A 72,089-nucleotide genomic window follows, 5' to 3' on the forward strand; every position below is an offset into this window, starting at 1 on the left:
CTCACATATTTGTTTAATATGTGCTGTTAGTCTCATCAGATGCTCCACATCAGCAAAATGAGCTCAATCCTTTGTTTTATTTCGTTTTCCTTTTTAGGAAAATAGTTCACTATACTTTTGACTGGATTGACACGCTGCAATCATTTTTTAGACAGGGACTCGCCGCCACTCAGTCTCTGATTGTAATCAATTATAATTCTGTAAAGCCCACCTGATTTTCGTACTTGGTAATTTTGTCAACGCCGTCCGTTCACTGTCTTCCAGGCCTGCTTAAAACAAAAATGAAAAAGAGAGCTGATTATTAGCTCATCAAAGTACCAAACAAAATCACCTGACAGGTTTTTTCCTGAGTGCACTTACTACTACAAAAAAATTTTTCTCTGGGCCCCTCTCAGACCTATCCAGGTCTAATCAAACTCCCTCTCTCGAAATAAAACAACAGCCTCAAAAATCTGAAACAATCTTAAATTTCACCCGTTCAACACACCGAAAACCTCGTCAAAAGATCAAAGACCGTTTGCACAATGTCTCCCTTCCTCACTTTACCATGTGTTCATTCAGCATAAGATCTAAACCAATTTCAACAACGTATCCTCCTTAAATTATAAATTTCCTGTCCAAATCTGCCCCTCTGAACAGACCTGACCACCGTAATCAAATATCCTGATACTTTACCATTATATATTTCGCCAAATAATCTTCAACAGCCACCGCTCTCTCTTGAACTGAAAGCCTCCGACACACACGCACACAGGAAGTGTCTCTGCTCCAGCTAATTTGCATAAACCCACAGCTCAACAGCCAACTTAACAAGAGGAATACATGTTTAAACCTTATCACATTATTGAATTATTTTCATTTTCTTTCTATACTAATCACCGGTTTTGATCACTCAGTACGAGAGCACTCCTAAGTCACTCTTATAAACACTTTTCTTTTGTTTTTTCCATCTATTTTAAAGCTTTCCATCGATTTTATTAACCATTCACACCATTCTCTCACTCATACAAGCAGCCAGCAGATCTTCATTGCATATGCTTATGTTCTTAGCCAGGTTTTAATCAATGTCTCTATGCATTAAGCTTCAGGAGCTTGTCTTTATAGGGTTAATGCATTTTCTGTTTGTGTGTGTATGGGTATGTGTTATTTTGCATCTATGGCTTCACAGTCTCCCAGACTCCTTTCCAACCCTCCAGTTAACCAGTCAGTTTTCTCCTTCCCCGAATTACTAACCCTCTGTTTTGATTTCCCACCTTAAATAAAGCACTCCTAGTCTTCAGCCAGGAGCTAGGGCCTGTTTTCCAGGTTCATGGACACATGATTCTGTGAACAATTCAACCAGAAACTTGCCTTAACTTATCCATTGATGTTAACCTACAATTTCCTTCCGACTGGTGCATCTGGAGCAGGTCTGCTTTACTCCTGAAAATAACAAACTAAAACATTTTCATTATTACCACAAGTGCTTAAATAACCCATTTCTCTATCTCTGATCAGAAACACCAATCATGCCCTGCATGTAAGCGTGTTCTTCCTTGTATTTTATGTTAATTAAGTGTAAACTGCTTCTTCATTAAATTAATTCATTGAGTTCTTCGTTGCCTTTCTATGTATTCATGTTAATGTACACTACGTGTAAGCTGTTTCTTCATTGCATCCTATATATTCATATTTAATTTATGCATTTCACCACTGAGCTTTAGATTCAAACTATCTCACTTCCGATTCATTTCAAAAATAATCTCACATGTAACAATTTGTATGTGTGTTTTCTATTCATTAAGGTAATAACAATTATTTTCTTTCATTATTCTCACCTTTTCTAATGTTTACCTCTTTGTTATGCTGTGGTGGACATCCCTAAACAGTCATGAGTTCAGGTTTCAATTTTCAGTCCAATTATATCCTATATTCTCGCAGTCAAACTCGTCCAGCTTCATCTCTCACCGGTCTCTTTTTCATTCACAGTGTCCTGTTCGTGCTTCAAAGCTCCAGCAAACACAGTCTCAACTCAGCTGTTGTCTTCTTCTCTGTTTCTTTACAGTCTTTCTTTTAGATTAAGTCCCAGCATGGCAAAATATCACTCAATGTCCAGTGCTCTTCCACAATTCTTTATCCCACTGTTCAACTGCCCAGCCTGTATTTTCACAGTACATGTTGCATTAGTCTTACATGCTGCTGCTGGTCGTCAGTCGTCATCAGTGTTAATGGATCAGTGGCACTGTCGTTTGCCTGCTGTATTCAAGTCCACGATGTTCTGTCGGTCTTCATCAGGCGATTGACTGTCCTTGACTGTCCTTTGAGTTTCTTCTCAGTTTCAGGGACAAAGTGAGAGATCAAGCTGCACAATTTCGAGCCAAAGCCTGGCTTATTTTCCCAATTCTGTTAATTTATTGTTCTGGTGCTGCACTCAAGGTTCCAAAGTTGAGAGAAGCCCACCTGTATTAACACACTAAAGCATACAATTAGTATTATATTCATTTCTTTTCTTAAAGGCTTCATTTGCTTCATGTGCCTCATCTGTCTCTCTGTGTTCTCTCTGTACACACTCAGTTCCTTTTATGGGCATGCAGAGTTCCTGTTCACTATTCCCTGTTCTCTGCAGAGTCTGTCTCTCTTTATATTTATAGTCTAAAACCCTCTTTAATTCTACTAAATCTTGATCTAAAACAATACACCTTCATTTCACTCACACACATTTAAATAGAGCTCTTTCACACATCAGAACAACTAACACTTCTCCACACACATCACCCTTCACCCTTCTTTAGATCAGTTTGTAGCGTATACACTTATATGTTTTCCATCAGAAAAAATAAACTCAATTTCTCATAACCTCACTCATGCGTTTCTTGAATTAAAAGCACTTGCAAACTTTAAACATCCTATTTTACATCACAAAAGAAATATATTTCACACTCCTTTACTTCATACACCCCTTTTAAATGCTCTAACCTCTTTCAGACGCCATAAATCGTCTCACACACACTGCCTTTTCTCTCTCAAACTTCCATTTTCCACTCACTCAGACAAATCATGCAGAGTCACTCAAATCAAATACTGACAGCATTCACACAGTTAAAATCACACAAAATACGCTTTCATACGAGTATTTTGGACATGCCTTCCATGATCAGAAAGAGCAAGTCAAAAGAAAAAGAAAAGAAAACTGAAACCTCTCATCGCCTCACACCCCCGCTTCTCCCCACACACACATAACTGAAAAATAAAACACACCAACATTTATGGCTCACGAAATATACATCTATCAAAATTCAGTCATTTTCTAATCATTTTCTATACATCCACACTAATATATTCAAACTGTATTCATACTCTCATAATAAGCAAAACCAACCTCTTATATACAGGCATTTAGCAAAAAGCTCAATCCTCTCGAAACTGAAACCACCCTCTCTGCGCGTCACCGCTGCTCATTTGCATTTACACACACCATCAGTGCACATCCGGCTGTGCATTACTGACACAGAGACTGATCTTACTCATAGATCTCATATTTTATATTACAGACGTCTTTAATTACAACTGCACAGATTTTTTAGGCCTTTTCAACTCCTATGTAATTTCGATAATATAACATAACGGCTCCAACCGATCAGTCCCAGACTTTTTGTGCTCAATTCACCAGGGCGGTCCCAGACTGTCCTGTCCAGATTTCTAAACCTAACTTAATTTGCCAGCATACCCAATAAGCGCAAAAATAGGAGACTCTAACTCCTAGCAATTTTGGAGGTTCCCAGTTCTCCCGGTTTGTCGTGCCGTACTATCCCATTAGTCGCCGCTAGGTCAAGGATAAACGTCTTTATCCAGGAGGGAGCGTTACCTCCGAGAAAATGCGCTTCTTAACAGACGCCGCTGTCGTCCTAGAAAAATTTAGAATAATTTGAAACAACAATCTACACCCAACACAGGATTAAGATTGAGGACAACCCTCAACAGTTTTGGAGATTCCCGAGTCCTCCTCGAATGTTGCCCGAAACTATCCCTAGTCGCCGCTAGGTGAAGGATAGATTTCTCTATCCAGCAGGGAGCGTCACCTCCGAGAAACTTCTTAAGGGTTGCATAACCAATGGGACTTGAACCCACACAATGACCAAATTCCCTATCATTCTAAGAGTTCACTTAGCAGTCCAACTGCTTTAATTCTCTTTTCATTCCTTTATTCTCATTACTCAGTACTGTCACTTATACTTCCTTATCATTACTTCAACCGGTAAACTTCATGAAAACTTCACCAAAATTAAAAAACAGACATTCACCAGTAATTTTCAGTGAGTAGACTTTAATTTGACATGTCCAATCTAGCACATTTTGGAAAATTCAACAGGTATGTGCCTTACCTTTGTTTAAGCCGGCTTGTCTCTCACTTCAGACCACTGACTCCTATCTGCCCATCCAATCACCACAGACCCCGGATCTCTCCATCTACACCAAAATTCCCTCTCTCACCGGAACGAGCCCCCAAATGTTAGGGTTCAATGTTGAGAGAAGAATCCATAAAAAACCACAGATCCAGGTGTGTGCAATTTAGACGGCATTTTAATGAACACATGTGTGAGTTCAACAACCCAATCAGTGTTGAACTGTCTTTATCATATTCAGACAACTGTTTTATGGGTTAAGATAGTACAGCCCCTTTCCTGTTACTAGGCAGATTTAAACAAAGCATACGTCACTCCAACACCACAATGACTTTTAACATAGAACATCATCTTCGTGTCGACGGCTGATGCTTCCTGTCTCCATCCTCGCTGTCGCTCCATGAGCGCCTCCTTATCTCCCCGAACATCAGGTGGACTTCCTGTAACAGACTACCACGTGCGCCTCGACTTTGCAGTTATAAACTCTTACCTAAATGAGTCCATCTGTGTGTGTGCACGTGCGGGGGCGCGTGCATGCTGTGTACTGCGTACGTGTCATGACCTCTCACTATTTGTCTGTCTGTACGTGCAGAGTTTGCATCTGCTTTCTGAACCTTAGTTGACCTCAACTTAAGCAACCAACCAGGCTAAGGCCATCCTGTGTGTAATGATCTTGACTTATATGTAAAATATATAACAACTGTTTCAGTCTACCACAACTACTTAAGGCTTAATCCGCAATAAATGCATAATAAACACCCTGCTCTTAACTTGCACTCACTCTGCTTTCGGTTTCACTTCTGCAAAAGCATGTAACTTCCTGTCCCTGCAGTCAGCTTCTCACCCACTGAAGACTTCAGTATAAGAATATAAAAACATTCAAAAACCTTTAAATTATAGATTCAACTCCACAGTTTGAAGTGGTTATAACAACCTGTAATAAAGACTAATATAATACCCATATATTTGAACATCTGAATGCCTCTGAATGCAACATCACTATTAACATGAAATGGTAATGATGATTATAAAAATAGCAGCAAATAATAGCAGGAAAATATTTCGATTCTCCACAGTGCGCTGAAGGACATGTCCTGGTCAAAAATGACTCCAAGGTTCCTCACAGTGTTACTGGAGGCCAAGGTAATGCCATCCAGAGTAAGAATCTGCTTAGATACCATATTTCTAAGATTTTCAGGGCCGAGTACAATAACCTCAGTTTTATCTGAATTAAGAAGCAGAAAGTTAGCGGCTATCCAGGTCTTTATGTCTTTAAGACATTCCTGCAGTTTAACTAATTGGTGTGTGTTACCTGGCTTCATGGATAGATAGAGCTGTGTGTCATCTGCATAGCAGTGAAAATTTATGCTATGTCTTCTAATGATGCTGCCTAGGGGAAGCATGTATAATGTAAACAGAATTGGTCCTAGCACCGAACCCTGTGGAACACCATAATTGACCTTAGTGTGTGAAGAGGACTCTCCACTTACATGAACAAATTGGAGTCTATTTGATAGATATGATACAAACCACTGCAGCACAGTACCTGTAATACCTACAGCATGTTCTAATGGCTCTAATAGGATATTATGGTCAACAGTATCGAATGCAGCACTAAGGTCTAGCAGGACAAGCACAGAGATGAGTCCACTGTCAGAGGCCATAAGAAGATCATTTGTAACCTTCACTAAAGCTGTTTCTGTGCTGTGCTGAGCTCTGAAACCTGACTGAAACTCTTCAAATAAGCCATTCCTCTGCAGATGATCTGTTAGCTGTTTGACAACTACTCTTTCAAGGATTTGTGATATGAAAGGAAGGTTGGAGATTGGCCTATAATTAGCTAAGACAGCTGGGTCTAGAGATGGCTTTTTAAGTAAAGGTTTAACTACAGCCACCTTGAAGGCCTGTGGTACATAGCCCATTATTAGAGATAGGTTGATCATATTTAAGATCGAAGAATTAATTAATGGCAGGACTTCTTTGAGCAGTTTTGTAGGAATGGGGTCTAAAAGACACGTTGATGGTTTGGAGGAAGTAATTATTAAAGTTAACTCAGAATGATCAATTGGAGAAAAAGAGTCTAACTTAACATCGATGGTACTAAAAGTAGCTGTAGATAATATTACATCTGTGGGATGATTATTGGTAATTTTTTCTCTAATGATAAGAATTTTATTTGTGAAGAAGTTCATGAAGTCATTACTAGTTAACGTTAAAGGGATTGTTGGCTCAGTAGAGCTCTAACTTTTTGTCAGCCTGGCTACAGTGCTGAAGAGAAACCTGGGGTTGTTCTTATTTTCTTCAATCAGTGACGAATAGTAAGATGTTCTGGCTTTGCGGAGGGCTTTCTTATAAAGCAGCAAACTATTTCTCCAGGCTAAATGATGATCCTCTAAATTTGTGACACGCCATTTCCTCTCCAGCTTACGAGTTATCTGCTTTAGGCTACGTGTTTGAGAATTATACCACGGAGTCAGGTACTTCGGATTTGAGGCCTTAGTTTTCACAGGAGCTACAGTATCCAGAGTCGTACGTAGTGAGGAGGTAAAATTATTAACAAGATAATCGACCTCTGTTGGAGTAGCGTTCAGATAGCTGCTCTGCTCTATGTTGGTACAGGCCATTGAAGATGATAACAGTGGGTGGATTATATTCTTAAACTTAGTTACAGCACTTCCATGTTTTACAAAACATGCAAAACATATTACAAGCACTGAGACCCCCACTCTGCATCCACTGGGCCATTGGCCTCTTGTTGGCTTACACTGAAAAAAAGGGATTGGCCAACTCTTGGATTTACGTAAACATCTTGCGTGTATTTAACATAAGTGCCTCATGCTTTAAAGTTAAGTGTAACTATATAGTGTAGAAACTACATGATATGCAGAGAGGCTAGATTAAATTGTTCATATCATGTTCGAGTGAAGTAAGTCAATAACTTTCAGTCTTGTACGCTTTTGGATCGTGGTTTCAGGAAGGCATCCATCTCAGTCAAATCGAACAAATTGGGTGGTTGTTACATTAAAAAAGTCTAACTTGTAATTTAAACACAATAATATCATGTTTCTATAAACGTAATTAAATCATGAAGGATCTGTACGAAATTCAACAACTTAATTTGTTCTTGTTGAGATGACATGATACAATCTAGTAAGAGTGGTTAGTTGCTGAACTCATGAAATTCACAAGATCGCATGAGATGTCAAACTGCAGGAAAATCACTGGAGTTATAAGAGGCAGACAATTATACACACACCACGTGTATGCTATTGCTTTTTATTGTGGTTTAACCTGTCAAGGACAAAAACGTACAAAAAAATTCTGCATCAAGCCTTGAAATCATAGCTTTCCTGCTTTTGGTAAATCTGGATTGGTGGCATGGTGGTTAGTGCTGTTGCTTCACAGTAAGAAGATCCTGGGTTCAAATCCACAGTCTGGCTAGTTTGCACTGGTTTCTCTCTGGGTATTCTGGTTTCTTCCCACAGTTAAAAGTCATGCAGTTGTTAGAGTTAGGTTAATTGGTGATTCCAAATTATCTGTCAATGTAAGTGCAAATGGTTGTTTGTGATAGACTTATGAGTTGTCCAGGGTGTACCCTGCCTTGTAACCTATTACTTCAGGGTTATTTCCCAGCCCCCCTGCAACCAGGATAAAGATAGGAGGATGGTAGTTGTTGTACATCCATTCAATTTTTATGGTAACCAGGATCTAGACTTTGTTGAACATTACATAATATGAAGACAACATGTAGTATTTAAGTGACCAAGTAGTACTGGGGTAAAAGTTATTGAATAGTGTTGAAATAAAATGACAAAATTGTGAAGGATTAAAATATTCCAAGAGCTCAACTTACTTCATCTAAACATGTTTCAATCGCGTTTTATGAACACAAAATGCACAGGTTTATTGAATATGAAAAAGTTGTGTTGATTGAACTCAATTGTTTAAGTTTCTGCCAAAGCAAAACATTTGTGTGCAACCGATGTCCACTATTGAATCAAGTAAATCCAACATGGCCTTTTTTTCAGTGTACTTTTACACCTAAACATGTGGAGAGTCTCGTGCAAACCTACTGCTAATTTATGACAATTATGAGCTTTTATTACATTCAGGGACAAGCATCAGCATCAGCATCCCCCAACTGTAGCTTCCTGTCTCCTTTTATGACAGGCAGACCCCCAGTGTCCATAAATTCGCCTCCCTCTACACAATTACACACACTCTCAGGCCTACAGCTAAACCAAACTGAAACACACAGACAGATCCTTCCCTATTCCTCTGATCTGCTGCTGGACCCTCTCATCTAAGCAAATTTAACACATTATATTCTAATAATTGTTTTCTTGTACTCACACTAGGCAGGCTTCTTCCATGACCTGGAGGAGGTGCACACAGACATAAGGTTCTCTGTCGTACACCTTCCACCGCCAAGCCAAAAATAACTCCTCTATCGGGTTTAGAAAGGCGGAATATGCAGGTAGAAAGATGTTAGACAACCTTGGGTTATTGGTAAACCAGTCATGAACCATAGCAGCGCGATGGAAGCTGACGTTATCCCAAACAACAACGTAGTGAAGCTGCTCTGGCTGTGCTGGTTCCCTATAGTCCCGCTGGATCATTTGTTGTCTCAGAGCATCAATAAAATCAAGGAGAAGCATAGTGTTATAGAGTCCTAGAATGGCATGGAGGTGGAGTATCCCTCGTTGGCTGATGGCTGCACACAGAGTGGCATTCCCTCCACGCTGACCAGGGACATTTAGACAGGCCTCTTCCCTTCCTGTTTTAAGTCACTCCTGAAAACCCACCTCTTTACCCTGACCTTTGACACCACGTGAGATGTTGGTTTTTATGTTTTATTTTTGTTGTTTTAGTTGATTTTATGCTGTTTTATCTTGTTTTCTTTTTACAGTTTTTCCCAATTGTTTACACACATTTCCTGAAAGCATCCCTCATATTGTCAGAACTCTACACACAAATAAAAAAACACACACATACAACGGGCAAAACCCTTCAATCCTCCTGCAAAACGAAACTCTACATTTAAAACAAAATGACTCTGTCATTTGAAAACAAAATGGCATTTTGTTTTCAAATGATACACACAAACTATCACATAAATCAACATTTATAGGAACCATTTGAACACTAATGTGCTTAATGTAAAACACTATGGCCACTTCTTCTCCAGTTATCCTAATGAGTTACTGTAAACCTTTTTTGTTCAATGTTACACTTACGAAGACAGGACATAGGCCTACATAAGTGCATTGTGAAAGATTTCAGAATGTTTGTATACAAAACACACAAATACATGGTACCAAAAATATTTTACTGTATTTATCCCACAAGAACAATGTACACAATGTTCATCCCAACCAACACAAAGTTGCACATGCCATGCTCTACATATACAAACAGCAGAAGAATTTACTGAATACAGTTACAGTCAAAACAAAAAACAAACAAACTGCATCCTCTGTTCTGTTTCCATCTGGCCACAGCACCTCATCCACATCACAAGCAATGTTGGCCCAGGCTGATCAGCAGGGCAAATCCAGCCATGAACAGCATCAACTGCTACATCTCCACATCCATATTTTGGGGAAGTGGTATACGTGTGTGTGGATTATGGTCATACACTTTCCATCTCCAGACAGAAAACAGATTCGTTATAATGGGATTGAGGAATGTCTACCCTTTTGTCTATCCATCAAAGTTTCAGATTGGTGTGTGATACATTTTGACTCTTAGTGTTTCCACTTCGTTGATTGTGTGCTAATTGAGCTAAAGCTGTGCTGATGTGAGTTAACACTATTAACTGCTAGTGCTTTCTAAGTGACCAACATGGTGTCAGCACTGACAAATGTAAACATTTGTGTGTAGAATTTTGCAGTAACAGTTCATCACATCTGACTCGTGGTAAAACAGGGGAGTAGTAATATACCGGTAGCTTTTTTTGCCCCCCCCACCACTTCCCCTTTTCCCTCACCCCCTCCTCCTATCCCCCTGTGCGTCCATGTGAGTGCGTGTGAGCGTGAACGGACTTTTGCTCGTGCATGTGAGTTTGGGGGTCATATGAGTTCACATGTTTAATAGCGTTTTATTTAATGAAACCATTATGTGTTTTAATTAAACTGTTTTTAAAGGGTTGTATAGGTCTCAGATTTTCATACTGAAAATCAAGATCAAGCGAGCTTTTGCCCTTCTGCTCCACGGGAGGTTTCTGTCCTCCCTGAGCTCGCCTTAGGACACCTGCGTTACAGTTTGACAGGTGTACCGCCCCCCGTCACAGCCGCTCTCGCTCCCGTTCCTAAACTTTTCTGCCGTCGATGTTTTGCTCCTTTTGATGTATACCCTCCTGTTTTTACCTCCTATGAGTTTCTCCAGATGTCAGCAATTGATTTTAATTTTATTTAATGAAACCATTATGTGTTTTAATTAAACTGTTTTTAAAGGGTTGTATAGGTCTCAGAGCTCTGTTATTTAGACATAGATGATTTAATTTAACTAGTTTAGGGGTATTTTGCTTTTTCTTTAGCGCTTCGAACAGTCACAGGAGCAAATAGTTTTAAACAGAGCACAACAAATAACAGGTATTCTTTTAGAAATAAACTGCGATACTTCTAAAAAACACATATTCACACATAGCCACACGAGCACTGTATCAACCCCACAATGTTCCTTTAATGCAACTAGTCCTATAATTATCTACTAGTCACAAACACACATAGATGATTTAACTGTTTTAGGAGCATGCCACATTTCTTTAGCGCTCTGAAAGACACAGATGCTAATAGTTTTAAACAGAATATCACAAACAGCAGGTATTCCTTTAGAAATAAACAGGGATACTTCTAAAACTACATATTCGTAACTCTCCATCAGTTAGACAGAGGGGGTTACAGTTAGACCCCCAACAGTCAGCAGAAGAAGTCAATCTATACACCTAAAAACCACAAACCAGGCAAGAAATTTGGGTGTAGTGATGGATGCAGACCTAAACTTAGAAAAACACATTAAGACAATAACAAAATCAGCTTACTATCACCTCAAGAATATTTCAAGGATAAAAGATCTGATGTCTCAACAGGACCTGGAAAAACTAGTCCATGCATTCATCTTTAGTAGGCTTGATTACTGTAACAGCATCTTTACAGGTCTACCTAAAAATCAGTCAGACAACTACAGCTCATTCAGAACTCTGCTGCTCGAGTCCTCACTAAGACCAAAAAGTGGACCACATCAGTCCAGCTCTGAGGTCTTTACACTGGCTGCCTGTCTGTCAGAGGATAGACTTTAAAGTTCTGATGCTGGTCTATAAAGCTCTGAATGGTTTAGGACCAAAATACATCAGTGACCTCCTGACCCAGTATGAACCTTCCAGATCTCTCAGGTCATCTGGATCCGGTCTGTTATCAGTTCCCAGAGTCAGAACCAGACACGGAGAAGCTGCATTCAGCTTTTATGCTCCTTATATCTGGAACAAACTCCCAGAAAGCCTCAGATCAGCTGAAACACTCAGTTTATTTAAATCCAGGTTGAAGACTCACCTGTTCTCAGCTGCTTTTGAATAAAGCACCAAATCCACACTTAAGTTTAAATTTCAAAACCTACATTTTAACTACTGATTTTATCTACTGTTCTGATTTTATCTACTGTTTTGATTTTTGATTTTATATACTGTTTTGTTTGTTTGTTTGTTTGTTTGTTTGTTTGTTTGCTTGTCTTAATCAATTTTAAATCATGCTTTTTATCTATTTTGTTTTTAATGTCTCTGTAAAGCACTTTGAATCACCTTGTTGTTGAATTGTGCTATATAAATAAACTTGCCTTGCCTTGCCTTGCCTTGCCTAAAAAAAGAGCCATCCTTATCAAGAGCATCCAGCACTCACACATCCCAACTATAGTTCCATAGTTTTCCATTACAAAACAGTTCCTTTATCTTATCTTATCATGTCAGAGGTCAACTGAAACCGTGTCTAACTGAACCTCCAAAGGTTTTTCACCTTTTCTTACACCCCCACACCTTTATCTCTACAAGCAGACAATTACACTTTCTACTGACCAACCGATCCTCCAAACAGTTTTCCACCTTTCTTCTTTACATCCTACCCTTTTTATCTTATCTTATCATGTCAGAGGTCAACTGAAACCGTGTCCAACCCCCCGGGTGGTAATGACACCTCCTGGTGGGCTGGTCCAATACATATAAAACGGACTCTTTCACCATTTGGAACATCAACAGCGCAACCTAAGGAACACAGACACCTCTAACTAAGGAGTGCAGGATGACATCTGTATCAACCATGACGAGCAGCCAGGACATTGCCCAAGCCACAGCCGCACTAGGTACGTCTACAGGCGTATGCCGGGGCCCTCATCGCAAAAAGCAACGCTGTGAAAACGCCGAAGATGGGACTGAATTTAAGTTAGAATATCGAGGCAGTAATGGGTATGTGTATACCGTTAAATATACCAACGGAGCAGTTATACTTTGTGTAGATTGTGGTGAGGGAGTGTTTTGGGGGGAGTCACAAGTCATGTCTACTAAAAACTGGAAACTCTTTCGCACTGTTGTTTGTGCGGACTTGGACAATGTGGGCTTCCCAGAGATGTTGTATGTTTCCCAGTGGAACAGTCCAACAGGGCCAGAGCTTTACAGGGTTGAGGCTGATCATTTCAACAGCACCCCAGATGACTTTATTTTTCTCAGTGTATGTGATGACAGGGAAAGTTTTATAGCTGCCAGAGGGGTTGAAAACTGGAGGTTAAATCCTTACCCTCTGAGCATAGAAGAACGCACTACATGGTTTAAGGACATGTTTTTTATACAGTGGTGCGACTGGAGAGCTATGCTGCGTTTATTTAGCCAGATTGACGACGCCATCAAGAGGGATAGTCTCAACACTGCGTAGGAGGGTATTAGAAAACGCCTTGTTTTTGATGATTTTGAGACTTGCCCGAAGACTGGCCTGCCTTCTACCCTGTGCAAACCTAAAATCATAAGGCCCTCTGACAACTAAATAAACCAAATGGTAGGTCTAGTGTGTATGTGTGTGCGTGTGTGCGTATGTGTGTATCTATGCAACAAAATATAACATCTTTTTATTGTTCTCATTTTTTCAGAGGGAGACACGCAAGCGTGGGACCTCACAGACTCCCCACCGCCATCGTTGCTAATCCAGACCCCACCAACTCCTCCCCCCTCTCCACAATTGTTGCGGGATCCTACAGGATCGGGGCTGTGTGAGGAAACCATTATCGACATCAAGCTTGCAACCCACCACCTGGTGATGTTGGCGCTAAACGACTTTCTACAGGATACATGCTACGGATGTCAAACAGCTCATCCCAGCCAGGTGCAACACAGCTGCTTGCTCGAATTGCCTGAGTATTTCTTTGACACCTACTATGACGATGTGATGATAAGGCTCAAGACAGACCGATTCATCCCTGCCATTCGCCTGTTTGTACGCTCGTACACAGTCGATGGGACTGGAACACAATTCCGCGGGATTGCAGAAGATACCATGACTGAACTGAGATCATCACAAGATATAGTATGCGCAATTAATGACAACATTGTACAGCTGCTAGAAGCAAGTCATTATGCCCGTCGTGTTAAACCAGCAATGCTTCGCATGATTGGTAACTACTGGGCTGGGAGACACTTGGTTTAATGTATGCTGTTCAGTATTCATTGTCTGTGTGAATGAAATAAAAAGACATGTTAACACCAACATCTTTATCATTTGTGTCTTGCATACATCATGGAAAATACCTTGTATAAAATTTATCATGATCCGTCCCATCCTGCTGGCTTGGCCAGTTTAAATAAGCTCTGAATTGCTACCGCTGAGGCAATAGGTGTAAAACCCTCATTATCTCAGGTCAAACATTATTTAGAACGAGATGACACTTACACACTCCATAAACCAGTTAGGATCCACTTTCCCAGAAATAGAGTATTGGTTAATGGAATCGACAAACAGTTTCAAGCCGATCTGGTTGATATGTCTGAATACATGACAGATAATGATAATGTTAGATACCTACTAACATGCATGGGTTAGATGTCTCACAACCAAGACGGGCCCAGCCGTAGCAATGATAGTAGCTGTAGCCGTGATAATCTTCCAAAAATGTAAAAAATTCAATTACTTGTATGTTGGTTAATTGTTTTGTTAACATGCAAAAACTCATTTGAAAATGCAATTTATACAGTTATTCTTAACTGTGTCTCTCATTCCTATCATGACTCTTCCACCTTTCAGCTTGGGTAAGGATTTTGAGGACGACTTGCAGTTCTTACTCCAGGGGGTTTCAGAGTTCCAGGTCCCGTGTGATTTAACTGCTTCGGAGGTTCTAGTCCATGGACCGCTAGCATTTCCCATTGCGACCACAGATGATGGACAGGCGTTCTTGGCAGGAGGCTACTATGGACAGGGACGAGTGATTGTGGCTACACATGAAGGATTTCTGGGACTTGAGGTAAATTAGAGATTTGTTATTTTCACTATATATATATTTCAGTATTGTATATTTCTGTCAGCACTTTGATGCTTACAGTAGATTTCATCTATCTGTGATGAGAGAATATAAAAGAACATTCTAACCGTTTGATGTCTGAGCCATCATTGGTGATAACCCTAACTCTGTATGAGGCATGATGCAGGGGTTAGAGATCGTTGTCTACTAATCTAAAGGTTTGTCTGTTGATCCCATGTTTCTCCAGTTTGGATGTTGAAGTATTGTTAAGAGATTCAAATGTTTCAAGTATTATTCCCACTTCCATTTGTACGTTATTGAAAGTTTATCTTTAGTTTCAGTGTTAATAGTTGTTTACCCATTTATTCTTTCCATTTAATCGTATTTTATGATTTTACTGTTTCACTAGAAGTGAAGCTGAAGTAAAGACAAAAGCATAGTGTTCTCAGATATGATTCACCCAGTACATTTCCTCTGCACCTGGTTCTTTACGAGCCGTTTCACTCCCAGGAAGGGGAGAGCAGGACGTTCTTATCTACACTCCCAAATACCAAGAGGGGCCTGTTCTTCAGAATCACACACACAGACAGACACACACACACACACACACACAGAAAGCGGCATATATGTGATATTTAGTGATTATCTACAGAACACACACACCCAGCTAAACTGGAACAAACCTGTTTCTCAGAGGCAAATCTTTGTCTCCTCCTTAAACAGTTGAAGCCACTATGTGACTATAAATAAAACCTCTGCCTGCGCTCGTGGTGGGATCTCCTCGAAATCTCACCCAGCGTGCGCACGTTGTTACCATCCAAACTGTTTTGAGTGTCTTTATTTCGCCTGAAGAATGTCTTGTTCAAATATTTACTCTTTACAAGTATACTCGGCAAATACACTGAACCCTAAGTTTCTTTTGATGTCTATGGTGTGAGTACCCGAGTCTGAGCATGGTGAATGTTGGAAAAAAAGGTGCTTGTATGAATGAGGTTTGTGGTAGAAAGTGCTTTGAATGCTCAATTAAAGTAGAAAATATGCTATTTAAGTACCAGTCAATAAGTACCAGTCTATTTACAAAAGAGAAAGTGAATAGGTTTTTGTAATGTATAATTTCTTTGTTCGCTAAATGCCAAGACTTGGGTTAATAATTTAATTAAAAACAAAGCTATTCTCATTCCATAGGATGGATAGATGGATGAAGGTTAAAGTTAGGGATTGGGTTCACCACTGATGATGACTCAGGTATCAAAGGGCTAAAAATGTGTGTAGGGTTTTAGATTTGTGCAGCTCAGAATGGATGTTTGGATTGTCTTTATCGCGTGGCTGCCGGGACTTTGGACCAAAGTGTGCAGATACCAAAAATCGCATATTGATAGGGTTAGGAGTGAGCGGTAAGCAGACCTGAAATGGTTAAAAAGGAAATGCTTTTGCTGTTCCAAGAAATCTTTTATACATCACAGGTACATGTGACTGCCTTTGTTCCTGCTTTCCTTACATTTTTTAGAGCATGGCTCCATTTTGGCAAAATGCCATTCATTGGTTGGATGAAGGCCGCAGAGGGGTTGTTGGTGTCATGGATATAGACGCTGCGATCAAAGTTCTCACCAAGTCAGATCTGAAGTGTGAGAAGACAAAATTCAGGAAAGACCTCAGTGTTTTTGTGTGTGAAGCGTATATCAGTGAGCATTTGGAGGAAATCAAAAACTTTGTGGCAGAGGGAGGAGGCCTGCTGATTGGAGGACATGCCTGGTACTGGGCACAGACACATGTTGGGCAAAATCCACTTACAGAATTCCCAGGTATGAAAATGCACGACCAATGCATCTGATTAGTGTGACATCTCCAAGAATATACCAGAGTATTTTAAGTCAGATTTGTTTTAATGTCTTTCAGGAAACAAGATCTTAAATCAAATGGGATTGAGCCTGTTGGGCGCAACAATTGGAGGAGGAACATACAAAGCTCTCGTACCCAGCCAGGCTATTAAAGACAGCTACCACTTCCGCCACCTTCTATACCGCTTTGCTGCCCATGTGACTGCAGGTGAAGAACTTAGCAAACATGAGGAAGGATGTTTGAAAAAGCTGGGCAACGACTGCAATGTTTACTTGCAGATGAAAGCCCATGACTGCTCCTACTACCGGCAAGTGCTGGCCACACTCACTGACATGTTAAAGAGGTCAGGCCTGCCACAGGTGAGTAGCTGCCCTTTATAGATGGGGTTTGGTGAGGGGTCGCTCGTCTGCCCTTTTTTTTGCAGATAGTGTCATAATGTGGGGACATATCTAATAACATTCACCATTCACTTTCAAGGTGAGTGAAAAAAGCCCTGTAAACAGTCCCAAAGACCACCTCCTCCTCGCTGTGGGTGCCCAGGTATATAAGGTTTGCCCAGATCCCGATGCCCTCCTGCCCTATCTTATCAAGGACAACCCAATGATGCCTGTTGTCTATAACCACCGGATCAAGGTTGATGTTGATACAGCAGGTCAGATCTTACTGCTGTGTTCAAAAATGTGAATGTGGTTATTTGAATTTAGGTACAGATTTACATTGTACAGCATCGTTCAGCAACAGGCAGCAATGCCTGTTGTTCAGTGTCACACAGTATTAATACATGCACCTCTTTGTAGACACTGAAAACTGTGAAATACATTTTTTAAATGCATATTTTATACCTGTAAATGTCCCTGACTGTCATCTTTTATAATTGTGTCTTTCAGATAGGGAAGAGTGGATCAGCACAGGTCTCTACCTCTCTCCTGGTATGAAGACCTACATGGTCATACCAACCCAGATTGTCAACAAGGATTGGAAGGTACAGTATATGAAATCAATTGATTTTGAGTTCACTCAGAATGTTGCAACCTTGTTACCTAAAGATAGCAAGGTGCCAGAAACACAGAGCAGTCATTGCAATTTTTAGTTATTCCTTTTTACAGTTTTGCATACTTTGTGGTATTGCTTATATTATTATATTTTTGCTTGTATTATTGCTTACAATGCACTTTCCTTTTCTTCTGCAGATTCAGATAGGATGTCAAACTGATTCTCTGCACAAGAAGGATGTGCTGAAGAGACCATCATCTGTCCATGAGCAATTTCCTGTCACCTCAGAGATGATACAAGTTTGGAACCTTTGGGGGGGACTCATCTACCTGGTGGCCCCACCCAAAACACAAGTGAAGGGGTTGGAGGTCACAGCACAGATGGCTGTATCTGCTCCATATTATAAGTCTGGTGAGTCTGCAGTGGATCGAACTTTGATATGTGTTTGCACTAGTGTGTACCTTTGGTTTCACTGGTCTAGACTATTTTTTAAACAGTCTATAATTTGAAGGGCTGAGGGCAGCATCTCCCAGGTAATAATCCAAAGCAATTTAATAGATGCACTCCTCTCTGTTCTTTTCAGGTGTAACAACTGCAGCTGAATGGTCGTTGCTGCGCACAGCTCCTTCACCCTGGGCAGAGTTGGAGTTTGAAAACATCATCCTCACCGTACCATCAGATGCTGTTCGAGGTCTGGAGCGCCCTGACGAGGTGGCTGCTCTGTGGGATGAAATCACGAGGGCCGTTGCAGATCTGGCTGCCAAACCACACAAATTTCCCCGCAAGGAGCGCTTTGTGAGAGATGTGCAGATTTCTCACGGTAAGTGCATTTTGCCTCATGTTGTACAGTACACACCTGCCTATTTTTTTTTTTATCATATATAAAGTCTCAAGTAACGCTGGGTGACAGGCAGTGTATGCATGGACCAGTTCTCTGGAATAGAACTAGCAAACAGAAAGTATTCACTCACCAATCCAAATTCAATTTTTCAATTCAACTTTATTTATACAGCGCCAAATCACAACAACAGTCGCCTCGAGGCGCTTTATATTGTAAGCTAGAGCCTACAATAATACATACAGAGAAAAACCCAATAATCATATGACCCCCCTATAAACAAGCACATTGGCTGTGACCAGTTGTTGTAATAAAAAAAAAAACAGGATAAAAAACATGCTGTGGAAGAGAGCCAGCAATTGATAACAAGTAGGATTCAATGTAAAGACGTCTGTTAACACATAGTGAGTTGTCAATGGAAAATTGTACTTAGTAGTCAGTATAAGCTTTTAGTGATGTAAGTTTGCATATGATAGAATACTGTATGTTGACCTCTGATGACTTAGACTGTTGTCCACTACAAAACTGTTTTATAAATTCTTTCTCACAGCGATAATAGCTGAGCAAGCAGGAAGAGGAGAGCTGGACACTCTTATCTGACGCTCCCTAACAAGAAGAGAGGCTGCGTCTTTCTGTATCCCACAACACACATGCATACACCTAAACCACTCTTATCTTCACTCCCTGCGCACTAACTTTCCTCTGCCTATGAATAGACGTATTCTCTGTTGTATTATTTTTGCATATAAATAAAGACAAGTGCAAGAACAGAGCGCGCATCACAGGGCCCCCACTCTGGTGTGAGCGTTCTGTGATCGCCCTTGTATACAAGTAAATGCTGCAGCGTCTGTGTGTGTTTCTACCCTTTAGACTCTTAGCTGAAGAAGTGTCTTTAGAATAAATCTCTTGACATGAGTGAAAAGAGTGACTGGAGGAGAAATATTTAAGGCATCATGGGAATCTCCCAGCACTCTAAAACAATTGCAGCATAACTAAGGTAGGATTTAGGGTCACCTGATTCTGCCCTAAGCATATGCTTTTTTCATCACCAAGCACAATGCAAAGCACAGCATGCCGTCACTGGACTCTTTGTATCTGACCACACAAATGTGCTTCTGGAAGAATGGTCAAAAATTTCCATAAACACACTCCTAATTGTTGTGAAAGCCCTTCCTAGAAGAGCTGAATCTGTTATATCTGCAAACGGCGAGCTGACATCATAAGCCCTATGGATTCAGAATGGGATGTCACTCAAGTTCATATGGGTGTGAAGCAGGGTTTTAATAGTTTTGCAATTTTCATTAGTTTTTATTTTTATTTTGTTTTGACTTCAGATTTTCAATTTTATATTAGTTTTAATTAGTTTTTACCAATTGTTTGCTAGTTTAGTTTAGTTTTTATTTTTTTGAAAATCATTAGTTTCAGTTTAGTTTTGATTAGTTTCAGTTATAGTTTTAGTTGTGTTTGCAATAATTAAGTGTAACAAAATCCCAGTTTCATCATATCAGTCATTCTCTTCTGCTTATCCTTGGGTATGTTGCTATTCCAGCTACCATACCCTGCACCCTGGACAGGTCGCCTGTCTGTCGCAGGGCTAACACGCAGAGACAGACAACTCACATTCCCACCTATGGGTTCTTTAAATAAATAAATAAATAAATTAGGGCAGATGAACAACCATTGATACCAGGCAACTATAAAATGTATATCTTGGCCCCAATGAGACTATTAACTCTTGCAGCACCGGGTGTTAAGGCAATTGACTCACACAGTTATGTAGATATCCCAGTCCTGTTGTCTCGGGATGCATCACGCTGCCTTGCCTGGTGTTAGCTTCTGTTTCTGGGGATGAGGGTTGAGTGTGCTCCCTTACCTTCTCAAGGTAAGCTAGGTTAGCCTTCTTGTGTGAGCTTTTCAAGTGCACTTGAAGGTTTGTGGGATTTTTTTTCCCTTTAGAAATGTCCCTCATAATTTGTCTCTTTCCACTACAAGACACTTGCTTTATCCAAAACACAGTCATATTCAAAGTAATCCCAAACTGGACTCTGGCGCTTTCTCCAGACTTTTCCTGACATGATTCTGCGCGTGGACCGGAGCAGCAACACAGACGACTCGACTAACGTACTGCCACCTGCTGGCATAATGAGACACAGCAAGAAAAAAACCTGGAAACTAAACTTCTTTTTCACCCTTGACTATTGTATGACACGCACACATCAACGAAAACTAAACGCATTTTTGCTATAAATTCAGTTAATTTTAGTTAGTTTTGTGAACACTCATTACAGTTTTAGTTAGTTTTCCTTTTTTTGTTTTTATTTTTATTTCCGTTAACGAAAATGTTTTTTCACTTCTAGTTTTCGTTATTTCGTTAGTTTTCGTTAACGTTAATAACCTTGGTGTGAAGGCAGACGTGCAAATACTTTTGGCAAAATAGTGCATATATACAATTACAATGCTGGCTTTACCTGTCTATCAAGTTTGAGAAAATGACATAAGAGTGTGTACGCTTAATCCCTCTAAACTGAAAGCTCAGACTTTTCAGCTCTAAATGCTTATTCGCAATGCTTATTTTTTCCTTCTCTTTTGGTTCTGTTTGAAATCGCTGATGGCATATATTCCCATCTTAGGCACACAGCTTAGCCTCTGAGTATCCATTTGTTGTTGACTTGTTGTGTTTACAAAGGACAACCAATCAGAGAAATTGGTTTTTAACTTCTATCCAACCATCCACTGGAGTCTATCCCAGCTGTCACAGGGCAAAAGGCTGAGTAGACCCTGAACTGTTGCATTGAAAAACCATAATCATGTCATACTTTTGCTTGTCTGTTTGCTTGAGTTTTTTTTTTTTTTTTTTTTTTTTTTTTTTACATATTTTTTAAAGAATTTGTTTTATCAAAGCTATAAAATCCAAAAGAATCATCACTATACTACTGTTCATTTCTCCTTTTCTATTCAGATTTTATGCATGCAGGTTATCCTATCATGGTACATAAAAACTCAGCTGCTGAGTTGGTCGGTGTTAAAAAAGGTAAAGAAATGTGGGGCCCCATCCACGAGTTGGGACACAACCAACAGAGAGGCTGCTGGGAGTTCCCACCACACACCACAGAGGGTACATGCAATCTGTGGTCAGTGTATGTGAATGAAGAGGTGCTGGGCATCAAGAGGGAGAAGGTGTAGTAAATCACATCCATCTTTGAGACCAATGGCCAGAAAAGCTTTTGTTGAATTGTGATGCTTTTCATATCAATCAGTTTTAGAAAGTATAACTCTTTTTTTGATATCCTATGAGGACAGAAGACTTGACACTGTTTTTCCTTAGAGTACAATGCTTAACAGTTACCTCATTCCATACTGTTCAATGCAGGCTCATGGAGCTATGACTGCAGCAAATCGACAAAGTCGAGCCAAGGATTACGTCGCAGGAGGCAGGAGCCTTGAGAGCTGGAGCATGTGGGTGGCTCTGGAAACATATATGCAGGTAGGTGAATTCTACTCTTTAGAGAAAGTGTGCTTTGTCCACACTGTTGTGACCTGTTTTCATTGGAAATTTTAAAAAAAGAGTCAATAGCTCCATTTGATCCCATCAATCTTAACATCCACCAAGTTACCAGTGACCGACTTAGGGCTAGAGTTGGGTTTATGTTTCAGGAACTGTAAAATGATATCTTTTAAATCAATAATTAAGTCACTATCAAGAAAGTGTAGAGACAGAATTAAAACATTATCTTTACAGTCAGAAATAAGACTGAAATGAATACTTTGTTGCCAATAACATGATTACCAGTTTATTTTGACCCTGTCTCCTCATCTGTAGCTCCAGGAAAGGTTTGGCTGGGATGCCTTTAAGAAGGTGTTTGCTGCGTATCACCACATGAGTGACTTCCCAGGTGACAACAAAGGAAAGATGAACCTGTATGTTGAGACATTCTCCCAGACTGTGGGGATGGACCTGACCGGCTTCTTTAAGGCCTGGGGCTGGCCAATAGAAACAGCCACTGAGGAGAAGCTGTCCCAGCTGCCTCCCTGGAATGATCACCCCATGACCCAGTATGACTAAACCTCAGACCACTGCAGTGTACAGAGAAATGGTTTCAGCCAATATCTTAATTTGAAGTGAATGATGGGCAACACGGTGAACTGATTTGGTGGTTGGTCTTCTGTTTTAACAACATTTATGAGAGTATCTGAATAGAGAAACAGAAATGATGTGGTGAGGTTGTAGGTATTGAATTTGGTTTTATTTTCTTTTTTTTTCTGATGTACCTGTATGGGGGAAGTACAGTAGGCTTTCACTTACTGTCAGGTAGACTAGACTTTCAATGATATCAAGAGTTGGATCTTTGCCTTTATTTTGTACAGGGCTGAAATCATAGCAAGGCATTGCACTACTATAGCATATAACGCAATAAACTTGCTTTACACTGTGCTCTACTGAATACGTTCACTGCAACCCTTTCCTTACAGATAGTAGTCTTTTATGAGGACACAGGATTTTTATAAGGATACTAATATTATTAGAAATGTGGATTTTCTTTATGTGAATAAGCATAATGTTGAATCTGTCATTTGCTCTACTGCTGTATTTTCATGTTTGCATTATGTTGGGTCAGACTTTATAATAAAAGAACTTTAGTCTTTAGTTTCACTACACCGATATCTGAAACAGCTTTAGTAATAATCCACTTTATCTTTTTCCATTAAAACCTTAAGAGAAAAAAAATGAAAGACTTCATTTCATTCTGAAATACAGTTATATTGTAGCTGCATCAATACGCTGATTCCCAAAGAGCCATTAGCTGAATACTTGGCATATCTCAACATGGTCTGCAGTTTGTCCTTACAAATATTTTGAGGACCCCACATGTCTTCTTCGCGGATTTCACTTTTTTTAGAATGTAACTCCAGCGATAAACGAGGGACCGCTATATATCAAAGTTTTGAGGACTAGGGGCCAGATGTGTCCTACAATTCATGCCTGTACTAGGGGACCACATTGACCTCAGACAAGTCCCAAGAGGGTATGCTGATTGTGCAAAACGTTTTGTTGACATTGTTGTGTTTGTTGATGAGAAAACCTGCAAACATACAGTACAGCACTTCAGAGTCACACTGCTAGCGATAGAAGAATTATACAAATTTTACAAGCTGAGCGCATTCTGCACAGTACAGGAGATTGATTGACAATGGTCTACAGCTGATCACGACGCAGAACACAATGCACTGTTAAAAACAAAAAAAGCATGCAAAATTGCACACACAAAAAAAAAATCAATGAAACAGGCCGTGAGAGGTGTTATAGCGAGGGACCACTGTATATATTGATTTTTGGGGAGGAAAAAAAAGTACCTGCATGGTTCTTTTTGTGGCTCTATTTGACTCCCCATCGATGCGATTTAAGCTCCTTACTTAAAAGTACACATATCTGTCTGTAAAATTGTAATGTTTTCAGTGATAATGAGTTTAAATCCCTGATAGTGACTTCTGAAGTGAATGACACATAGTCATAACACAAAACTCATTTGGCACCACTGATTTTACATAAATGCACAAATAAATTAAAGCTAATAGCCATATGAGAAGTATTTTCTTAGGTTGCACACTATGAACTACTTTCAGTGTGGTTATAGTGTTTAAGCTTCAGCAGCGCGTGAGCACTAACAGCACAGCAGATTTAAATGTAGAGGGTATTGGGACCTGTTAATGTGGGGTAAATGTGGCACATAAACGGGACGCCTCCCCCTGATGTCTGGAGCACTTCTTGTCTGTGACACCAGTGTCCGATCCCCAGCCTAAAGTCAAAGCCCGTCCATCTTCCAGGGGGATCCGAGCTCCAGAGGAGCCAACCAGCGTGCAGGACATTAAACAGCCTCACGCGGTAGTGCTTATCATCACAAATATCTTCTTCTATCATTTTATGACGGTTGACAAACAACTTCAGGTGCAACCCAAGAGGTTGAATCTGTTCATAAGTGACTTCTTCAGTCTCAGCTGACTGCAGGTTTCCCAACCTTTTAAACAGTACATTGCACAGTGACTGAAACTAGCCCACTGAAAGAACAATGGGCTGTGAGATCAGTTCCTTGATCATTAATATGCAAATTGTGCAAATGTACTGTTTATAAGGTTGAGGAAACCTGCAGTTGGCTGAGATTGAAGAAGTCACTTGGAAGAGTGATGAAATGTTTCTCCCACTGTAAACGCGACGTCCAGATGAGCACAGTCAACTTTTGGGATTTACTTACCTCAATGACTGAGCATGCATCAAGGCAACTTCAGGTGCATTACCGCCACCTTCTGGACACATATTGCATATACATATAGTGTGCTACTAGAGTCCGAACAAATCAAATGGTTCCCTATTGGTGCCTCCTCCACCCAGTTTAAAGCGATTAAAAAACTGCTACAATTTCCCCAGTATAAACTGACAAATCATCAGTAATTCTTCTATTCATCACAAAACTTCTTTCTAGAAAAACAAACGCAACTCCGACTTTTTTATCTAACAATTTCGATGCATCAGTATATATTTTTATATGGTCTGAGTACGTTTCACTTATATGATCATATATCCGGCTTGTATTTAGCCCTCTCCCCTTGGGGAGTTAATGAAAATCTGGACTTTTTTGCACATATAACCATGGCAGTAAAATTGAAAACGTTACTTGTGGACTAGTATTTTTGTCACTAATTCCTATCTCCTTTATTTTTCCCCCTATAATCCAACCAAAACTTTATATTCGTTCACTTTCTTTTGCTTGTTTTCTATTGCTTGATTTCTAGTGGTTGTTCACCTATTTCAACTTGCAATGCGGCCCCACAGCACAACCTAAAAGCTTGATACTGAATTTTATCCAAGTTATTTAACAATGTTTTAGCCACTGAACGATAAACAAGACATCTATAATCCAGAACTGATCTAATGAGACCTATATATAAAGCTTTTAATGCTGTTCTACCTGCACCCCATTTGCTGCCTTTTAAACATCTTTAAATATTTATAACTTTTTTTTTTTTACATTTCTCAGTTAATTCCCCAATATGTGTTTTCCATGTAAGCCTTTTATCAAACCAGATACCTACATATTTAAAGCAATCAACCTTTTCTATTTCATTCTCATACAATTTGAGATTAAACTGGTACTGGTATATGTAAAAATAATCCATTTTGTCTTTCCAGAGCCCAATCTTCCCCTTTTTTGTAGCTCTGGATGTAATTTAGTCATGATGAACCTTTTATTTCTTCCTCTATTCCAAATGACTCCATCATCTATTATTCTTCTCTTGCTTTTGGCGAAGGCGGTCACACTTTTTTTCCCTCCTCCTCTCCTCTTCCTTAGCTTCCCTGCTTAGCCTCTTGTGTCCTTGTCTAGTCTCGTGTTTTTTGTATTACTTTTCCCTGGAACACTCTCTCACAGTCTGTTCTCTAAAATCTAAAAGAGGAATTATGGATTTGATCAACTGGTCTCTGAATGCAATTGACACCCCTTCTCAACGAGAAGTCTGGGCTCGAGTGAGCCTGAGTGCTGAAGATTATTGCTGATCGGAGCTGGCTTGGCCCTGGCTTATCGAAGAATTAAGGAAGCGGAACCGGCTGTTCAAACCCCCACAAGGCTGCCCGCTGGGACTGAAACGATGGGACGAGGCACGAGTTTCTCGAAATGGGCTCATTGAGTGCAGCGCGGATAAGATCTTGGAGAACGCACGGCTGCCATGAATCCTCAGAACAAGACCTCTGAGTGCAAACTGATTACATCTGGAGGGGCTCGCTCGGAATAACACCTCTGAGCAAAAATTGGATCACATCTTGGGAAGCACACTGCGGTCGTGAGTTCTCAGAATCTGCTCTTTGACCACAAGAATGACAACATCACAGAGCGTAAGTTTGATAACATCATAGAAAGCTCACGGCTCTCCAACAGGAGATTGAGAGACCAGTGTTGGACTGTTAGAACAGCTTTGAAATTCATATGAGTTGTTCGCACTAAAGTAAAAACGACCATCACTTCATGCGGAGACCACTTCATTGCCAGCTGCGGTCTCAAGGCTGGAGCTGAACAACAACACCCTGATAACGACTGTGTTGTGACTGTTCTTCCCATTCTATGCAAGGCCACCTGGGTTGGCCTGAAGACTGTTTACTTAGCCTGGCAGGGTGAAGGACACTGTCTCAGCTGAACTCTAGACATATACACACAGACGCACACAGACATATACACATGCTGATATACACTCATCCCCCCTCCAAATGCCTTCGACACTTATTCCCCTCCGATGCTGACGGTGGATCAAGGAGACCAGCGCATAGACTGCAGGCCCGGATGTACTGTCTACATTGGCTGTCTCTCACCCTTTACCCACCCCTGTTGCTTGTCATGTGTTTCTTTGGTGTATTAAGAGGTTTTTTTTTCATGTGCTATGTGCAGAGGTGTTTTTTTCTGTTCTCAAACTGAGCTCCCTGTTGGAGCTCAGTCTGGGGAGAGTTATTTTTTCTCCTTATCTTTCCTCATGTTGTGCTTTTCCATATCATACCCCTCTGACCTGTCTTCCCCATGTGATGTTTGTAATGTATGTATGGTCGGATGGGTAAGACGGCGCTGGCACGGCTGGCAGCCTTAACCCAATTTCCCTCAGGATGAATAAAGTATAATCAATCAATCAATCAATCAATCAATCAATCAATCAGCAAACAATAAAACTTCCATTGACTGATCTACAGGGTGGGCCATTTATATGGATACACTGTAATAAAATGGGAATGGTTGGTGATATTAAAGTCCTGTTTGTGGCACATTAGTATATGTGAGGGGGCAAACTCCTCAAGATGGGTGGTGACCCATGGTGGCCCCACATTTATAGGTCCCCTCGTCTGTGGAACAGCCTGCCGGAGGAGCTTAGGGCCGCAGAGAGAGCCCGTTCTCACTCCCGAGGCGTAACATCCCGACGTTTTGTCACATCCCGCAGCGTTCCTGAGGAACGCGAAAGGTGACCTTCCACGTTGTTATGGTACGCGGCGGGTTCCAGCCCTGTATTGCAGCCCTAAACCTAACCTTATCCCTAAGGTTAACCATAACCGTATTTGTAACCTTAACCATAACCTTATGCCTAACCATAACCTTATTCCTAACCTTAACCAGCACTTTAATGACGTGAAATAGTGTTTTCCCAAGCGATTTTAAGGGGAAAAGCGAAGATGTGTAGATTGAGTCCAAACGGTTCTCAGGTGTCGGCAGTTTTCCGATGTCGTCACGTAGGAACGCGTTGGGTGGCCGGAAACGTAAGATGTTGACGATTTGTCACGTAGCGTAAAATGGTACGCTTTGGAACGGGACAGTTCAAAAAAGTGCCCCTCCGACAGCCAAACCCATCTGTTCTCTGATTGGATTGTTACATTTGTGATTGACATGACATTGACCAATCAGATGACAGGAAGAAAAATAGGGTCAAAATTGTACTTGTAACTTGCAGGGGGTTTTGGCTAAGTCCACACACAAATCTTTTTACACATACAAATCTTTTTACGCGCACGCACAAATTCTTTTTACACATACAAATCTTTTTAAGCACGCACAAATTCTTTTTACACATACAAATCTTTTTTTACGCACGCACAAATTCTTTTTACACATACAAATCTTTTTACGCACGCACAAATTCTTTTACACATACAAATCTTTTTTACGCGCACAAATTCTTTTTACACACATACAAATCTTTTTTTACGCACGCACAAATTCTTTTTACATGCAAATCTTTTTTACACACGCACAAATTCTTTTTACACATACAAATCTTTTTACACACACAATTCTTTTTACACATACAAATCTTTTTACATACGCACAAATTCTTTTTACACATACAAATCTTTTTACATACGCACAAAATTCTTTTTACACATACAAAACTGATTTAGAAGTACAAAATATTTATGACCACATTTTGAGCCCATATGTGTGTGAGAGCGTTTCAGTTGTGTGTGTGAGAGCTAAAATTTCAGTAGTGTGTGTGAGAGCGTTTCAGTTGTGTGTGTGAGAGCGTTTCAGTTGTGTGTGTGAGAGGTAAAATTTCAGCAGTGTCTGTGAGAGCGTTTCAGTTGTGTGTGTGAGAGCTAAAATTTCAGTAGTGTGTGTGAGAGCGTTTCAGTTGTGTGTGTGAGAGCTAAAATTTCAGTAGTGTGTGTGAGAGCTAAAATTTCAGTAGTGTGTGTGAGAGCGTTTCAGTTGTGTGTGTGAGAGCTAAAATTTCAGTAGTGTGTGTGAGCCGCTTTCAGTAGTGTGTGTGAGCGTTTCAGTAGTGTGTGTGAGAGCGTTTCAGTAGTGTGTGTGAGTTAAAATTTCAGTAGTGTGTGTGAGGCGTTTCAGTAGTGTGTGTGAGAGCGTTTCAGTAGTGTGTGTGAGAAGTAAAATTTCAGTAGTGTGTGTGAGAGCGTTTCAGTAGTGTGTGTGAGAGCTAAAATTTCAGTAGTGTGTGTGAGAGCATTTCAGTAGTGTGTGTGAGAGCTAAAATTTCAGTAGTGTGTGTGAGAGCGTTTCAGTAGTGTGTGTGAGAGCGTTTCAGTAGTGTGTGTGAGAGTTAAAATTTCAGTAGTGTGTGTGAGAGGTAAAATTTCAGTAGTGTGTGTGAGAGCGTTTCAGTAGTGTGTGTGAGAAGTAAAATTTCAGTAGTGTGTGTGAGAGCGTTTCAGTAGTGTGTGTGAGAGCGTTTCAGTAGTGTGTGTGAGAGGTAAAATTTCAGTAGTGTGTGTGAGAGCGTTTCAGTAGTGTGTGTGAGAGCTAAAATTTCAGTAGTGTGTGTGAGAGCATTTCAGTAGTGTGTGTGAGAGCTAAAATTTCAGTAGTGTGTGTGAGAGCGTTTCAGTAGTGTGTGTGAGAGCGTTTCAGTAGTGTGTGTGAGCGTTTCAGTAGTGTGTGTGAGAGCGTTTCAGTAGTGTGTGTGAGGGTAAAATTTCAGTAGTGTGTGTGAGAGCGTTTCAGTAGTGTGTGTGAGAAGTAAAATTTCAGTAGTGTGTGTGAGAGCGTTTCAGTAGTGTGTGTGAGAGCTAAAATTTCAGTAGTGTGTGAGAGCGTTTCAGTAGTGTGTGTGAGAGGTAAAATTTCAGTAGTGTGTGTGAGAGCGTTTCAGTAGTGTGTGTGAGAAGTAAAATTTCAGTAGTGTGTGTGAGAGCGTTTCAGTAGTGTGTGTGAGAGCTAAAATTTCAGTAGTGTGTGTGAGAGCGTTTCAGTAGTGTGTGTGAGAGGTAAAATTTCAGTAGTGTGTGTGAGAGCGTTTCAGTAATAATGTCCCTTACGGCACCTCATATGTGTGCACACCTGTGTGGATCAGTGCGCTTGTATACAAAAGGTTTCTCCATGTAACGATCTGCTAGAGCACAGGTGTCGAACTCCAGGCCTCGAGGGCCGGTGACCTGCAGGTTTTAGATGTGTCCTTGATCCAACACTGCTGATTTAAATGACCAAATTACCTCCCCAACGTGTCTTGAAGGTCTTCAGAAGCCTGGTAATGAACTAATCATTTGTTTCAGGTGTGTTGACCCAGGGTGTAATCTAAAAGCCGCAGGCCCAGAGGCCAGAGGGCCCCCCCACCCCCCAGAAGAGGCCCGACTGAGCAACGGGCGCCAGGCTCCGCCAAGCAGCCACCGGGTGTGAGCCGGTACATACCTAAGCCCAGCCCGGACACCAAGAACCACCAGTGCACCAACGGCTGAGGGCATGCAGGGAGTGTGGTGGGGGGAGATAGGCATCCATACTTTGGGGGGCCTGAGATGTTCCTAGAGAGGTGGAGTCTAAGATCTGACCTGACATATAGACACAGACAAACAGGCACACACAGACACAAACGTGCATTCCCACCCTCATGCACACATATACAAATATTCAGCACTCACCCAACGTAAAGACAGACACAAATGGACATTGTATACATAATCACACTCCTCAAACATAATTTATACCCCAGGTCCAGGTACCCTCGCCCCCAGAGGGGGAAACCACACCTAGACCCAGGCGATGTTACCCTTTCCCCCGGGATGGAGGCAAGCAGACCGCCCCCGGCTCCGCAGCAGCAGGGAGGCCCCACATAAAAAAAACTGGTCAATCTAACCAACAAATCTGAAACCATAACTCAACACTCAACACAGAGTGACACAGGGAAGTAACACACGAGCACAAGAAAACACAGGGCTTGAATACACACGGGGCAATCGGGGAATGAAAGACAGGAGGGAAATACAGTTGGGAGAAATCAGAGCTGATGAGACAAAGTAAGCAAAACAGAATAGACTAACATGAGACTAACATGAGACGAAGACTTTGAAAGTAAACACAGAGTTGCAGACTTGACTCTGAGACAGAGAAACATGACTGACCAGGGAGGCAAAGGGAACATGAGGCACAGAGACAAAGGGTAACTAAACGTGAAACACAGGGAGGGTACAGAAACAGAAATTCCAAGCTTCTTTAACAATGAATGAACATAAACTGAATGAAAGACTTAGAGTACTCAGAAATAAGGAAATAAAAAAAGATAATACAGCAATTAAAAGGAACACATAGAGGCCGTTTCTCAATATGCGTACTTGTGTGTATTTGCATTGTCGTGCACTTGTGATACGTCATCAGTCGCAGAACCAAAAATTCCCAGATGTGTTCTTGCTCTTCCTGTTTTATTGAGCATGCATCGGTGGTGACTTGTGTGATCTACAGCCAAATATCCCCTAATATCATCTCACTCTTATTGCTTGTTTATACCCTGTCCTCATCTTCAACGTCATGCTGTTCTGTTGTATCTTAATTGCCCCTTGGGGATAAATAAAGTCTTTCTGATTCTGATAATGCATTTTGTCCAAAACATAAATTGGTGGAGGAGAGTGGTTAAAAAAGTTTTAAATATTACTCTTTCTGGGTCACAAAAAAAACTTTTAAGATATTTTCAGGTAAGAATGTAGCTGTGTAAACTTCAAATATCTGCTCAATTTATTGAGTCATCACATATTTATAAAAGTGCTCTGACGTTTTCAGAGACGTCTGTTACCCACCAGCTCGGTAGTTGACCGTGATGTCAAGGCTCACTAGGGTCAGAACATCTGACTCGTTGTACATTGTTTTCAAACCCCGCGCGGTCTTTTGCTACTCCGGTTGAACATGATATATAAGTTATTTTTAAATTTTAATGTTTCTGTTTATTTCAGTGTTTTATTTGTTCCCGAGTAAATCAATTTGGCAAAAATTACAATTCTAACATTTCACCTTTGTTTTTATTCAATAAGCAGCATAGCTGTATACTATTTTTATTAAGAGAGATTAAGCTTGTGTTTCTGTCATTAGAGACTGTGCTTACCTGTATTAAGCTCATTAGATATTATGAATCTGATAATATGTAAAAGCTAATTTAGCCAAAGTGCTTAAAAAACTTTTTTAAAATATCTTTTTTTTTTTCGTAAAAAACTATACTACATCATATTCAGTGTTGGGTAAGTTACTTTAAAAAAGTAATGAATTACTAATTACTAATTACTTAATCAATATTGTATTTAAAATACTTATCTAATTACTGTGTCTGAAAAGTAACTTAATTACTCAATAAGTAATTTAGCTAAATACTTCTTAAAATCTCTATAAACCGTGAGTGGACAAACAATAGAAATTAAACTCTTTAAATAATAATAATATATATATATTTTTTTAAAGATGGAGACTCTACAGTACGCAGCAGTAGCATCTCTTCCACAATGTAGCCTGCAATTATTTTTTAAGCTCACCTTCAGACGCTTTCTGTGCTGCTGAAGTAAAATCACGTTTTGCTGCTTAGCAGGAGTTGCCGCGGTGTTATCCATGGATGATGAACAAGGATCACTCAGAAGTGTTCGTCTATGCTTTCTTGTCAGGCGCTTCAGTAGATTACTCGTGCTATTAACAGCGGCCGATAGTTTTTACATATTACTGCAATGTTCTTGTCTGCTTGTTTCAGAAAAGTGAAGAGACGGGAATATGTCCATTTCATAAAACAGTCCGACATCTTCCGCTTTAGAATACGACTATGCAGCAAACTGGCGCGAAATGACGTGCACCTGCACTACAGCGATGTTTAAGTGGCAGAGTTTACTTTTACCTTAAGAAGATAAAGTATTGAAATTAAATAATGATATTCAGCGAGTTTAATTATTTTACAATGTAACGCAAGTACATTGTAAGTAACTGAAAATACCTAAAAATGAAGAGTAATCAGTTACTCTACTTTTTAAGTGGAAAAGTAATTTAATAACTGTAACGCGTTACTTAGTAATGCTACTTAGTAACGCGTTACAGCTAACACTGATCATATGTAATTTTTTTTTTTTATCATGTGTAATTTCCATTGCAAATATTAATCAAATTTAAATTTAAGAGGAGATGGCAGTAAAACTCTGGAGTTGAGCTGAGTTGTGATGTAAAGTAAACTGCCTTTCCAATTGCAGAATGTTGGGGCTGCTTTTTCACGTTCTCGGGAAGTCTGGACTTACAAAGTACAGATTAGAAGACTTGAGTACTAAGAAACGGCCTATATTTCCGTTAGAGTTAGCTAACGGCTAGCTTGCTATGCTAATGCATTAGTCAACTAACCGGAGATGCCCAAGAATGATAAGAACATAGGCACATCGGGATCAAAAGAAAAAGTGCCATCATTTCGCAACAAGCAAAAGAGAAATTAAATGTCTTCAACCTTAACTTTTTAATCAGGACTAAGGATAAAAACTCCCAGTGAGTTGCTCTGACTAACATATGTAGCCTTAATGTTAGCTGTGTCCCAAAACATAGGCTGCATCCTCTTGAGGCTGCATTTGTACTGTAGACCGATTATGTCAAAGCGACTCGACGAAAGCTGTCCCAAAACGTAGACTCCTCCAAATCCAGCCGACAAATGCGTCCTCCTTTTCCCCAGATTTGAAGGATGGGTCGGGTGTATCCGTGGCCCACCATATCCCAGAATTCATAGCACGGCCCAGCCAATTCCAGTTTCCAACAATGGCGGCCCCTACTAAGTTTTAATATTACTCTTAACTTATTACTCTTTCTGTGTCACAAAATAGACTTTTAACATATTTTCAGGCAAGAAAGTAGGTGTGTAAACTTTAAATATCTGCTGAGATTATTAAACTCCACTGAGACAGCGGTGACGCAAATATGAAGGCAAGACTGTCCCATTTCACAGCCTCGTACTTCCGGCCTTCTTGGTCTTCAAAGGACCGGGCCCATGTAGACTGCGAAGACCGGGTCCTCCAAAGGATGCGGCCTAGGTTTTGGGACACAGCTGTTGTTCTCCTTCACTATAGCAACAAGTTCACAAGCACTACATGGTGTCATAGTGCCACCTACTGACATTCCTCAGAAAAAGCAGTTAATTTTATGAAGCAGTTTTAGCTGGGTTACATCCCTCCTCCCCTAAATTTGCATGCACTCCTGCACGACAGCAGTCACTTTAAATGATTTTCACTCTGCTAACACATGGGGAAGGGTTTGAGTCAAGGACATGTGAAAGAACCTGGTCAAGACTTTTTTTAAAAAAAAAATGTTAAGGGGTTTTGCAAGGTGTTGTATGTTAGCCTGCTGGGTTCAGTTCTGTTTTTAGGCAATCGCCTGATTTCTCACATTTCAGGCAGTTCTTTGTCTTCAGCAACTTTTGCGTCCATTCAATCTCCACTACTCTCCTCTTTTCCATCTGACAACCCTGGTTTTTCAGTTTGGTTCTGTTCCTGCATTAAATCAATAACTTCTTTTAGAAGTTCAGTATCGCTTCCTGTAACTGGATCTATATCGGCACATGAACTGTGAAAAGATGAATGGTCCTCATTAATAAGAATCCCTGTTTTTTTCACTGGCAAGTCATGTGAGGAACCTTTTCCACTACATTTTTGAAGTGCAGCATCACTCTCACCCAGCTCCATGGGTGCAGGATGAAACTCCTCAACTTCATGGTTTAGTTCGGACTTGCCTGGGTTCACACTTTGTTCTGATGCAGACTCCAGTACTCTGGTGATTTCACTGTTTATAGTCAAAGCCGGATACACCCAATTGGCTGCAGCTCTACAGCTCACAGTCATACACATAACAACAATAACCTACCTACAGGACCAGCTCCCATTTTATGCATTTTAGGCATGATTGCGGATGGCGCTCGGGTGTGTCCGCCTCCCCTGCAGCGGCACTGCAGACCACGCCCCGCCACAGTATTCTCTTTGGAGGTTTTGCTTTTGGGTTCATCTTCCTCTGGATTTCCATGACTTGGTTGGACTGACACAGAGCATGACATGCTAACAGTAAATCTCTATGCAGTGTCCTCTCAGGCCCATCTGCCTCTTGGCCAGGACTCCCTTGAAAAAGAGGTTTTTGATCTCAATGGGACATTCCTGGTTAAATAAAGGTTAAATTAAAAAAAAATCTGACATGAGTGGAGCAACAACATATATAGGAGAGTAATCGATCTTTTTCACAACTTTATAGACTGACTCCATCTGTCAGCCAATTAATGTCTGACTCATATTTCAACATTTTTGACCAGAACACAACCTCCAACTTCAAAAGTTGATTCTCTCACTTTCAGATTGACTTACTGTTTAGGACAGTTTTCTCGCTATCCAGCTCTTACTGAATTGTGAGAATACACACCAATGATGCACGAAGGAAATTCAAAACATGGTCACAGTACTATTTATTCAAAGACCGTTCAAATTTATCACATCACTTTACAGGAAATAAAACTTACCTCCTAGCTTTCAGAAAAACATATCTGATTAACTTACTCAGTTCAAAATTAACTGACCTATGAAAACGTGTTAGTGCTGGCTCTTCTCCGTACAATTGTTTTTGTTATATAATGATAAGAATTATTATTAATAATAATAATAATAAATTCATATTATCTTTGGTTTTAACTGAGCAGACCAGCAACATATTCCTCTTTTCTTTGCTTTAACCATCTTGTGTCACTTATCTAACAATTACTCCTGGTCAGGTCTTTTTTTTAATTAGTAATGTGACTGAAAATGACCTCACTAGTAGTTTTTTTTTTTTTTTTAATTAGAAGAAATACATTTAAAGCTAAAATAAAAAATTCAGTTGACTATTTTAAAGCTTGCAGTTGATACACCCTTTTTTAATGCTCCAAAAAATTTTTTGTCATAAATTGTTTTTAAAATGTTTATGTTTCAAAACTGTCATGACTGGGGCCGCAGTCGTATGAAGGTGAGAAAGGAGGATCCAATAGCAGACAGTGGCGAAGGTGCAAGTGGGTTTTATTTACAGTGCACAAAACCAAGGTGTGGAGCAGAACCGAACATAAACCTAAACTGGGAAAACTAATACAAAAAGGAGGACACGGAGCGAGGAGCAGAGAGACATGGAGAAACACGGGATAACGCGGAGTACGCGGAGTACGTGGAGATTCACAGAGAAACACAGAGAAACACAGACGACGCGACGAGGAGCACAAGCAGAGACGCAGTATAAATACACACATCAGGTAATCAGGAAATAGCACACAGGAGGGGAAACAGCTGGAACTAATGGACATAACGAGACACAAACCTACAAAGTAAAACAGGAAACACACAGACTGTTTTAGGTCGCGGACTTTGACTGGGATCGGAGTGTCGGAAGCACACAGAAGTTGGCGGATTGACAAAACGAAAAACGCTGGAGAAGAAGGAGGAGAGAGGACGGATGGCAGCGGCGTCTGCTGGCAAACTTGGTTGGAGCACTGCCAAAAATTCGAACCTGGTTGGCAGTCCACCTGTGGTGGCGGTTGAGCACGACTGTTCCGTGAGTGGGTCAGCTGTGGGCAGCTGGGAAGACTATGTTGATTTTGACGAAGAGGAGGAAATGCCTCTGGAGCAAGTGCAAAGTGAGCAGAGAAGGGAAAAGCGTAAAAGAGGTGGGAGCAGTGGTGGTAGGGATGATTCTTTAGAAGCTAGAGAGGGAACGAGAATATTTGTTGTTCTGAGATTCAATGAAAGAACACAAGTCCTTATTAAAAAATTGAGTCCGTTTGTGTTGACAGCTGAACTTAACAGTAAAGTGGGAGATATAGCTTCTGCTAAAGTACTCTCAGATGGTAATCTTCTTGTGCAATGTGTGACTGAAGAGCAGCTCAAAAAGGCTTTGAACTTAAAACAATTGGGGAAGTTTAAAGTAGAAAATGCTGGGCAAGTGGGTGCACAGACGGGGGGTGGATGCAAGGGGGTAATTTCTGGGGTGCTCATTAGTGTGAAAATGGATGATCTGAAAAGCAAAATCAAAGGAGGAAATGTGATTTCTGTGGTCAGAATGAAAGCAACAAAAGAAGGACTTAAGGTAGACAGTGAGAGTGTCCTGATACACTTTGAAGAAGCAAATCTGCCAAGGAAAGTGTTTTTGGGTTTCATTAGTTATCCAGTACGAGCCTATGTTCCAAAACCTCTGAGGTGCTTTAACTGTCAAAGGTTTGGACACCTAGCGAAGAACTGTAAGGAAAAGAGGAGATGTGCTCGGTGTGGTGGAGATCACGAATATGGGAAATGTGGAGATGGAGTTCAACCAAAGTGTTGTAGTTGTGGTGGGAGTCACAGTGTTGCGTATGCTGGATGTGAGAGGATGAAACAAGAAAATCATATTCAAAAAGTGAGGGTGGAGAAGAAGATCTCCTATGCTGAAGCAGTGAGGGTGATGAGAGTGAGTGAACAGGTCAACATTAACCCAGGACAGGGTGCATCTCAGGATCAAGGAGTTACCCGAATACTATGGTTATTGATAAGATGGCATTGGTTACATTCATTGCAGGAGTGGTAAACACCACAGCTGATGTGAGATCTAAGCAGGAGAAAATTCGGCTCATTGTTAAGGCAGCGATTAACCACTTGGGGTTAGTAGGACTGACATGGGAAGAAGTGAGGGACAACCTCAATTATCAGTCAAGTCAGGAAACATGATGTTCTTTTATGTAATCATGGTACTTATTCTTCAATGGAATGCAAGGAGTCTGTTGGTCAATGGCCAGGAGTTGAAGCATTTCATCAAACTCCTTGATGTTAAACCAAATGTCATTTGTGTACAGGAATCTTGGCTTAAATCTTCTTTGGATTTTGTGTTGTATGGGTACAAGATAATAAGAAATGACAGGGACCGTGGTGGAGGGGGAGGGTGTGCAACGTTTGTCAAGCAAGACATTCCATATAGACTCCTGGGTAAAGGCAGTGATTTGGAGTATATTGCTATTGAGGTTTGGGACAGGAATGAACCAAATGTTATTGTGAATTTCTACAATCCTTGTGCCAGATTGGAGCTGCCGCGTCTTCGTTCGATTGAAGGAAGTGACTGTCGTAGAGTTATTTGGTGCGGGGATTTTAATGCCCATAGCAGAGTGTGGGGAGGTACACGCACGGATAAAAATGGTAAGGTAATTGAGGAATTGATGGATATATGCAATTTGGTGTGCCTGAATGATGGTAGGGGGACCCGATGTAATGTTGTTAATGGAACAGAGTCCGTTTTGGATTTAACTCTAGTCTCAACTGTCCTTGCAGGAATAAGTCAGTGGACCATCAGAACAGACACTACCATAGGCAGTGACCACTATCCTGTTTTCTGTGATGTTGGAGGGCAGATACGGGTGTCTCTAAGAGAGGTGCATAAGAAGTGGAGTTTTCATAGGGCTGACTGGACAAAATTCCAAAAACTATGTGAGGACACAATTGGCAAGGTTGAGTCTGGTAGCGTTGAACAAATGAATAATCAGTTTATTGAAGTGCTTATGGTAGCCGCCAAGGCCTCAATCCCGACCAGTAAAGGCATGGCAAGTAGGACTTTGGTGCCATGGTGGACAGAGGAATGTCGAATTGCTGTGAAGGAAAGGAACAAGGCATTTCAATTTCTCCGAAGAACCCTTAACACACAAGCTCTGATTGCATACAAAAAAGCAGTGGCAGTGGTCAGGAGAACAGTGAGACAAGCTAAGCGGAGCAGTTGGAGGTTGTTCTGTTCTAAAATAGGAAGAACCACTCCAGTGGGGGAGGTCTGGGGCATGGTCAGAAGAATGGGAGGTGACCGGCGGGAATGGGATTAACCAGTTCTATCTTCGGGCCAACAGAACTTTGTAACAGCTCAGGAAAAAGTGGAGGTTATGGTGAAAACTTTTGCTAAGATTCATAGCTCTGATAACTAGGGATGCACCGATACCGATACTGGTATCGGGTATCGGGGCCGATACTGTAAAATGTGTGCGTACTCGTACTCGTAAAAGTTAACCGATACCATGAACCGATACTAATGTAGCCCGAATTTGGGAGTAGATACTCATAATTCCCATGGACTTGAATGCCACGGTAACATAAGGTGTTCACAGTTATGTGATGTAACTGTACCCTGAATTTAATTTGCCCTGTAATATGTCACAAGGTAAATACAGGTAATCCGGTTGTTCAGTCTGACGTCACTGGCCGTGTCTGGGCCTAAACTGTGCTGCAGGTCCATATATCAAATGATCACTGTGGCATTACTTAGAGTTAAAACACTGTCTAAAGTCTTTCATCTTTAATAAAATGATCAGCGTTCTTCTCTACCAGGTGTAACAATTGAGTTTAACATCCAGGCATCCACGAAAACGGAATTTATGACATTTAACGGAGTTAGAAGTTAGCAGGAAGTTAGCTCGCTAGCTTCCATCTAAATACAATATAGCATGTCCTGACTGCAGGGGTTTAAAAACAAATTCAAACGTACAGCTCTGCTATCACTTCAAACATAAATGAAGACAGAAAACTAAACAGCAGTGACGTTTGTAGGGTTACTGAAGTTTGGCTAGCTGGTATATAACGATGTGCTACGTGACCGCTAGCAACACAGCTATGTTAGCATAATATAAACAAGCTAACTTTTTTCCCACTCGACAAAAGTTAACGTGAGTGTTCTCAGTGGTCAGGAACAAATGTAATCGCATGGCAGGATGCTGTAAACGGACCAAACTTCAGCCAGGAGAACAACTGAGATAATCCATCCACAATACGAGGTTAGTTATGCATATACTGCTGCATGGGCTGTGCTGTAGTTACATCGTAAGGTTTTAAAAACTGAGCTTAAATAAATGATTAGCGGTAATAAAAGCCGAGGGAGGTCAACGGTGATCACTGAATGTTTTAGGAGCTTTTGAGATTAAATAGAAGAAAATACAAAGCATTAAACATGTTAACAACACAAAAGCCATATTAAACGCAGACTACTTTAGGCCCGGAAGTAGGATTCGTCGCGTCATCACTGAACAACCGGATTAGAGCAATCAAACTGTTATGTTAATCATAAAGTATTATTTTATGGTATGTAACTCTGAAGGGAGTTAAAATATTGTTCAGAGTTCTAATTTTCTGGAGGCCCGTGAAGGTAGCATAAAACGGGACCTGTTGTTGCAATGGAGGAGGAGAAGAGAACGGCATGGAGAGATGCACGAGGTTAGCTGAACCAAAGTGAGAGACTCGGCTAGTTTTACTGAGGTTAACTAGCACAAAAGAGTGTATAACTAGAAAGCTAACCGTGTGGGAGCTTCGCAACAGAGTGTGGGTGAAGTGACTTTTTGTTTCAACGGTCGCACCACCGTGGAAAACTGTGTTTCCAGCTACGATCGCCGAGGCTAAAGGCTAGCCCGGACTGCTTGGCTGCACCACGGAGGCAGCCGCTATGGACTATCGGAGAGCTGGACAGTGACGGGCTAACGCGCTGTAGCAGAGACAGCATCGGGTCCGCAGGGAGTGGATTTAGTGTGGGACTGGTGAACGGCGACCTACCGAGCAACGGAACTGTAAGTCAGACTTTTGTGCTCTTACTGGGGAGAAGAGGATTTTTCTCCATCGTCCGGCGTGAGCAGCAAACAGGCCTGCAACAAGTGTGAATGTGAGTGTGTGTGGGGCCCATGTGTGAATATTGTATGTTTAGTGGATTTATATAACGTGTTTTGGAGTGTATATTAGTGAGTCACTTACCAAAAGGTGATAACATAAGTTGGGTTGTTTAATATAATTTGAAAGGGAATTATTTCATTTATACAGTGTATTTCATTTGGTTAAGGAATTGGAATATCATTTGAGTTTAAAAAAGGGATGTGTTGTACAGTATTTGTCTCTGCCCTTACGTTCAGTAAACGTTTCGTTTGTGTTAAAGAGTTGTCTGGGGTCGTTTCTTTACTACTGGTTAAGTTTAACTTGTGTGTGGTAGAAGTATCGGATTTTGTACTCGGTATCGGCAAGTACTCAGATCCAAGTATCGGTATCGGATCGGTTTGAAAAAATTGGTATCGTTGCATCCCTACTGATAACATCTCAGTGTTGGGAAAGGACAGAATGTGCCAAACTAAAGCACGATATTCGGAGGATTTAGCAAGAAAGGCGCACATGGACAGTAGTCTGGATGCGGTGTTTTCTCGGGAGGAAATGGTGAGAGCGCTTCAAAAAACAAAGTCCACAGCCCCAGGAAAGGATCAAATTTGTTATTTAATGTTGAAGCACCTTGGTACGAAAGCGCTTAATAAACTGCTGTGTTTGGTTAACACAGTTTGGATTAAGGGTGAGCTCCCAAGTACTTGGAAGGAGGCTGTTATTGTGCCAATAAGAAAACCCGGGAAGGATCCATCTAAACCAGATAGCTACAGACCAATCGCTCTTACATCAAATGTGTGCAAGTTAATGGAACGTATGATAATGGCAAGACTGTCCTTTGAACTGGAAAGAAAAGGGGCTTTAGCCAATTACCAAAGTGGTTTCAGGACAGCTCGGAACACGACTGATGCTATTATTAGACTTGAGAATGTTGTTAGGAAAGCGCAGGCCAATAAAGAATCTGTTTTGGCAGTGTTTTTTGACATAGAAAAGGCATATGATATGTTGTGGAGGGATGGGCTTTTAATCAAGTTGCATAAGTTGGGTATTGGTGGCAGGACATTTAATTGGATCCAAGACTTTTTATCTGGTAGGAAGATCCAAGTGCGAATTGGGTCTACAATTTCTAGTCAGTGCACGGTTGTGAATGGGACGCCACAGGGCAGTGCGATTAGTCCCCTGCTTTTTGTTGTTTGTTTTTTCTGATGTTCCTGAGGGTATTGGGAGGTCTTTGTTTGCTGATGATGGTGTGTTATGGAAAAAAGGAAGAAATATTGAGCACCTAGTGGGCAAGGTTCAGGAGGCTGTAAATATGGTGGTTGAGTGGGGATTTGACTGGGGAATCAGGTTTTCGGTGGAAAAAACAAAAATGATGTTCTTTACCAAAAGAACAGTGAGTGAGACTTTGACATTGAAACTGTATGACGAGGAAATTGGGAAAGTGAGCTCTTTTAAGTACTTAGGTGTTGTGTTTGATTCAAGACTAACATGGAGAGAGCATATTGACCGGATTGAAACCAAATGTAAAAAAGTTGTTAATGTTATGAGGTGTGTAGCTGGGAGGGGTTGGGGAGCAAGCTCTTCTGCTTTGAAAAGACTTTACCAGGCATTGATTAGATCTGTCTTCGATTATGGGTGTGTGGCATATGGTTCAGCAGCTCGTTCTGTGTTGGGACGTTTGGATGTTTTGCAATCGGAAGCCCTTAGTGTGCTGTGGAGCTTTTAAAACGTCTCCAGTCAGTGCCCTACAGGTGGAGATGGGAGAAATGCCCCTGGATCTTAGGAGGAAGCAAGTATCAGTGAATTACTGGGTTCATCTTGGTGGTCATGGTGACGCACATCCTACAAAGGAGGTACTTTTGGAGTGCTGGGAGTATGGAAAAAGTCAGAAGGATCTGAGGGGTCTGAAAAATGCTTTTGCCATTATGTAATCTGTAATTTCCACAAAGTATGCTGATCAGTGTAATTTTCAATGATTGAACTGTAGTAGAGACGAGCAAACATATTGGCAGATCTGAGAGGAGAGAACTTTTGTTATGAAAATGATTTTAATCTTTTATACATGATTGCATTTGAGCTTATTAAAGAGCTGTGGCTCCTGGTCAAGTGAAGGTCAGAAACTCTTGGCGGACGTTAATGATCAGCCAATACACGGTGAGGAGGACAGGAGCTCTGAAAGGAATGGCAACACACCTGCTTACATGACAAATGCCTAGAGTGATTTTTATCTTTTATTACTTATATCCTTTAGAGCTAAGATTTAAGTTTTTATCATTTACACCTTATATCCTTTTGAGTAAGTCTTAAGTAGTGCTGGGCGATATGACGATATATATCGTGTGGACGATAGAAAAGTGTCTATCGTGCCATTTGTCTTCTATCGTTTCTATCGTTTCTAACCCGAATTTTACAAATTATTAGATAAAATATATCATTAACCCTTTACAAACCGTCGGAGCAGGCACACTCCGTTTTTCTTAACTATTTTTAAATCCCTGTAGAACTGTAACCACATAAAGTAGCGCAATAATGTTTTTTTTTTCATATGAAGCCTAAGGAGTTGTACTTACATCTTATTCCATTAGCTTGCCCTAGGTCACGGTTTTCTTCCACATATAGCTTTGCAAAAATTGCATAAAAAGCACTTCCAGCAACAAAAACATAATATTCCCGAAACAGGCTTTGCCGATCCGATCAGCTGTTCATAACACTTCCTATGTCAGCGCGAACAATCGCATGTCGCCATTACCTGTCCGAAACCGGAAGTGACGTCATTTTCGCGGAAAATGTAGTTTTTTAAGCTTCAAAGCCTATGTTGGTGTTTTTAAAAGTTATGTTTGACTTTATGCTCTTCTGTATCGTTTCTGGGATGCTTAGAAGTCAAATTACACTGTTGGAAATAGTTTATTTTGATGCATATACTGTGTTTTTGCAAATTTCCATCTATTTATTTTCATTTTTCCTGTAGTATATAGAACTTTGTGTATCTCAAAAATAAAACTATGAAGACACTCAAAATAAATTTCTCGTGGTTGGAAACTATTTTGTGCAACTTTTTTGTATTTACAGTTTTCAGGGATAAGCCTCTTAAATTTCTCTAACTAAAAATATATGTAAAAAAAAAAAAGATTTTCAATTTTTTTGTAGTTTATTGCAGTTTTTTGCAATTTATGTAGTTACTATGGACTTAATGCATACATATTATTAAAATTTGGGCTATAACGGTTGTATTGATGTATAGCATCTTGAAATGCTCCCACAAATGGCGCTACAACATGTAAAATGTAAAGACAGGCTCTGGCGAACTTGGTTCTATGGTAGGTCTTAAAGGGTTAAATAGCCAATATTAGTGTTGTCTTCTCACTATACATACTCTTAACTTTATGCAAGAGAAAATAAAGTATAAAACAATGATATTTTTCGCAAAGAAACTCTGTCTTGTGGTTTTGCAACATGGTGCTGCTTTACGTGCACCCGGATTTGCGACATGCTTTACAGTAACTCAAAACAAAGACTGCACACTCTCCACTCGCTGTTTAAAGACTGCATACTTTCCAGATGACCACAGGTCAGGTGGTATATCGTGATATATATCGTTATCGTGATATAAAATAATTCATATCGTGATAAATATTTTTTCCATATCGCCCAGCACTAGTCTTAAGTTTCATTTATGTTCAGTTTAAGTAAGTTTCCTTCATGGTTTGAGTAGCATCATTTGAGTGTGACATTTAGCCTAGAAATCACACAGAGTTCAGCTGTGTATGTGCGCAGGCCTTATGTCTGGCTAGGACGAGAGGTGTGAGGTGAGCTGGGGTGCAGACGAGGTCATGACACATACATAGCCTACACAGCAGGCACCCACATACACACACACACACACACACACACACACACACACTCTCACACACACACACACACACACCATAATAGATCTATTTTGGTAGGTAAGAAGTGAAGATGTGTTTTTGCTGCAATTGCAAATTGTGCCGGCATATTGTCAGATGCTTACAGGAAGTGCACCTGATGTTCGGGAGATAAGGAGGCGCTCATGGTGCGACACATCGGATGGAGATGAGACGTAATGTTCTTAAAACTATGTTAAAAGTTAGCAGGAACATTTTGTGGTTTAGGTTGACGTATGTTGTATTGTGTCTGGTTTTACAAAAGAGGGGGCTTTGTTGTTGTACCCATATAAAACCTTTGTCTAATTATTGTAAGTTCAGTTCGATTGCTGACTTTGCCCAGCTTCGGACTCCACGCGTGTAATCAATAAATCTTTGCTTTGATCACATCTTCTGGACCAGAGTTGTTATTTGCTGGTGAGACCTCCGTACTCCTTTTCTCTAACTTTTGAACCTTAACAGATCATTTTGGAAAGGTGGGGAATCAGTGGGCTAAGGAGTGTCATGTGTATGAACTTAAAATATGTCCTGCAGTTGTGTTCCCTGTGGTTCCTCCATGGTTATTGGAGACCCCTCCTGTGGACTGGTACTTGCTGGACCTGAAGAGGAAATTGAAAGGAAAAGTCGATCTTGTGTCAGCATTTCATTTTCACAGCTCGAATGAATACCCTGGGTATGTTCATGTGTTCACGGATGGTGCTAAAAGTCCAGATACTGGGATTACAGGGTTTGGAATAGCAGTTCCATCCAAAAATATTGAAATAAACAGACGCACTTCGGATGGCCTTTCAGTGTACACGGTTGAAATGGTAGCAATTTTGGTAGCATTGAAATGGATAGTGTTCAAAACTCAGGCAGGTAGTAGTATGTTCTGACTCAGCAGCTGTTCTTTCAAGTTTACAATCATTTTGTTCGAAGACAAGGCAGGGTATGCTGTTTACTATTCTGGAGACTATAAGCAGAATAAGGTGTTGTGGTGGCAATATTCACTTTCTTTGGGTGCCAGCTCATGTAGGACTCAGTGGAAATGAAAAGGTGGATAGGTTGGCAAAAGGAGCATTGACTAAACATAGGACTGAGATGGAAATCAAAAGCAGCGGATCTGAAGCAAAGGGTATTGTTTGGAGGCAGGTTGTTCAGGAGTGGCAGGAGCGGTGGGATTCAGAGAGTAAGGGCAGGCACTTGTATCATTTTAAGAAGGAGGTGGCAGGGTGTAGGTTGTATGGGGGTAATAGGAGAGAAGAGGTGGTCATTACCAGTCTTAGACTGGGACATTGTGCGTTAAATAAAACACTACAGATGATAGGAGAACATGAGACGGGGCTTTGTGGGGTGTGCCAGGAGGAGGAGGAGACGGTAGAGCATGTAATACTGCGGTGCAAGGGTTATGATGTGGAGAGAAAAGTTCTGCAGAATAGATTGAAGGAGCGGGGAATTTAATCTGAAGAGTGTGTTGGAGGGTAGTAGGGCACAGGTGAGGGGACTTGGTGGGGTTTTTGAAGGCTATAGGTGTTTATGAAAGAGTGTGAGGTTTTTTTTGTTTGTTTGTTTTGGTTTTTGTTTTTTTTTTTTTTTTTTTGTTTTGTTTTTTGATACAGATTGTAAGCTCACTGTCTGATCCATACTCCGGAACAGTAGGAGGCGGTAATGCTCCTTTTACGTTGGTTGCCAACCGCCGTTAAAAACAAAGAAGAAGAAGCAGACAGACTGTTTTACACAACCAACTGGGGACACGAACAGAACACAGAGGAGAGACACAGGTAGGGATGATAGAACACAACTCAAACCCTAAGAACAAATACAAAACAGCAGAAACTGGAAAATAATAACAATAAACTCAAAACGCTGGGTCATAGACCCAGGATCATGACAAAAACAGAAACAAAAACAAGAACAACAAAAAATATTTGTTAAACTTTGTAGTGGATAATGTAGTGCAAGAACCTGTGAGCAACTGAAGAAAGTCTTCCCATTTTATTTGGGCTTAGGACCGGCACTAGGAATACGCTGGCTTGTTGTTAATAACAGTAATAATAAGAATGAGGAGGAAAACAAGTAGAAGGAAAAAGATATCTTATTTATTGCCAAAGCTGGGGAATTGTCGTGTATCAGTAGCCAAAACATGAAAAACTATATAGATACCAATAGATACCATAGAAATGACAACAAAAAGTCTTTCAATGAATCAAAATCCAAATATTAAAGAAGGAAGATGTTTTAAAATGAATGCAGGTCTTGTGGTACAAGGACAAAGATTTTCTAACTGTTCTTGTGGTTGGTGTGTTGATAAATACATTAAAAAAACTGTACATGTAATCTGATTACCCAAATGACATTTGTCTCTGTGTGTTAATAAGTTATAGTTTAAATGTTTAATATATTAATATTACTGACCTGAGAGCAGCAGAATGAGTAGTAAACAGGTTTCTTCCATTCTTTGCTTCTGTATAACAGATATAGGCATCATGATTACTGTGCCATATATATTATCAAAGATTTTTCTCATTTAAGGTTTCTTATCTGCAGTCTAATAAGTTGCTTAGTTAGAGCGTGGCAAGGGAAAGGCATCCTTGCGGGTCTTACTGTTTAAAGCCCAGTAGTCCACCCACAGGGGAAGGCTGCCATCTTTTTTTCTTTACTAACACAATGGGTGAAGCAAAGGGGCTACTAGTTTCCCTGATTACCTGGGCCTCAAGAAGCTGTCGAATGTGGGCTTTTACGGCCTCATATTCTGGGGGGGGGATACGCCTATACCTCTGCCGCACCGGGGTCTGGTCCACTAGAGGGATATCATGAGAAATCAAGTTAGTACAGCCTATATCCCCGTTGTGATCTGAAAAGACACTACTATAGTTGTGCAGTAGCGACCTCACGTGACCTTGCTCCTGCACAGCAAGAGCAGATAAGTCAATAGCAGGAATCTTATCTTGCACTGAACTAGCTACAGTCTGTGAAGATACTGTAGCTGCCATATCCTTCTCTTGGAGACCCTGAGGTGATCTAACCAGATGAGCATAGCTCAGGGTACCGATCATAGTAGGAGACAGTACTACCTCCTGCACACCCACGTTAACAATTGGGATATAAACTGTGCCTCTGTTAACACAAAGGAGTGCAGGGGATACCAACAAGCCGGCAGGTAAACCACAACTGAGAGGCTCAAACAAAGCCTCTCCTGCCAGATGTTGTGAACATATAGCTGCCATAATTTTCATAGTACTGCCGGGGACTCAGTAAACTCTACCTCCCTTGACATTTTCCCAACTTCAGCGTTCTGGGGGGGCCGTAGTCTTGATCTGATGGAACTGCTGGAGAGCTTGTTGTAGTAAGATAGGGGCCTGAGACACTGGGGGGCAGTTAAAAAGGGAAGAACCATGTTGTGCAAACAATTCGTGATAACATTCCCTAATAACATTCATTCCTAGAACCCCAGGTGCTGACATTAAACCCTTATCACCAGCACACCTCGCCAGGTAATCTCTTTACCACACAGGTGCACATCTAATTCAAAATAGCCTATGTAGGGTATGGCTAGCCTATTAGCAGCACTTAACTTCAACCAGTTGCACGATTGAAGTCGTTGTGTGGGAAGTGCTAATTTAGGTAAAGCTATGCTGATGTGAGTTAACATTATTGACTGCTTGTGCTTTCTAAGTGACCACATGGTGTCAGCACTGACAAATGTAGATATTTGTGTATAGAATTTGGCAGTAACAATTCACCACATCTGACTCATGTGGTAAAGCAGGAGCATAGTGTTTATAGTTCATGGAAATGGGTGTTCTTTTTGGAAAGTGGCATTATGGTTTTGAAATTTGGGTTCACAACATTGGTTAAGCAATCGAAAAAAACTATAATAAACACACCGATTAGAGAGAAATACCAGGTGACTCAAGACTTTTGCACAGTAATGTCTGACTTCCAGTGATTTTTCTGGAAAGAGCTGTATGTGAGGAAGTGTTGTAGATCTACACCTGTGTGTGGATTGTGATCACTGAAGCGTAGCTGGGCCCAGCACGCAGTGAACACACCAGTCAAACAAACTGAAGGTCAAAAGAGCTCGAGCAGAGATCAAATCAGAATCAAATCAAATTTATTTATATAGTGTTAGATTTGTATTGTTGGATTGTCATTTATGCTTAGAAATATCTACTCATATATGCTTAGAGTTGTAAAATCAATGTCATGTTGGTAGAGGTTTGATCCTTAGTAGTCTGCAAAGACTTTGTGTGCATTCCAGAGTGTTCTGGCATTCACACCCACATCCTGGGAGCATGGGAGAGGTTGTACCTTCTCTTATTGTGTTGTGGTAGGATAAACATATCTATATCTGTTTTAGTCTAAGTGCCTTTTGTTTAGATGAACTGCTGGACTTCCAGACCAGCAGGTTTAGGGAAGACACACACACACACACACACACACACACACACACACACACACACACACACACACACACACACACGCTTACAGAACGCGCAGGCAAGGTACTCTTTGTGTGTATGTATACGCAGTGTTGGGGAGTAACGGAATACATGTACCGCCGTTACGTATTTAGAATACAAAATATGAGTAACTGTATTCCGTTACAGTTACCGTTTAAAAAGGTTGTATTCAGAATACAGTTACTTTGTTGAAATAAATGGATTACACGGCGGTACTTTCCTGTTTCATATTGTCGCGGGTCAGGATTATTTGGGTTTGTTTGACAGCTATGTTCTGTTGTTCCAGGCGGCAGCGTTACGGTTGCCATGGTTACAGGGTGTGACGCTCTCTCTCTGCGTGTTTCCTGGGTGAGAGAGCGCTTTTTGTTGTTGTTGTTGTGCTAAGCTAAAAGGCAGAATGCTACAGGCATGGCCCTAAAGAATGTAGCCTCATGGGCAGTGTAGTCCGTGCTGCAGGGAGAATGGACTACCGTACCCGTTATGTGTCTGTGAGCGAGGGAGGAGAGAAAGGAAAAGTCCGAGCTGTCACGGAGCAAAACGGGAGCTGGAAGCATGTAAATATAATAATAACCACTGCAGCCAAGAAGAGTGCCTGACGAGCCCATTTGTAAGTAAGCTATTAAGACTGGACTGTACACTGTGTTTGTGTTTTCCTCCGGAAAAAATAAGTTCCGTTGGAGCAGCCTTTCAACGCCTCTCTCTGTCTCTGGCAAGCAAAGTTGACCCAGACAACAAAGTAAAGCTATTTTTCGGCTACACGGAACCCACTGTATTAGCGCGAGGTCCCTTTACTACTGTTCGGAGCCGCGGACCTTCAGTAACAGTAATAAATCACAGCAATAGTACATTCACGTAGTTGTAAACAGCATGATAATATATTAAGTAATCCAAAGTATTCAGAATACGTTACTCTCATTGAGTAACGTAACGGAATACGTTACAGAATACATTTTGGGGCATGTATTCAGTATTCTGTAATGGAATACATTTTAAAAGTAACCTTCCCAACACTGTGTATACGTCATATGTTAATGAACCTATGTATATTCATGTAACCTAAATAAAATAGCAGTGTTACGAGGGAGCGGACGAGAGCAACTGGGGTCAAGCGAAGGAACAGGGTTTGTCCAGTTGGTCTCCTTCGTATACGAGAATCATAAAGAGCTCTGCTTGGTGTTTAATGCTTTTTGCTGTGTAACTGAATTGTCTTGAACGTTCCAGCGAATACGCTACAAACCTATCATATATCACATTTAAAGACCGAAGTACACTAAAGTGATTTCCAGTAAAACCATGATACAGATAAAATCACAATATAAAATATAAATTACAGATATAAAATATAAAATAATTACATAATCTAAATGCAGAGCCAGATGTAAATCACCCTAATTAGCCTCGAATGCCAGGTTAAACAAGTACGTTTTTAGATGTGATTTAAAAGAATGAATGGAATCTGAATCTATCAAGAGGAAGATTATTCCATCATTTGGGTGCAGCAATGGCAAAGGCACAGGTCTCTTCTGGTCTTCAGCCGAGACCTAGGTTGCACTAAGAGCAGTTGGCCCGATGATCTTAGTGCTCTCTTAGGGCTATACAGACAGAGGAGATCAGCTAAGTAATCAGGTGCCATATTATTTATATATATTTATAAGTAAAGAATAAAATTTTAAAATCAATTCGATATTTCATAAAAAGCCAGTGTAAGTTGGCTACAACAGGGGTGATGGAATCATACCTTGTAGTGCCAGTTAAGAGACGTGCTGCGGCATTTTGGACCAACTGCAATCGCTGAAGGAATGAAGATTGGAGGCCCAAGTAAAGAGAATTACAATAATCTAGTCTTGAAGTGATGAAAGAGGTTCTCTAGATCTTTGCATGGTATATAAGGTTTAGCCTTAGAAATTAGGCATAGTTGGTGGAAGCTGGTTTTTACCACAGTAGACACCTGTTTATCTAGTTTGAAGGATCTATCCACGAAAACTCCAAGATTCCTAGCAGCATCAGTGAGGTGATTAGCAACAGGCCCGAGTGTACCAGCTAGTTGTCCCAGAGGCATATTTCTATCAAAAAAAATAATTTCTGTCTTCTTTTCATTTAAAGTAAGAGAGTTACGTGATAACCAGTCTTTGACATCCCTCAGACAATCAAACAGAGGATGTAGTGAAGATGAAACATCCCCAGTCAGGTGGAGGTAGATTTGAATATCATCAGCATAGCAGTGAAAAGAGACATTATGTCTCCCAGTCACACTCACAAACTGATGGTGTTATCAAAATATCACAGCAGCTGTAAAACACCTTTTCTGTCGCTTTTAATCTGAAACTTTTTTTAGAGCCATTAAACCAGGGGTCAACAATCCCAGTCCACGAGGGCCGGTGTCCTGCAGGTTTTTGATCTCACTCTGGGTCAACACACTTGAATCACATGATTAGTTCATTACCAGGCCTCTGGAGAACTTCAAGACATGTTGAGAAGGTAATTTATCCATTTAAATCAGCTGTGATGGATCAAGGACACATCTAAGACCTGCAGGGACACCGGCCCTCGTGGACTGGGATTGGGGACCCCTGCATTAAACTGTATTTCGCCTTTCCTGGCCTTTTACTTTGAAACTTTTTAGGGAGCTGCTAATATTTATTTCTTCTTTCTAATATGTTTTTCTGGGGATTTCAATCGTTTTAAAAATGTCGTTTTTCTAATTAACCCTTTTCCAGCACGTTTTACTTTACTTTAAATGCCGAGCTTTTAATTTGAAGCTTGACTTAGAGCTATAACATCATCTTTTCTTCTTCAGTGGTTTTAAAGTGATCAGACTAAACCTTCCTGACATGAACACAGCTCCTCAGTAAAAACTATGAACCAGCAGAGAGACTACACCCAGCACCAGAGTGTGGTGGAGAGTGAACACAAGGAAAGCGGCGGGGCCAGACGGCATCACCGGCCGTCTGCTACGCTGCTGTGCTGACCAGCTAGCAGGTGTGTTCACTTACATCTTCAACGAGTCCCTGGCGAAGTCTGTGGTCCCCACATGCTTCAAAAGATCCACCATCATCCCGGTGCCCAAGAACAGCAAACCCTCATCCCTGAACGATTACCGGCCAGTTGCGCTGACCTCGGTAGTCATGAAGGTGTTTGAGAGGCTGCTGAAGAACATCATCTCCTCCTCCATCCCAGACTCCACAGATCCGCTCCAGTTCGCCTACCGACCCAACAGATCCACTGAAGACGCCATCACCCACGTCCTGCACACCACCCTCAGCCACGTGGACAAGAAACAGGGTAACTATGTGAGAATGCTGTTTGTTGATTACAGTTCAGTGTTTAACACAATAGTGCCCAGCAGACTGTTCACAAAGCTGAGGGACCTGGGACTCAACAGCCGTCTGTGTGCATGGGTGTTGGACTTCCTCACCGGCAGAACTCAGGTGGTGAGGGTGGGTGGGTGTGTCTCCGACAGCATCACCATCAACACAGGAGCACCACAGGGTGTGTCCTCTCGCCACTGCTCTACTCCCTCTACACTTGGACTGTGTGGCCACCCACGGCTCCAACACCATTGTGAAGTTTGCTGACGACACAGTGGTGTTGGGTGCCATCTCCAACAGCGATGAGGCGGCCTACATGGACGAAGTGAAGAATTTGGCATCATGGTGCCAGGACAACCACCTCCAGCTGAACGTCAGCAAGACCAAGGAGCTGGTGGTGGACTTCAGAAGGAGTCAGCACAGAGACTACAAACCCATTTTCATCAATGGAGCTCCAGTGGAGAGGGTGCAGTCCTTCAAATATCTTGGTGTCCACATCTCCTCAGACCTGACATGGGCTGCCCACATTCAGGTCCAGACCAAGAAGGCTAGGCAGCGCCTGTATCACCTCCGACAACTAAGGAAGTTCAGGGTCTCTCAAAGATCCTCAGGATCTTCTATACAGGCGCTGTGGAGAGTATCCTCACACAGAACATGACAGCGTGGTTCGGGAACAGCTGTGTGAAGGACCAAAAAGCTCTCCAGAGAGTGATCCATACAGCAGAACGCTGCTGCAGGATTGCTCTCCCCATTTCAGGACACCTACACCAGGAGATGCCGGACTAGAGCAACGCAGATACTGAAGGACCCGTCCCATCCTGGCAACAAACTGTTCCAACTTCTACAATCTGGTAGAAGGTTCCGCATCATCCGGGCAGGACAGAGAGACTCAAGAAGAGCTTTTATCCTCAAGCCATCCGGGCCCTAAACCAACCCCCCCCCCCCCACACACACACACACACACACACACACACACACACACACACACACACATCTCATCATCTATAATTGACTGAGACTCTCCTCCAGACACTCAATTCCTTTAACTTCCTTTAACTTTAAATATGTTTATATTGTCCATTCTGTAAAATAGTCAGATGTCTATTTATATTAATGTACAGAATTCACCTGCTGCTGCTTCTACTGGACATTCACCCAATGTATATACTATATATATATATATATATATATATATATATATATATATATATATATATATATATATATATATATATATATATATATTTATAATGTTATTCCTCTACCCCCATGTTTTTGCACATGTCGAGGATCGTGTCAGGATACATTTCACTGTGTGTTATACTTGTATAACTATGCATGTGACAAATAAAGAACCTTGAACCTTGAACCTTGATACACTACCTCTCTGACACAGTACACCCTCGGGCAGGTGGTGTCCCCATAAACAGTCGTCTGAATGTCTGAGAAGCTCTGATTATTTACTATGTTCAAACAAACTGAGTGTCCACAAACGTCTGAGCTCACAGTGAGAGCTGCTGGCACAGTTTGGAGGTGCTCTGCCCCCTGCTGGACACACAGAGGTACAACATGAGGATCAGAGGAGGCTGGTGCTGCTTCACGTTTAGACACAAGGAGGTCAAAAAATGTAAACACAGAGACTGTTTATAAACCTGTAAAGGGGGAAATCCTGACGAACCAATCCACAACCAGAAAAGAAGACTAACTCTGTGCTGCTCCAATCAGGTGTCAGCTCTGTCAGTGTACTGTGTGAGTGTGTAAAGTCACAGAGTAGCTGTTTTAAATGTATCTATAAAGTTTATTTACATTTTATTTAGGCTTCAAAAACCGTCCAAGTTTACTTCTTCTGACTGTTTTCACTTAGTGCCACCTGGAGGACAGTCAGCTCCCTGCAGCAGCTCTGGAGGACTGTTAACTGATGAAGAGCTCGGACTGCACAGCCTGCTTCATCACAGACTTCTTTAAATAAACATGACCAGGATCAGTCGCAGCACCTCAGACAAACATTTGTTACACAGCAGCCACCTTCACACCGACTGAGCTCCATCACAGCTTCAGAGCTCAGCTTACTAAAGTCCAAAGTTTATTTCATCTCAGGTTTATTACTTTCAGTAAAGTTTGACTTTTAGAGCCCTGACCAGCATCCTGCAGCATCTGGAGCAGCTGTGTGGTGCTGTCATGTCAATAAGGATCAAAATCTGTGGGGATGTTTCCAGCAGGGGTTATAACCTGCAGTTAGCAAGGTGTACCTAATAAAGTGGCCTGGCAGTGTTTATGTCACAGTGCAGCATGTGTGCAGGTTAAAGTGATGGACGCCCAGATCTGCACTCCAAATAAAAACAGACTAAAGGTGTTTCCTTCAGAAACAAAGACAATATTTACAAAGATCTCACAGGTAAACTGTGAGCGATCACAGCAGCATCTCATCCTGACTAACAGCTTTTAGATGCAGGGAGAGCGTCGTGGTTCAGAGGTGGTTCAGCAGATGATGAAGGCCTTTGTGTTGCATTGTGTAGTGCTGTGGATGCCATGATGGTTGACTGGGTCTGGTTCTACTGAACTCAGAAACACTTCTGAGGTATTTACACCTGAAGCCTCATTTAATGTGAGTCAGAAACAAACGGCTCACCTGTGATTAATGGATGTTTCCCTGCATTTATATTACCACACAGTTTATTTCTTACAGCAGGAAAACTGAACAGAATGCATGTAAGAGGTTAGAGTGAGGATGACGTCACTTAATACAGAAAATACATGTTTTTCTGTTTTGATGATGAAGGACTTCTTTAGCTCTGTAAACAGCTACACTTGAGAGGACAGAGGTGATTTCATGGATCAATAACAATGTGTTTATCAGCTTTCATCATCGCAGTGCAGACATGACGTCAGATCTATCAAAGTGAAGGCCGTCTCTCTGATGACGTCACAGAGCAGAGTCGTTCTGTCCAATAAAGGATCTCAGATCAGCGGCTGCCATCTTGTGGCCACAGTTGGTTACTGTCTCTGAAAGTTGTCTCATGTTTCCTGTTGTCCTGTTAACAAAGGCTGGAGCTCATCATGCTGAGAGGGGAGCAGCATTTTTTGGCTCTTCACACATGTTCATTATATTCTGATGATCCTGGATGGAGACAAACTACAGATAAGTGTGTTCAGCCTAACTAGTTTATCTCATTACAGCAGTTTGATGTTTCCCTTTGAATCCCCCTGAAGATACTGACAGTGAAGCACGTACATAATACTCCAGCTGTTAGAGTGAATTGTTAAATGTTTGTCATTTTTATTCTTACCATTTGTACTTTAACTGTGTGTTGAAAGGAATTCTTTTGTTCTCCCCTTCCCAGATTCTCGGGGTCCTGGGTGAGGGGCTATAGTGTTTTATTGCAGATACATCCTATCTGGAAGATTGCTTCTTTGATGTGGTAAAACTTCCTGCCCTTTGTATGGCTTCACTGTGTTATCTAGGTGAACCATAGATTGGGTGTGGGGAGGTTACCCTCTTTATGACCTAGGATGTTGTTCCTGCTGTGTGACCCTTTTGGTCAGCAGTTCACACACACACACACACGCGCACGCACGCACGCACGCACTTACAAATCCACAGGCAAGGTACTCTTTGTGTGTATGTATACATCATATGTTAATGACCCTATGCATATTCAAGTAACCTCAATAAAAGGAGTGCTATGGGGAACCTGGCTGAGAGTCTGACGGAGGTCAAGTGGGTGGAACGACACTTGGCTCCAGACAGGCCTCCCCGTGCACGGAAACATAAGAACTTTGCCTACTTGTGTCTTGTTCTTTGCTGTGTAGCAAATTGTCCTGAACGTTCCAGCGAACAGGTTTACGTTACAAACCTATCATTAATTGGTCCTTCTTGAGCCGGATCCTTGGAATCGACATTCACCGAGGGGAAAAGGGACACGCCGAAAGACTGACGTCAGCCGGGACTTATAGAGGTCCTGCAGCAAAGCCCCGAGGCGTGAGAATTCGTCATCGGGCCGGTGGATTAGCCGTCTGTTTTTTCTCCTCGATGGATGACGATTGACGGGATTCGGGACTGATGCTACACGCAATGAGCAACACCAAGTAAGTGTGTGAAAAATTTTAGCTGAGTTGTGAAGTCTTTATCACTGTGTGCGATAAAGCGTGTAGTCACTGTGTGCGACTATTCAAGTCTTTGCCACTGTGTGCGGCAAAGCACGCATCCTCTGTGTGAGGTTGCGTTGAAAGTCTTTGCCACTGTGTGCGGCGAAGCACACATGCACTATGTGAGACTGTTGAAAGTCTTCATCACTGTGTGTGTTACAGCGAGTGATCACTGTTATGCAAGTCTTTGCCACTGAGTGCGGCAAAGCGCGCAGCCACTGTGTGAGACTGCGTTGAGACAATAGGCCTAGTTTTTGTTGGTTGTGTGCGAAGATATTTTGTGTTGTTGTTGTTGTGAGTGTGTTTGTGTGAGTGGGTGCGAAGCAGAACACGCGGTCTGTGACGTCAGCTGTTGTTGTTATTATGGGTTCCCAAGCAACCAAGAGTGCGTTAGAGGGTGACGAGAAGTTTATGATGAACTTTGCTCCCGGCAGCGCGAAGTATTTAGGACATTGGCGCAAGAAATATGATTTTGAAGGTAAATTGATTGTAGGACAATGTCAAATGTTAGTAGAGCAGTTGACAGTAAAGGCAGCTTGTGCAAAAGGGAAATTGAAACAGGAGAGAGAGTTACAACTGGCGTCCGCTAAACTGTGGTTAGAGCAGGCGCAGAAAAGACAGGTGGCAGTGAATGCGAAGAGAGCAGCTTTGCAAGCATTAGCTGTGAAACCTGAAGATGAGACGGTGCAGTCTACTTCAGTGGTGCTGACGTTAAGGGACCAACAGCGTAGAGCAGCATTAGAGAGAGAGAGAGAGGCCAGAGAGGAGGAAGAAAAGCAGGAGCAGGAGAAGAGGGAGAGAGAGGAGGAGGATAGAGTACGACAGGAGTTTGGGGATGCCGCAGCACGATATTTAAGCCCTTATAACACTAGATCCAAAACTAAAGGGGATGAGTCGGGTGCAGCTGGCATGCCTGTCTACCCTGTCCATGCAGCAGATACCTTTCCCATGGTGGAGGTCGCGAATCCCCATTTTGGTGTTGAAGGTGACCGAAGCCGTGTTATTTGTGTTTATAGGCCATGGACTGACTCTGAATGTGCAGAGGCATGTAAAGGTTTAGGAGACCCGTTGACTAATGTTGATGAATTTATCGCCCGACATAAGCAACTCTGCTCCTCGTACCGCTTAAACGGTCAGGAAACAGAAGCCACCTTTCGGAAGTGTCTCACATATAACTGGGCTCGGGTGCGAGGCACCTACACAGGGAGGGATGGTAATACCATCCTACCCTATGGCCATGACAATCTAAGAGGCCAAGTTGATGGGGTTTATGAGCGTCTTAGAACTACCTTTAAAGCTTCGGTAGATTACAACAAAATCGCCCAATGTGTGCAGAAAGAAGGAGAGGATGTTCATGAGTTCAGGGCGAGATTAGAGGAAGTTTTTAAAGAGCATAGCGGCCTTGAAGAGAGTGCGGAGAAGGCCAGCCCATATCAGCAGCAGTTGAAGCATGCTCTGATGAATGGCTTCCACCCACGCATTGCTGCTTTCATCAGAAAACAAAATGTTAATCAGAACACTGACGGGTCCATTGAATGCATGAATTGGGCCCGCCATGCACAGGAAGTTATTAAAAATAAAAAAAAGAAGTCACAAAGCTCTGAGGCCGCTGCCTTTTTAGCAGATGAAATCTTTTCCCAGGGACAGTTTAGACGGGAAAAAAATAGAGGCGGAGGTGAGAGGAGTAGAAGAAGTTGGGGCCCTAAAGAGAAGCGGGACAAGAGATTTGATAAATGCTATGCATGTGGGAAAAAGGGGCACCACGCAAGAGAGTGTCCTGATCGCATGCCTGAAGAGTATAATCGCCCTGATGCAAGAAACCCTTATTATAATAAATGACTAGCACCTGTTGACACTGCTAACACACATACATGTACAAATGATCCCCTAGTTTCCCAGAATTTACAACAGCCTGTGTTTCAGACTCTAGATTTAACTGAAGTATTGTTAAATCTGTCAGGGAAAGAAGTAAAACCAGTTCGCACGTTAACTGTGCAGGGTAAAACCATTCAATTTCTGTGTGATTCAGGTGCAGATAAAACTGTTTTAAAAGATCATGTGTCAGGAGTTGATCCTTCAAGCGGCACAATTTATGTGAAGTCTGCAAATGGTCAGTTAAATCAGCATAGAATCTCTAAACCAGTGTGGATTAGAGATCCTACCACAGGAGAGGCAGCTCAGGGTCCAGTTGTAATGTGCCCAACTTGTCCGGTGAACCTCTTGGGAAGAGATATGATGATGAAACTTGGAATTTCAATAATTCCAACATCCATTGGGATGATAGCTGCAGGGAAAGGAGAAACTGCTGAGACAATGGTTCATCAGAATCAGAATCAGAATCAGAAAGGGTTTTATTGCCAAATGTTGAGCAGGTTTACAACATAAGGAAATTGTTGCGGTACTTAGTGCAAACATACTGTTATATAATGCTTAAATAGACATAAAAATAAGAATTAAAAGTGCTAAGTAGATAAATATATACATGAGTGCAGGTGGTGATCAGTGCCAAACATGGAATGCTGCAGTGAACACAGCGTAGGGTCATGTGTTAGTGGTGGGAACAGTCATGTGGTTATTGTTCATGAGTCCAACAGCAGAGGGGAAGAAGCTGTTCTTGTGGCGAGAGGTTCTGGTGCGAATGGACCGGAGCCTCCTGCCTGAGGGGAGCAGGTCAAACAGACTGTGTCCAGGGTGAGAAGGGTCAGCTGTGATCCGAGCTGCACGCCCCAGTGACCTTGAGGTGTACAGGTCCTGCAGAGATGGGAGTCTGCAGCCAATCACCTTCTCAGCAGAGCGCACAACACGCTGCAGTCTCTGCTTGTCCTTGATAGTGGCTCCAGCGTACCACACGGTGATGGAGGAGGTGAGGATGGACTCGATGATTGCAGTGTAGAACTGCATCATCGTCCGTGTTGGCAGGTTGAATTACTTCAGCTGCCTCAGGAAGTACATCCTCTGCTGGGCCTTCTTTATGACGGAGGTGATGGTGGGCTCCCACTTCAGGTCCTGGGTGATGGTGATACCCAGGAAGCGGAATGAGTCCACAGAGGTGATGAGGGTGTCAGTCAGGATGATGGGGGGGAGGGGGGCTGTGTGCTTCCTGAAGTCCACAATAATCTCCACTGTCTTCTGGGCATTCAGCACCAGGTTGTTGTGGCTGCACCAGGACACCAGACGTTCAACCTCCCTCCTGTAGGCAGACTCATCCCCGTCCGAGATGAGTCCAATAAGGACAGTGGGGATTTGCATTATTACTGGACACTTGACCTGTCGGCCTCCAGACCTGATCAAATAAACTGTAAACTGTTAGCTGCAGCTGAGGAAATGTTGACAACCAGCCACAACACACAGGCGCCAGAAGACTTGCATGTCACACTGAGATTTAAGACTATGCCTGGGCCTGATGAGGCCTACACAGATAAAGTGCTGAAATTAGGGCCACAGAGAATCACCATAAAAGCAATATATACTGATGGTGAAACCATGGCTGGATGTAGTGTGATCCTTTCTGAAGCTGCACAACAACGTTTTACAGGGCAGACACCACACATTTCACTGACAAAGAGTGACACAGCTGAGTGGTCAGACTTAGCATCTTTGGTGAGACAGGGGGAGAGTGTTGGAATGTGGCAGCAAGCTGGAGGGGGTTGGGAGACAGACATGCAGCACAGCATCTTTCGTAGAAAGCTGGGATGGGTGACACATACTACACCACAAACACACTTAAAGGGAGGTGAGAATGACACAACAGAATGATTTGTTGTAGATGTCAGAGATCACCCGGAGCTTAAACAGGTCCCAGAGAAGCTCTGGTCTACTGGGAAGACTGATGTGGGGTTAATGACCACAGCGAGTCCAGTAGTAATAAAGCCCAAAACGTCTTTTAGGCCAAGAGTGAAACAATATCCCTTGAAGCCTGATGCAGTGGAAGGCATTAAACCAGTAATAGAGGATATGATTAAAGCAGGGATACTAGTTGAAGCTCCACAGGCAGTATGTAACACACCCATCTTCCCAGTTAGAAAGGCTGATTCACAGTCGTGGCGCATGATTCAAGACTTAAGAGCTGTAAATCAAGCAGTGGAGAGTATAGCTCCATGCGTCCCTGACCCCCACACTTTGTTAAATCAGCTCAAACCAGACAAGACACACTTCACTGTGGTAGATTTAAGTAATGCTTTCTTTTCCATACCAGTGCATGAGAATTCACAAGGCTGGTTTGGTTTTACTTATCAAGGCAAAAAATACACATACACCAGATTGCCGCAAGGGTTTTGTGATAGTCCTACAATTTTCACACAGAATATTACAAATTGTCTGTCTGATTTTGTAATTCCATCACATTCACAGATGTTGGTGTATGTCGATGACATTTTAATTGCCTCCAATTCAGAGGAGAATTGTAGAGACGTCTCATTGGCATTGCTAACTCACTTAGCTGAAACAGGTAACAAGGCCTCACTTTCAAAGCTACAGTGGGTAAAGACAGAAGTGAAATTTTTAGGACATCTGCTTAGTGCTGCAGGGAAAAGCATACATCCAGAGAGGAAAACAGCTATTTTGGCAGCACCTAGGCCAGTGACAAAGAAACACATGATGCAATTTCTAGGGTTGCTAAATTTCTGTCGATCATGGATGCCCCATTACGCTGAAGTTGCGCAGCCATTACTAGATATGATGTACAGTAAACCTTTGGCTATGTCAGAAAGTTTGAGTTGGACCCCTGAGGGGGAGCAAGCTCTGTGCATGCTGAAACAGATGCTGACAGGAGCATCAGTTCTAGGACTTCCTGATTATAACAAGCCTTTTGTTCAAACTGTTGACTGTAAAGGGCATTTTATGACGTCCATGTTAGCACAAAAGTGTGGAGGTAGAATGAAGCCAGTAGCTTATTATTCTAAGAGGCTGGATTCAGTGGCTTGTGCCTTACCTCATTGTGTGCGATCTGTGTGTGCAGCTGCTGAAGCCGTAAAGTGTTCTGGTGAAATTGTGTTGTTTCACCCTTTGACCCTGCTAGTTCCACATGAGGTGGATGTTTTATTGCTGCAGACTAAAATGACATTTTTGTCACCTGCAAGACACTTATCTTTAATGTCACTGTTGCTCTCCCAGCCACACGTAACTATTAAGCGGTGTACAACTTTGAATCCCTCTATACTGTTACCCACAGAGGAGGAGGGTACACCACATGTGTGTCGTGAGCATGTGGAAACACAGTGTAAACCTAGAGGTGATTTAACAGACATACCACTCACTGAGGGCAAGGTTTGGTTTGTTGATGGTTCAAGTTTCAAAACGGCAGAGGGAAAGACTAAAACAGGCTTTGCTGTTGTGGATGATGTGCAGGTCATCCGTGCTGGGCAGTTATTGCATTCCATGTCTGCCCAAGCTGCTGAGATAGTGGCTCTTACGGAAGCCTGCAAAGCAGCTGAGGGGCAGGCAGTGACTATTTATACAGACAGTCAATATGCCTATGCCACACTTCATTTCTTTGCCGCCCAGTGGTCAAGACGAGGCATGACAACATCAACAGGGAAACCTGTGGAGCATGCAACACTTTTACAGGACCTGTTGAAAGCAGTCTTACTGCCCAGTAAAGTTGCAATTTGTAAATGTGCAGCACACACACGTGGCACTGACCCCAATGTACTAGGCAATGCCTTTGCAGATAAAATTGCAAAGGAAGCGGCCCTGGGAACACATGGGGTTCATATTCTGGCGTCTCAAGAGCAAACTATGCCCATTACACATGATGTGTTAGCAGACATGCAGTCACACTCACCTTCAGCTGAGAAGCAACTATGGCTCACTAAAGGAGCGAGCCTGAGAGGTGATGTCTATTATCTTTGTGATAAGCCTATATTGCCTAAAAACTTATATAGGACTGCTGCAATTTTGAGCCATGGGCTCTGCCATGTCTCCACAGCCGGGATGGTGGCAGCAGTCGAACGGCAGTTTTTCACACTGGGATTCAACGCTTATTCAAAACATTTCTGCAAAGCATGTTTAATATGTTGTAAACATAATGCTCAGGGGAACCTCAGACCTAGAAGAGGAAGGTTTCCCAGACCCAGCTACCCATTTGAAGTAATCCATATGGATTTCATTGAGTTGTCTAACTGTAACACCTACAGGTACTGCCTGGTAATTGTGTGCCCGTTCTCAAAGTGGGTTGAAATTGTCCCCACTAAGAAAGCAGATGCTATTTCAGTGGCTAAGGCAATATGCAAAAATGTGATCCCAGAGCATGGGATCCCCCAGACTATATACAGTGACAATGGTCCTCATTTTGTGAATGAAGTAATTGAGAAAATGTCACAACATCTGGGGATAACACTGAAAAACCACTGCTCATACCACCCACAAAGTGCAGGGCTGGTTGAAAGGACTAATGGCACAGTAAAACTGAGACTCAGGAAAACAATGGAGGAAACAGGCAGAACATGGGTAGACTGCATTGAGCTGGTGAAAATGTATATGAGAATTACGCCGACTGATAATGGTCTAACGCCTTTTGAAATAATATATGGCAGGCCATTTAGAGTTCCAGTGTTTTGTACTGATATTGATAAAGCGGAAGAAGAAAACACACTAGCAGACTGGATGATTAAAATGTTGAAAAGCAAAGAAGTCATGAGTGCAAATAATCTGCCAGATGATTCTGTTTCTGTACAGGAAGAACGTCTGGAGCCAGGAGACTGGGTGCTGATAAAGGTCATAAAGAGGAAGTGCTGGTCGAAGCCACGGTGGGACGGACCGTACCAGGCTCTGCTGACAACACCAACAGCTGTGAAAATCGCAGAACGACCCACCTGGATACACCAAAGCCACTGCAAAAAGGTGACACACATCCAGGCCAGCTCGGAGTAAGTGGCAGGAAGACCGGGTACAAAGGGGGGGGAAAGCCTCCAGGGCCCCTCGTCTCAATCCGGTGAAGAAACCAACTGAGCCACAGGTACTCATCAGAATGGCTGGGAATGCGCTGTTCGCCTTCTTGTGCCTGTGGACCCAGAGTGGGATGACAGGAGCGCACTGGGACAGAGCAAATCACACCCAGTACCCGCATGGGTTTTCAACCAACTACTGGTGGCAGTTTATGAACACAACCGCTCACATAAACAATAAGACCAATTGTTATGTTTGTGCACACATGCCACTGTCTACACATTCTTCTGGACTGTGGCCATATAGCATCACTGAAAGCGAGACAGTTTGTTTGCTTGCTTGCTTTAGCAACACATCCAGGAGTAAAACGTACTTGGAATACTGCCAACTTTTCAACTCCCCTGAACCTGAATGGGAAGATTGATTCACCAGTAGCTGGGAAGGTGAACTGCTCTGGTAAGACAGATCTGCTGACTTGGCCCCAAGTTTCTGATCCACTGCCGGACATCATACTGTTAAATAAACTGGAAGCAGGCCAGTTACCTATGTGTTTTAAGAGCAATGGGTCAGCCCACGTTGGGGATTTACCATGGCATCTATGCAACGTCACCTATTCTTTTTGCCCTCGTTTGAATAGAATTAGGTGTCTGACGTGTCTGATGAATGCCAGGTGTGCGAGTGATGAAATTCAACGAGCAGCAGACTGTGCATTTGATTCTTCGTACCAAATGACACTTACGGAGGGAAGACAGAATGTGACCAAATGCTCAACAATCGCACCAACACCTAAAGGTACGAGGGTGTTAGCGGACTGGTATTTCTTATGTGGACATAAGGCTTACCCATCTCTACCAGCAAAATGGGGAGGTCTATGTGCACTCGTGAAATTGTCTGATCATGTTTTCTTCATGGAGAGAATTGAACATCATCCAGGATCAAAGACAAAGAGAGACGTACAGAGTGTAAGCACAGGGCTCACAGATTTAAGTGAGGTCCCCTGGGAGTTTCGAATCTGGGGACCTGGAGCCAAGTTCTTACACGGATTGTTCCCATGGATCGGGGTCGGGAAAGTTGGAACTCATGTAGAAATTAACAGATATGCACTACTGAGACACATAAATTGGACCCAGACCCTTGGAACAGCCTTAGCAGAGGAGCAAAAGGCCATAAGGACAATGGTTTTGCAAAACAGACTGACTTTGGACTTGATAACTGCATCACAAGGAGGAGTATGCAAATTGATAGGAGAAACATGTTGTACGTTCATACCAGATGGCTATACAAGTGGAGGAGACATCTATGAAGCACTGCAGAATTTAACCACATTGCAGAAATACATGATGAATCGCACACCAGGGGTAGATCCACCACAAGGCTGGATAGCGTGGTTACTGTCTGGTCCTTGGTGGCATCTTCTTTTGAAAGTACTAACTCCTGTTTTCGGACTATTGATACTGATTTGCTAATGTATAGGATGCATTTTGCCGTGTATAAGATCAATGCTAACTAAAATGATTTCTGATACATTTGTTAATTATGTACTCTTACAACAATATGAAATGACTGAAATGAATGACATGACAGAGGCCTGTGTATGAATGACGCCTGCACTGAAAATGTTAAGCAAGAGGTGCATGGCTGAGAATATACTACATAGGAATAATTTGGAGCATAAAAATTACAAAACAGGAGGGAAATGTTAGAGTGAATTGTTAAATGTTTGTCATTTTTATTCTTACCATTTGTACTTTAACTGTGTGTTGAAAGGAATTCTTTTGTTCTCCCCTCCCCAGATTCTCGGGGTCCTGGGTGAGGGGCTATAGTGTTTTATTGCAGATACATCCTATCTGGAAGATCTGCTTCTTTTGATGTGGTAAAACTTCCTGCCCTTTGTATGGCTTCACTGTGTTATCTAGGTGAACCATAGATTGGGTGTGGGGAGGTTACCCTCTTTATGACCTAGGATGTTGTTCCTGCTGTGTGACCCTTTTGGTCAGCAGTTCACACACACACACACACACACACACACACACACACACGCGCACGCACGCACGCACGCACTTACAAATCCACAGGCAAGGTACTCTTTGTGTGTATGTATACATCATATGTTAATGACCCTATGCATATTCAAGTAACCTCAATAAAAGGAGTGCTATGGGGAACCTGGCTGAGAGTCTGACGGAGGTCAAGTGGGTGGAACGACACTTGGCTCCAGACAGGCCTCCCCGTGCACGGAAACATAAGAACTTTGCCTACTTGTGTCTTGTTCTTTGCTGTGTAGCAAATTGTCCTGAACGTTCCAGCGAACAGGTTTACGTTACAAACCTATCACCAGCCTTTCAACTCTGAGCTTATTTAGTTCTATTAATACACTGAAATCTCATTTGTGTCATGAAGAAAGTCTTTAATCAAACAGAATTCAAAGATCAGAAACATTTCATATATGGAGTTAAACATGAATCATTGTTTCAACAATATATTTATTGTTGTTATAAACAGACAAGAAGACAACAACAAACTGCTCCTCCCATTCAACACATGTCAGTCCATATCCCAGCAAACTAAATCATCTCCATTTACACACATCAAATAGAAACATGAATCACTTGCAATGATTAGAAACTTGATAGAATTTCAAATCTAGTTTGGGGAGTCATTCAGTGAGAAACAGTGAAATGATTTTCCATGTGAAAAGGTGGACAGCAGAAACAGAAAGAAACAGTGAGAACTAAAAGAGAAACAAAGAGCTTTGGAACAACGAGGCAGCAGGAGGACAGCTGCAGTTTAACAGCTTCAATTCACTGACAGGAAACAACATTAGAAATATCATCCTCACCTCATCTGCTCCACTGACACTGACACCTTCAATGGCAACAACTTCACTTTATCATCACTGTTAATGTATGGAAACATCCTGTGAGTGAAAGTGTGTGTGAAGGTGTGTATGTGTGTGTTAGTATCAGGATCAGAGAACGACAGCTTTCCTCTGTTCCAGTCCAGATTCACTCTGATCCTCTGGAGCTTCTTCTTTACTGAGAGAGCAGTTGATGGAGCTGATGGTGAGAGTGCTGAGTATTTACCTGTAGAAAACCATATTATCCATAATCCAGACCATATGTCTCCCTTCCTCTGCACAGACTCTGCTAACACACCCAGTCCCCACCATGTACTGTCTCCAACATCGACATCCCAGCTGCGAGTCCCTGAGTTAAAGCCCTCAGAGCTCAGGACAGAATAGAAACGATCAATCCTCTCTGGATTATCAGGAAGCTGCTGCCTCTCTCCTCCTCCTCTCACACTGGTCAGATCTTCAGACAGGATGAGGTTTGGATGAGCAGTGTTTGGGTTCAGAATGAGAGGAGTGTAGGAGACCATGTCCTTCATGTTGTTCCAGATGTTGAAGGTCAGGTTGCCCAGGTGTTTGGCCTGGTCTATCAGAGCTCCTGAGGGCAGCTGTGGATCATCCAGCAGGGGGCAGCGCTGGACTCTTTCCACTGCAGCCTTGTAGTTGTGCAGGAATGAGACGTCTTCAGCTCTCAGCTCCTCCTCTGTGGCTCTGACTGTGTCTGAAAGAGCTGCTATCTCTCTGCTCAGAGCCTCCATCTTCTCCTTCATCATCCCACTCTTCTGCTCCTCTTCCTCCCTCAGTGCAGCCAGCCTGGCCTCCTCTTCCTCTGCTAGAAACTGGTGAAGCTTCTTAAACTGCTCCTTAATCTGCCTCTCTGTGTGTCGGGCCTGGACCTTAATGTGTTCTGCTGTTTCATCAAACTTCACTTGAAATCGTTTAGAAGCCTTTAACTTCTTCTTTAAGGTCTCCAGAGTTTCCTGAAGTTCCTTCTTGTGTTGTTGTGCAGCTTCATTGATGGGTCTGAATCTGTGCTTGGTGTGTTTTTCTGAGTCTCTGCAGACGACACACACTGGCTGCTGATGGTCCAGACAGAAGAGTTTGAGTTTCTCAGAGTGCAGACTGCAGAGAGCCTCTGAAGCTCTCTCCTGTAAGAACGACTCACACAGGTTCTTTAAAGCCAGATTAAAAGGTGGATCCTTTGAAGATCTTTTCTTACAAACTGGACACTCGTGTGTTGTTCTCTCTTTCCACCATCTCTTCAGACAGTCTTTACAGAAGCTGTGGCTACATGACAGAATAACAGGATCTCTGAAGACCTCCCGACAGACCGGACAGCAGAGATCCTCCTCTGATCTGGAAGCCATTGAGTCTGTGAGTGAAGCTGAAAACAGCAGACAAGAAGTACAGTCAGTCCTGGCTCCCCTCCCTCCTCTACTACCTTCACTGAAACTTCCTTTGAGTCGTGTTTTTGCTCAAACTCACATTCAGTGTGTGGAGCGTCAGCAGCTTGAAGCAGCAGTGTTGGAGTTTTCCACTTTTCTCTCCTGTAGCTGGACTCACTCAGAGGAAGCTGCTAGTTTGGTCTGAACTCAGTCTGATCGTCTGTGCGTCTCTCTTTACTGAGGACGAAGAACTTCCTGTTTCCTGGTTTGTCCAATTTGAGTGACCTGAGGGGAGGAGACAAATGTTGCTGTTTCACTTTTAACTCAGATGTGTTTCAATCCTGCCTGTAGCTCAAAAGCTATAAAACAGGTGTTGCGTCTTTTCACCTCCACAGGTCACAACATGAAACCTTTTTGTAATTTTATAAAATAAAGTGTCACTCGGTGGTGCAGCTGTTTGTCAGCTTCTATTTTAGACTTTGTTCTGGTTCTTGTTCAGGTTCCCAGCAGTGGGAGTGTAATGCAGTCACACACACACAGGTGGTGTTAAGGTGGATTCACTTTGTTACAGACAGTGGTGTTATTTCTTGTAACTAAGGGTGTGTTTCACTCCAAAGTTCAGACATTAACCTACCAGAAGTTGTAAAAGTTACTGATAAAGAGCTTTTATCTCATTTCACATGCAGGTCAGAGCATGAAAGCTGTGATGCAGCAGTTTGAGAAAAATTGCTGCTGATATAAAATATTTTTTGTGGTTTTACAAAATATATAAAAGAGCAGAAAGAAAAGAAATAAGTGTAAAGAGTGCAGCAAAATGCATGTTTTAGTGTGAGTTGGTTCATCTGATCTGGTTGTGTAAAAGTCACTGCATGACACTGAGTTTGACTTTTGTGTTACTGACACTCATCTCTGACTCAGAGAAACGATTTCTCCCCTGTGATGTTCACACAGTGGTGAGTTACATGTGTGTGGAATTTTTACTCTTTTATAGAATTAAAGTTTCGCGTTTCTGTTACTTTCTTTTTTCGGTTCTTTACTAAAAAATCTTTCAAAGAAATAATGAATTCTCCACACGTGTTTGAAGGTTGCATGCAAATGTCATGTGATCTAAAAGTCAAATATCTGCTGATGGAGCAAAACAAGGCCAGATGTTCAGCAGCTGTATTGCTGCATGACATCAGCCCACAGCAGCAGAGACCGTGGAGCCAACATGTGAGAAACAAAGCAACACGCTGAACATCTGAACCACAGCAGGAAGTGCGACTCTTTGTAGACCTGTGGACAGGAAACACACAGCAGGTCCTGATCAGTAACAGGGTCCAAATACAAACATGTGTTTATCAGCATCTGTATATATGAGCACACAGAGAGCTCAGCTGGACACACACTTCAGTCCTCCATCAAACACAACACACCTACACACTGTTTCCACCAGCTGCAGCACAGTCCAGTCTTTACAGTCAGGGAGGGCTTTTAATTTGAAAGGCACCATGCAAGAAGTTTCAGAGGAACAGAAGAAGAACCAAAGGATGTTCTGTGATGTTAAGGTTAGTGTGATCAGCATCAGCTGGAAATATGAAACATGTCAAACATGTGAGGAAGAACCAGCAGCAGCTCACACGTTTCCCACAACCACACACAGTCCTCTGAGAGCAGCGTGGCCTCCATCTTTGAAACACTTAAACTCAAACGCACAAACTCACTGATTGATTATTCAATGGCTGATTTTCAGAGATAAGTAATTGAAGTTTATTTATTAAGCACGTTTCACAGCGGTCACAAAGCGCTTCACATAAAAGGCTCAAATAAACATGAACATTAAATTAAAATAAAGATTCAATAAGACAGTAAAATAAACAGGTAGTTTTAAAATAAATAAATAATAATTCAATAAAATGTTTGTCATTAGAAAGCCTGTAAAACAGAAACATTTGAACATCTTTTTTAAAGAATCCACAGAGTGGACTAAACGTAGTTGTGGAGGCAGACTGTTCCACAGCCTTGGTGCCACAGACTGAAAGGCTCTGTCACACTTAGTCTTTAGTCGTGTACAGGGAACAACTAACACATCATGAGTCCGTGAACGGAGACAACCAGCAGCATATATTTTGTAAGAAGTTGAGATAAATAATCTAGGGCGTGATCATTTAGTGTTCTGGGTGTTAAAACAAGAATTTTGAAACAAATCCTAAAATTTATTTAGAGCGAGATCTCGCAAAAGTTTAAAGTCCACACAGCAACAAAGGCTACGTTCACACTGCAGGTCTTAATGCTCAATTCCGATTTTTTGATCAAATCCGATTTTTTTGTCTGCTTGTTCACACTACAAATAAAATGCGACAGCAAACGCTCTCCAGTGTGAACGCTCAAAGCGGCCCGCATGCGCAAAAGAAGATGTCACACACAACGCGCTCTGTTTAGACCCAGAGCAAACAATATTATTTTACTGATGGCCCTTAAAATAAAGACTTCGGACTTTACCTTTCACAATTTTTGCTTTAAGTTATGTTGTTATTTACATAATATTGTATATAACCTAATAATTATCCTTATTGCTGTTTTAGAGGAGCGGTGCTTCGAAGGATAGTTGCAGGTTTCTGTCAGAATCTGCAGATTATACAGTACAAATAAAATGTTCACGTTTCTCCAACGTTGTCTTCCCAACAGTTTCACTAACATGTACACTGGATGACCAGGAAGTGTTCGCGATGTCTTCTCGGGCGCTTCTCCGGCGCTGATAATTGGCGTCTGTCTCGTGTCAGTGACGTAAAAGATGGATTTAATGCGACCTGACCATTCACACAGCAGTCGCTTTCTAAAACATCGGATATGTATCGGATTCAGTACCACATACGAAAGTGACCCAGATCGGATTTGAAAATATCGGATTTGTGCCGTTCACACTGTCATACCATGATTGGATATGGGTCGCATAGGGTCAAAAAAATCGGATTTGACCTCTATAATTTCCACCTATTTCATTACAAACTGATGTTTTATCTTATCATGTCAGAGGGCAACTGAAACCATGTCCAACAGAGCCTCCAAAGGTTTTTCACCTTTTATCTTTCCATTACACTTTCTACTGACCAACCGATCCTCCAAACAGTTTTCCACCTTTCTTCTTTACATCCTGCCCTTTTTATCTCTACATCTCAGAGGTCAACTGAAACAAGCCCCACCTATATAAAAACGCCCTAATCAGACACACTAACCCTTTACAACGACGCTTGAGAGGATAACATTTCGTTCATCAGCACGGGCAGCAAACCTAACAGAGTTCTTTTTAACATGGACAACATATATGGTAAGTAAAACAAGACTATTAATGGATTCTTACATTTATACACCAGTATATCATAAAATATTCAAACTGTTTTCTTTTCTAAACAAAAGCCTGATTTTTAGGAACTCGGCACAACGGGACACCCCACGTTCCACTTACACAAGGTTTGTGTTTCTTCTTCTCACACAAAACAGTTTGGCTACGTTCACACTGCAGGTCTTAATGCTCAATTCCGATTTTTTTGATCAAATCCGATTTTTTTGTCTGCTTGTTCACACTACAAATAAAATGCGACAGCAAATGAGCTGTAGTGTGAACGCTCAAAGCGGCCCGCATGCGCAAAAGAAGATGTCACACACAACGCGCTCTGTTTAGACCCAGAGCAAACAATATTGTTTGACTTCGGACTTTACGTTTCCAAATTTTTGCCTTAAGTTATTTTGTTATTTACATAATAATGTATATAACCTAATAATTATCCTTATTGCTGTTTTAGAGGAGCGGTGCTTCAAAGGATAGTTGCAGATTTCTGTCAGAATCTGCAGATTATACAGTACAAATAAAATGTTCATGTTGTCTTCCCAACAGTTTCACTGACATCTACACTGGATGGCCAGGAAGCGTTCGCGATGTCTTCTCGGACGCTTCTCCGGTGCTGATAATTGGCGTCTGTCTTGTGTCAGTGACGTAAAAGACGGATTTAATGCGATATGACCGTTCACACAGCAGTCGCTTTCTAAAACATCGGATATGTATCGGATTCAGTACCACATACGAAAGTGACCCAGATCGGATTTGAAAATATCGGATTTGTGCCGTTCACACTGTCATACCATGATTGGATATGGGTCGCATAGGGTCAAAAAAATCGGATTTGATGCGCTTTCGCCTGCAGTGTGAACGTAGCCTTTGTGCCTCATTGTTTAGAAGCAATCTTACCTGTTTCACACATAGCAACATTAAAATGTGTATTTCTCTTTCTTTCTACAGGATCACAAAGCTATATAGGGCAAACAACACCTCTAAAAAACACAAGGTAAATACAGTGTTACACATGTTTTAAATATGTGTGTGTGTTTTGTTTAAACCTTGTATTTACTGTGCTTATCCCCCGGGTACAGGTTCAATAAGTTGTCCAGAAAAACCTGCAGAAGCGGGGGCAATAAGACCAAGCCTTACGTTAGGTATGTATACAAGTCTCTATACATGACACTCAATGTAAAGGAAAAAAAGGTTTTAAATATTTACAAATGTTCTAATACACCAGGCCCAAGACAGAGTACACAGCGTGTCAAGAACCGGGGCCATCCGGAATAACACAGAACAAAGTGTGAGTATAGGCATAAATAAATCAAAAGAGCCAAACACATCCTGCTTTTGAAATGATACACCGTGTATATATATTTGTATTTATAATGTTTCTAACACCCATCTATCTCCACAGCGATCACACAACCCCTTATCACTATG

At 41.7% G+C, this 72,089-nt stretch overlaps 2 protein-coding genes across 2 annotated transcripts; one reads left to right on the plus strand and one right to left on the minus strand.

Annotated features, from left to right (window-relative positions):
* The first annotated feature begins 14,455 nt into the window (after positions 1 to 14,455).
* LOC116316802 (TRPM8 channel-associated factor homolog) lies at positions 14,456 to 23,135 on the plus strand. Its single transcript, XM_031735438.2, has 11 exons — positions 14,456 to 14,526; positions 14,657 to 14,873; positions 16,378 to 16,672; positions 16,767 to 17,068; positions 17,187 to 17,361; positions 17,597 to 17,691; positions 17,900 to 18,113; positions 18,286 to 18,522; positions 21,500 to 21,717; positions 21,911 to 22,024; positions 22,361 to 23,135. Exons 1-11 carry the CDS (start codon positions 14,456 to 14,458, stop codon positions 22,601 to 22,603), a joined length of 2,181 nt encoding a protein of 726 aa, XP_031591298.2. The 3' UTR covers positions 22,604 to 23,135.
* A 42,306-nt stretch (positions 23,136 to 65,441) lies between these two features.
* Positions 65,442 to 67,595, minus strand: LOC120438405 (nuclear factor 7, ovary-like). The gene is made up of 2 exons (XM_039608816.1): positions 67,434 to 67,595; positions 65,442 to 67,332 (listed from the first exon to the last, which is right to left on the minus strand). The coding sequence occupies exon 2, from the start codon at positions 67,313 to 67,315 to the stop codon at positions 65,936 to 65,938; it is 1,380 nt and encodes a 459-aa protein (XP_039464750.1). The 5' UTR covers positions 67,316 to 67,332; positions 67,434 to 67,595; the 3' UTR covers positions 65,442 to 65,935.
* Between the last annotated feature and the right edge of the window lie 4,494 nt (positions 67,596 to 72,089).

Source organism: Oreochromis aureus, linkage group 3 (genome assembly GCF_013358895.1).
Source record: "Oreochromis aureus strain Israel breed Guangdong linkage group 3, ZZ_aureus, whole genome shotgun sequence".
NCBI lineage: Eukaryota > Metazoa > Chordata > Actinopteri > Cichliformes > Cichlidae > Oreochromis > Oreochromis aureus.

Excerpts from the sequence above, each read along its gene's own strand:
- LOC120438405 (XM_039608816.1), bottom strand. The coding sequence starts at position 67,315 with ATGGCTTCCAGATCAGAGGAGGATCTCTGCTGTCCGGTCTGTCGGGAG.
- LOC116316802 (XM_031735438.2), top strand. The coding sequence starts at position 14,456 with ATGTCTCACAACCAAGACGGGCCCAGCCGTAGCAATGATAGTAGCTGT. Across the intron at positions 17,069-17,186 it reads AGAGGTCAGGCCTGCCACAG|GTGAGTGAAAAAAGCCCTGT; the intron begins GTGAGTAGCTGC and ends TTCACTTTCAAG. Across the intron at positions 17,362-17,596 it reads GGTTGATGTTGATACAGCAG|ATAGGGAAGAGTGGATCAGC; the intron begins GTCAGATCTTAC and ends TGTGTCTTTCAG.